Source organism: Akebia trifoliata, chromosome 3 (assembly GCF_017979445.1).
Source record: "Akebia trifoliata isolate Shusen 1 chromosome 3, ASM1797944v1, whole genome shotgun sequence".
NCBI lineage: Eukaryota > Viridiplantae > Streptophyta > Magnoliopsida > Ranunculales > Lardizabalaceae > Akebia > Akebia trifoliata.
In genome coordinates this window covers 17,841,127-17,913,215 of record NC_141377.1, presented here as the reverse complement: position 1 = coordinate 17,913,215, position 72,089 = coordinate 17,841,127, and the positions used below count along the sequence as shown (strand labels likewise).

The window sequence follows — 72,089 nt, the reverse complement described above, 5'->3', positions numbered from 1 at the left end:
GTGGGTGCAGGACCAGAGGAGCACCTGTTGCTTGTCCTACAATCTAAAAAAGGAAAAAATGATAGACGGTCTTTCTTAGAATAGGGGGTGAGTAAGTGAGGAACATAAGTGAGTACAACAGTTTTTATTTCTATTCTAATATTGAAGAAGAGAAGAAGCACAAGTTGCACGGTAAACTTCAGTCTAACTACAATTCCTACGCCATAAGCTACAACTACATTGAAATCAAAAGCTACTACATCTGCTCTTAACATTTGTACAATTGTACTTTTAGCTTCTAAACTTACACCTGCTTTTGTGTCGGTTGGGGAGATGATTGTGTCAATTCCTTAGCTTCGATTGCTTTCAAGAGACGACATCTCATAGTTGACTACTTTTGAAAAACCAATAGAGTTGTTTCTAGGTCAAAAAGTAGGGCAATGGTCTCTCCTCGAAAGCCTTCCACTAGACCCGACTACAAGCCTTTGATCGAAACTTTCCTGTCCCAACCTGATGTAGACACCCCATTTTTGCATCCGCCTGATTAATCAAGTCGTCGACCCGATCGCAAAGGTTCCCAATGATGGATGTCTATTCCAGTGCTTTATTTTGTTACCAGATATGTTTCAGAAATCCGGATGAGGTATCTCGAACTGACAAAACTTAGAAACCACGCTACGCTAGGAAAATACGACCCCAGAAACATAGAAATCATCATCTTGCAAACCAAAAAGAAGCTTCACGATAAAAATCACTAAAAATGATTAAATTACCAAAATACCCCTAACCTCAAAACAACCCTAGAGCCTACGTTACGCTTAGGAAAACTCTCTCGAACACATAAAATAACAAATCGGAACCAAATAAATCATTTCACCAATTTTAACAGAATTTGACAAAATTACGAAAATGCCCCTCATAAAGTTCACAATAATTTCACATAAAAATTTTCATAAATGACACAAACCAACATTCTCATTGAATTCCTTACGAAAAACTGATTCTAAAACATCCTAGAACATTAAAAATCGACTTGAAACGTGAAAAGTCCTCTCCGGGGGCAAAACGGTAATTTCACAATTTTCATAATTAAAAAATTCGAAATTAATAAATAAAACATTAAATAATTAAAGTGAAACATTAATAAAATTAATTTAAAAAGTTGAACCTAAAAAATCGATTAATTGGACTCTCAAGCAAAATTGTTGAGGGTTCGTGGGATATTTCTTTAAGGACCCCTCCATTTGGGGGTCCAAAGAATTAAAGATATAATAAGGGATTCTCCAAAATTTAAAATCAATCAAGCAAGACTAAAGTCAAGATATTAAAGTCAATCTCATAAGACCAAGGTCAAAACCCTAAATCAAAACCCTAATCAAGTCAATCTCATAAGACTAAAGTCAAAACCCTAAAACCCTAAAGACTAAGTCAAAACCCTAATTGAAACCCTAAAAGAAACCCTAATCAAACCCTAATGCTTCTAAAAACTTTATAAATAAGAGCCTCCACACCCTATTTTCGTATCAAAGAAAAAATCCTAGAAAAAGTAGGTGAAGAAGCCTCCACAACCTCCCCAAAACCCTAATTTTGGAGTCCCAACTCCTTCCCTAACACCCCTACTCCGATTTTAACCTAAAAAATACCTAGAAACCTTTCAAAAACACCACAAAAATCCACAACAAATTCAAAGCATCCAGATCCAAGAAAGAGATACCTTGCCTCGGAAATCAGAAATCAGATCCGGAGATATAACAAAGTAAGGAGTACGGTACAAGGAGCCATTCTAACCAGATCTGAGGGAATAACACTTTTGTAGATCAAAGGTAAATTTTTTATTTTTTTTAATCTAGGTTTATCATTAGCAATGTAGATCTATTTGGGATAAGTAAAGACCGGCATTCGCCGGGCGGGGTTGGTGCCTAACACCTTCCAACCCCGTAACATGATCCCCGGATTCAGATTTCTATAGTAGATTAGTTCTTTTTATCCATTGTAGGGTCAATTTGGTTCCTACACTGTAATAACTAGGTGGCGACTCCCAAACCTCAAGGGTCAAAAGCGGATCCGCGCACCCCGCGGATCGAGGGGGCTTTCAGTGGCGACTCCACTGGGGACTATTGAGGATCAAACTTGAAAAACCCCAAGTATGGGAGTATTGCCAAGATGACCTAGTTTTTTTATTATTTAGTTGGATTTATTTTATTTATTTTTTCTGTTTATTTATTTTTTATCTTGATTGTAGATGATTTTGGGTATTGCATTTTTTTTTCTCCAATTAAGGATCACTTTTTGATGACCCCTAAATAATGAAAGATTTAAATTGACTTATGAAAATGATGGAATGATGAAGGTTGGAAAGAAATATTAAAACATTTTTAGAGAATATTCTAGTGAGAATTAAGTCTGGGAGCCTCTTAATAAATATAGATCTCGTCGAGTAGATTAATTTAAATTCTGAGTTCACTCAATTTCGTTATCGGAAGCCTTAGATATCATCGATGCAAGTTCAATCTGTAAATCTGGAATTGTTTCTGAATGAAGGTTGGGACAGCAACGTTAAAACGTTTTTACAGAACATTCTGGTGAGAACTAAATCTGGACACCTATTAATAAAATGTAGATCTCATCGAGTAGATTAATTTAGAACTTGAGTTCACTCGATTTCGTTATCGAGAGCCTTAGATATCATCGATTCAAGTTCAGATTGTATTTTCCTAATTTACAGAAAATCTGAATTTATCTAATGTTGGCACAATTAATGTTCTTGAGAGTGAGCTCATCTCAACCATTGTCATTCTATCATCAATGTAACACCTATTGGAATCTCGATTTATTTTGGATCATCCAAAAGTGATCATTGATTGGACCTTAAAAATTATAAAAATTATGCCTATTGCAATGTTTGTTTGATCAATTATTATATGCCATGCTCATTAATTGATTTGCCATGATCTTGAAAGATATATTTGTGATGGTTCATCTTAATTTTGATGTGATGGGTTTTGGATTATTTTCTTAATCAATATTCATTTGATATCCATATGTGATGACATAATCTGGCCCATGGGCCCACGTGTTTGAAAAAGGTCCCGACACACCCCACCCTATTTTGCACACACCACAAGCACGTTTACTGTTTTACCCACTTACACGTCCCATATAGCCAACGTGGCACTAGTTCGTGGCCCGGTCTCTTCGGAGATGCGACGTCATTCATGAAAACCACAACTCCAGTCACGTACCTTAGGGTATATCAAACTGGAGGCATCAATACCGTCTGATCAGGTGATTCTGAGAGGTATATTGATGCACCCAGGCTGGAGCGACCTGAGCCTTTGACCTATTGTGAGCCACACAGTCACATGTCCCGATTGCCAACGTAGTACTAGTACGTGGTCGGTCCCCTCATGGGATGCCAAACCATTTATAAAAGCTACAACCCTTGACTCGTACCCGTAGGTATAAAAGATAATCTAAGTGTATCATTGCACTTCTTGGTCAAAACCAGTGCCTAAGCAGATCTTGCCTCGCTGTACCCTACTGTACGAGGGGGATAGCCTACGTCTATTCTAGACGAGAGGTATTTAAGTGGGCCCTTGCTCAGCATTGTGCGCCACCTCTCAACTGGAGATCAAACTGGCTGTTTTTGGCTTCAGAGAAGTGAATTGAGGTTTTAGATTATCACCTATAAGGTATATCAAACCAAGTCACCACGTATCGAAAGGTATATAGGTTTGCTTGGGCAAGGGTGGCTAGATAAAAATGCATTGCACGTAGTAAGCTTAGAGTCTAGAAACCTTCCCAGTAGGTCACAACTCGAACTTATCGTGGGTGTTCCCGGGTTGTTTATTGAATAGAGTCCGTTGATTGATGAATGTATGTGAGTGATGTGAATGGTGAGATCAGAGTGTATGATTGTCCTCAAGGATCAAAAATATTGTTTTTGAAAATCAAAATGGGTGCACCGACCCAATAAAGAATCCATTCTTTTATAATAATGACCCAATCCATCCCGATCCAACAGTCCTGATGGACCGGGCCATTTAAATCGAAATAGAAATCAAATTTTCAAAGAAGAAAAATAGTTTACAAAGGCAAAATATTTCCCAGAAAAAAAATATTTTCCAAAAGAAGTATTTTCCAGAAAAAGTGTTATTCTCTAGAAAAAATATTTTCTAAGAAAAAACGTTTTCCAAAAAATATTTTTCATAAGAACAAAATTTTCCAAGAGAAAATGATTTCCAAATAAAAAATTATTTTTCAGAGAAAAATATTTTTCAGAAGAAAATATTTTCCAAAAGAAAAGAAAATGATTTACAAAAGATCTATGTTTGCATGAAATTTTTTTGAAATATGTTTTTTACCAAAAATCTATTTTTTGCATGGACCTTATAAAATTATCAAAATATGTTTTTCTAAAAAGAAAATGATTGCAAAAAATAATCAGTATTGTGAAAATTGTTATTCAATAAAAACATTATTTTCAAGAGTGCAATAAAATTATTTTTCTTCTGAATAATCATTGAATGGATGAATTGTTTAACGGATTGGTGTACAAAATTCTATAAAATCTCAGGGTTCATTTATAATGTTATCAAGGGGGTGACACTGAAATTGGTTAAATTCACCTTCAAAGAGGTTTTAAGGGTTATCATTGTATCTAAGCTCAATCGTCTATCGTCTAGCTAGGGTTGTAAATCCGGTCAGTTATAGTAAACGTCAATATCAAGTCAACAGTTAGAAATGACCTCAAAATTTCTCAACATCGTTCAGTTATTCTTTGAAGATTATAGTGCTTCAATCCTACCGGTTGTAAGTAATATCTCAGTCCTCAATCCTAATCAAACTCGTGTGGGTACTTGTCTTGAGTTTTCATGAGTCATTTGGGTTAGCTCGAGTCTTTTTTTCCAGCAAGGTCATGTCTTCCTTAGATTGAGTCTACTCTTTCCTATTGAGTCAGGTTAGTTCATCGAGTCTATAGGTGTCTGTTGCCCCATCTGAAATTGATCGGATAAAGGAAATTTTTTAATACCTCGAGCGCATTAACGAATTAACTAATAATTTAATAGATTTCGTTTCTGAACAAGAAGATAAGAGTCGGGCTCAACCTTTAATCGAGAAAGGAAGGTCTTTGACCTCGAAACAAAAAATAATTCCTAAAGAGATTCAAATAGAAACCATCTTATCCCTAAAGGAACACGAGGGGATAATGAATTTACTCAGAAATTTCAAAAGACTTGTTCGTGTGATCATATGAAGGTATGTTAGGTACAAGCTTGGGTGTTGTTCAACACAGAATAGATACTCGTCTATATCGATGAAATCAAAGAAGATGTTATAAAATGTATCAGCACTATCCTTACTACATCTTGAGTTTCAAATCACATATTATCAGTCGATATAGGGGTACCTTTTGAACTGATCTCTGATAATGGGTCATACTTCAAAGCATAAATCATTACTCTATGTTTAAAGTTGAAGATCCGGAAGCACAAATCATCCCCCTACCATCCTCAGATCAATGGAATAGTTGAAGCAGTTATTAAGAGTCTCAAGACTATCATCAGGAAAATATGTCAATCACATCGAGATTGGTTAGAAAAATTATCATTCACGCTATGGACATATCGAACTTCAATTCGATTCTTTACTGGAGCTACTCCCTACTCCTTAGTGTATGGTATGGAAGTAGTCTTGCCAGCTGAAATGGAAATTTCGTCTCTCAGGGTCTTGTTGGAAAATCATTTGTTAGAAACAGATTGGGTTCAACAGCAGTATGAAGAATTAAACTTGATCGAAGAAAACGAGTTAAAGCCCTGTACCATGTGCAAGCTTATCTAAGAAGAGTCACCCGTGCATTTGACAAAAAGGTCAAAGCTTATCATTTACAAGTCAAGGATTTAACTATCAGACTTCAAAGAAAATTGAACACTCCTCCTCGATTATAGGAGAAAGTCTGAACCCAATTGGAGAAATTCATTCATTAAGGAAATACTGTCAGGAAAAGCTATCAGACTTCAAGATCATGATGGAATCGAGTTACCAGAACCAACTAACCTTGACCAAATCAAACGGTACTACATTTAAGGAGGCCATTTTTGGCCGAATCAATTTTCCTATTACCTAGTTCTTTATTCTCCTTTCTCAACCCCTTTTGTAGCCTGTTCAAAAAGAGAAAAATTGTGCCTTTTATTTCTTAGCCCGATTACCTAACCTAGGGGAGGGAATATCTGAACTACGTTTTGGTCTGATCCCAAATATTTGGGGTACGTAGGCAACCTGAGAAGTTACTTCAGGCCCGACCACATCAAAATAAAAAAATATATATAGATTCCCCGACAAAGGAAAAATCTAAAAAGAAAAAAATTTAAAAGAAAAAGAAATATCATTCAAAATGGGGAAGAAAGTTCAAGAAAAAAATTTTAAATGAAATGCCACACAAGGGGCATTTGGGTTTTTGAGCCTCAAAATTCCTTTCTTTTTATGCCTAGTCCCAAGCCTACCTATAAAAGTCCTCCTAAGTACCGTGTGAAAAAGTCAAGGAGGGTAGCGAAGCATGATCAGACAGTAATTCAGAACTTCAGAAGAGAAGAAAAAGATAAAAAAAAATGATAAAGCCTGCTAAGTTGAAAATCCAAAAAGGGCAACTTAGGCAAAAATTAAGGCAAGCTCGCAAAGTTGAAAATCTGAAATGACAACTTTGGCAACAATCAGAGCCAAGAAAAAAGAAAAAGCTCACTAGATCGAAAACCTGAAAAGGCGATCTAGGCAAAAGTTAGAGCAAGCTCGATAGATTGAAAACCTAGAAAGGCGATCTAGGCAAAAGTTAGAGCAATACAAAAAAAAAACAGAAGAAAATCCCAAGCTGAGAGCAGTTCGAGCTGAAACATTAGAAATCCGAATAATCAAGTTCAATACTCAGCTTAAACCAGACATAGATTCAGAAGTCACAAGTATCTTGTCTACGATCGATCTGAAAATTCTTACTTCCCCAAGTGAACCAATGGAGAGAATGGTGAATTCTATGATAAGTCTCAAAAGGAAATATTTTGTTCTCTTAAGCCTAACTCAAAATTTTTAATAAAATTAATCAAAATTAAAAGTTGGATCTTTATTGCGCTTGTGGTAATCAAATATTTCAAACCTTCATACAAGGGGCATTTTTTCTTTTTCCTCTAGATATGTAATTTCCCCCCTTATACAAGGGGCATTTTTTAATGATGTGTTCAATTATTTTTGAGCAATGTTAATCCTAAAAAACATAATGAGAATTTCAAATTTAAGGTTACCCTCTTGATAGCAGTTTTTCGAAAAAACTCTTGAGACTCAAACTCAGGTTTTAAATTCATAAAACTTTTGGATAAATCCTTGAGGTTCAAACAAAAGCATTTCGGATCTCACATTTGACTGTACCTAGAGATCAACTAATATGGTATTTTTTCATTCCTATATCCAATCATTCTTGGATTCGATCATTTCTCTTCCAGATTCAGTATCTTCCACATTTATTCAATTCACTCTGATCAGTCTTTTCCAAATTCATTCATTCTTTCCCAAAAGTCCTTCATTCCTTCGCCAATTTTGCTCAGATGCCGCCAAGGGTTTTCTTGGAATTATGCTCAGATGCCGCCAAGGGTTTTCTTGGAATTATGCTCAGATACCGCCAAGGGTTTTCTTGGAATTATGCTCAGATGCAGCCGAGGGTTTTCTCGGAACTATGCTCAGATGCCGCCCAGGGTTTTCTTGGAATTATGCTCAGATGCCGCCGAGGGTTTTCTCGGAACTATGCTCAGATGCCGCCGAGGGTTTTCTCGGAATTATGCTCAGATGCCGCCAAGGGTTTTCTTGGAATTATACTTAGATGCCGCCGAGGGTTTTCTCGGAACTATGCTCAGATGCCGCAGAGGGTTTTCTTGGAACTATGCTCAGATGCCACCGATGGTTTTCTTGGAATTGTGCTCAGATACCGCCGAGGGTTTTCTTGGAATTATGCTCAGATACCGCCAAGGATTTTCTTGGAATTATGCTCAGATGCCGCCGAGGGTTTTCTCGGAACTATGCTCAGATGCCGCCAAGGGTTTTCTTGGAATTATGTTCAGATGCCGCCGAGGGTTTTCTCGGAACTATGCTCAGATGCCGCCGAGGGTTTTCTCGGAATTATGCTCAGATGCCACCAAGGGTTTTCTTGGAATTATGCTCAGATGCCGCCGAGGGTTTTCTCGGAACTATGCTCAGATGCCGCCGAGGGTTTTCTCGGAATTATACTCAGATGCCGCCAAGGGTTTTCTTGGAACTATGCTCAGATACCGCCGAGGGTTTTCTCGGAATTATGCTCAGATGCCACCAAGGGCTTTCTTGGAATTATGCTCAGATACCGCCGAGGGTTTTCTCGGAACTATGCTAAAATGCCGCCAAGGGTTTTCTTGGAATTATGCTCAGATGCCACCGAGGGTTTTCTCGGAACTATGCTCAGATGCCGCCGAGGGTTTTCTCGGAACTATGCTCAGATGCTGCCAAGGGTTTTCTTGGAATTATGCTCAGATACCGCTGAGGATTTTCTCAGAATTATGCTCAGATGCCGCCAAGGGTTTTCTTGGAACTATGCTCAGATGCCGCCAAGGGTTTTCTTGGAATTATGCTCAGATGCCGCCGAAGGTTTTTTCGGAACTATGCTCAGTTACCGCCGAGGGTTTTCTCGGAATTATGCTCAGATGCCGCCAAGGGTTTCCTTGAAATTATGCTCAGTTTATATTTACTTCATGCTCAGATTTGACTCATTTCCAACTCAAACTCTTTGAAATCTATCTCAGATTTTGAGCCCACACACTTGCACAGTTGTTATATCAGTCAAGGAGAATTTTTTTAAAATTCAAGGATCTGACACTGCCAATGAGAGCTCGCGCTCAAGGACCTGACATTTTTCTAGTTCGGGGAGAGTTTTACTCTCAATTATCCGAATACCCCGACGAATTGTTAAATCAGGCTGCAAAATGAACTGTCACTAGCTTTGGCATTCGGATATCGCACTATCTACCAAGATAGATTTACTATCTAGTTTGCTTCAACCCTCTGCCAAAGAGGGGCATCTGTAGACACCCCATTTTTGCATCCGCCTGATTAATCAAGTCGTCGACCCGATCGCAAAGGTTCCCAATGATGGATGTCTATTCCAATACTTTATTTTGTTACCATGTTTCAGAAATCCGGATGAGGTATCTCGAATTGACAAAACTTAAAAACCACGCTACGCTAGGAAAATACGACCCTAGAAACATAGAAATCATCATCTTGCAAACCAAAAGAAGCTTCACGATAAAAATCACTAAAAATGATTAAATTACCAAAATACCCCTAACCTCAAAACAACCCTAGAGCCTACGTTACGCTTAGGAAAACTCTCTCGAACACATAAAATAACAAATCGGAACCAAATAAATCATTTCACCAATTTTAACAGAATTTGACAAATTTACGAAAATGCCCCTCATAAAGTTCACAATAATTTCACATAAAAATTTTCATAAATGATACAAACCAACATTCTCATTGAATTCCTTACGAAAAACTGATTCTAAAACATCCTAGAACATTAAAAATCGACTTGAAACGTGAAAAGTCCTCTCCGGGGGCAAAACGGTAATTTCACAATTTTCATAATTAAAAAATTCGAAATTAATAAATAAAATATTAAATAATTAAAGTGAAACATTAATGAAATTAATTTAAAAAGTTGAACCTAAAAAATTGATTAATTGGACTCTCAAGCAAAATTGTTGAGGGTTCGTGGGATATTTCTTTAAGGACCCCTCCATTTGGGGGTCCAAAGAATTAAAGATATAATAAGGGGTTCTCCAAAAATTTAAAATCAATCAAGCAAGACTAAAGTCAAGATATTAAAGTCAATCTCATAAGACCAAGGTCAAAACCCTAAATCAAAACCCTAATCAAGTCAATCTCATAAGACTAAAGTCAAAACCCTAAAACCCTAAAGACTAAGTCAAAACCCTAATTGAAACCCTAAAAGAAACCCTAATCAAACCCTAATGCTTCTAAAAACTTTATAAATAAGAGCCTCCACACCCTATTTTCGTATCAAAGAAAAAATCCTAGAAAAAGTAGGTGAAGAAGCCTCCACAACCTCCCCAAAACCCTAATTTTGGAGCCCCAACTCCTTTCCTAACACCCCTACTTCGATTTTAACCTAAAAAATACCTAGAAACCTTTCAAAAACACCCCAAAAATCCACAATAAATTCAAAGCATCCAGATCCAAGAAGGAGATACCTTATCTCGGAGATCAGAAATCAGATCCGGAGATATAACAAAGTAAGGAGTACGGTACAAGGAGCCATTCTAGCCAGATCTGAGGGAATAACACTTTTGCAGATCAAAGGTAAATTTTTTATTTTTTTTTAATCTAGGTTTATCATTAGCAATGTAGATCTATTTGGGATAAGTAGAGACCGGCATTCGCCGGGCGGGGTTGGTGCCTAACACCTTCCAACCCCGTAACATGATCCCCGGATTCAGATTTCTATAGTAGATTAGTTCTTTTTATCCATTGTAGGGTCAATTTGGTTCCTAGACCGTAATAATTAGGTGGCGACTCCCAAACCTCAAGGGTCAAAAGCGGATTCGCGCACCCCGCGGATCGAGGGCGCTTTTACCTGACCTCCTCACTTATAAGCCACCTAGCCTTCCATCACATCAAGTAAGCCCTGAGGAAGATTTCCATAAGAACGCGAGTCAGCGTCAACTCATTCCATGAATATTGTTTCATTCACCACGCGGCTGAATCCTACTCCGTATTTCCGGAACGGGAGAGTCATCAGTCCAACGATCAAATGGAGGCGCCTATCCATCGATATGACCAAGACCTTGTCACGAGCTGGACTCGAACCAGCACTTTCGGGAGCAAAAGCCAAACCCAGCAAAGACCTTTTATTCTGATCATGACTTTTGTTGACCGGTTCCCCAGGCGGGTGGGTAGTCCGGGGGTCGGTCGCTTGACGCTACCGACTTGCTTGCGCTTGGTCCTTGGTCACGGAAGACAGACAGGATTCATCCTAATAACTTGACTCCTTGAGAAAAACCTTTTAGAGAAAACCTTTGAAACACCTGAAACTGAAACCTTAATACTTCTGGAAGAAACCCTGATACTAAAGTGAAGGTCCCCTCTCTCTCCATTTGGCAGGTGCAAAACCACTTTGTTGAGTAGGCGGCTCAGATCTTATCGTTGGGGAGATAGACTAAGAAGCATATGGCCACTATCTGATCGTTCGAAGAGAAGTTGGCCAAAGCGAAAAGCAAACTCACTTGAGTTGTTGCCAGAGCTGACTACTTTGAAAAGGAAGCCGACGAGCATGGAGGGTCCGAAGGAGGTGAGGTTGGAGGCCGAGTTAGCGCTCCAGAAGGAGAAGTCGTAGGCCCAAGCCAACTACAAACTCCTCAAAGAACACTTCCAGAAGCATCTGGATGAGGAGGTGGAATGTCTTGAAGCCATCATCAAGTCCTTCCGTAAGTTGGCCAAAGCTACAAAGGGCGCACCAACTGCTCAGCCTCAACCTTTGAGGCTACTCAAGTAGCTGGTGATGGTGCTACCGTTCCAGCTCCTATTACTCAATTGTCTTCTGAGCCATCTCCCATGCGGACCTCTAAGGTTACTGTCCCCCAGGACCCCGCGGCAGACAAAACTGATGAAGGAGCCGAGAAGTCGGATGCGAGGGTCAATGTAATATGAGCTGCTGTCGAGGGTCAATGTAATTGAGTCTCGTTACAAGGCAAGGAAATTCCTCCATTTCAAGGGGAGCCCGGGCGAGGGGAGACAAGATCCTGGCACGTTCCAGGGTGACCTCCGCCAAAGAACGTCCCAACGTCAGATACTGAATGAGCGGCTAGAGACACGTTTAGAAGCTTCGTATGACGAGAACTAGTTTATCATTAAAGGTAAGTGTAGACACCCCATTTTTGCCTGATTAATCAACTCGTCATCCTGATCGCGATGATTCCCAATGATAGATGATTATTCCAATGTTTTATTTGTTACTAGATATGTTTCAGAAATTCAAATGAGGTATCTCAAACTAATAAAACTGTAGAAACCATTCTATGCTAGGAAAATATAACCCTAAAAATATAGAAATCATCATTTCAAAGACAAAAAGTAAATTCACGGTAAAAATCACTAAAAAATGACCAAATTACCAAAATACCCTTAACATCAAAACATCCTTAGAGCCCCCTTACATTTAGGAAAACCCATTCAAACACATAAAACAATAAAATCAAATCAAATAAACTATTTCACCAATTTTCACCAAATTCGATAAATTACGAAAATACCCCTCACAAGGGTTGACAATCATTTCACGTCAAAAATTTTATAAGTGACACAAATCTATAATCCCATTGAATTCCTTACAAAAAATTGATTCCAAAACATCCCGGAACATCGAAAACCGACTTGAAACGCAAAAGTTCTCTTCGGGGGCAAAACGATAATTTTTCAATTTTTAAAATTTTTAATTTCGAAATTAATGAATAAAATATTAATGAACGTAAAGTCAGACCTTAATAAAATTAATTTAAAAATCTAAACTCTAATTAAAACTTAATCTGAAGAAACCAAGTCAATCTCATAAGACTTAAGTCAAAACCCTAATTAAAACCCTAATCTAAAGAAACCAAGTCAATCTCATAAGACTTAAGTCAAAATCCTTGATAAAAATGCAAAATGTCATATTTTTCTCCTTTAATATTTAGTCCTTTATACATATTTAGTGCCTAAATGTACTCATTATTCTTTTATGTTGATTTAGGATGCAAATGGAGGTGTTAAGTGCAAAACGAAATTAATTAGGCGATTTTGGACAGTTTCGACATTACTTCGTAATCTGGGCATAACTCTCTCATCTGAACTCCGTTTGAGATGATCAAAATGCTATAGAACGCTAAGAAAAAGATCTACAACTTTTGTGTTTTGAGTTTTGAGAGAAATGACTGTATCAAGGTCAAAATCTGGTTTTAAGTTGCTGCATGTACACTATTGACGTGAATTTGATGCGAATTTGATACAAATTTGACACAGATTTGACTAGGTTTATTTTCGAAAGTCTCCAAATCTAGTGCACGAAAATTCCAACTAAAAACACCACTTTCCTAATTATATTAGGACTTTATTTTATTTTTAATAATTTTTCCTTAATTAGTCAGATTTTGATATTGTTATTGGAGGATAAGATTTAGAATATTTTTAGGAGATTTTGTAGGCTTCTAAGAAGGAAAAAAATAACATGTAGAAGAAAAAAAAAAGGAAGAGACTTGGGGAGTATCTCTCTCTCTATTATTTGATTTTAATCTTTTCTTGAGGAAAGAAGGGCTGAAACTTGGGGAACTAAGAGTTGCTGATTTTTTGTGGACGAGTTGCCAAAAAGAAGGAGAAGTTGCTGAAGATTTTCAGCAACGTTATTGCCAAGAAGTTTACAACATTGTTGCTTGTATTCGTTTTCAATCATCAACATCATTGCCGTGAGGAACATCACCACCAACACATCTCAAACTTCTTTGATTGTGTTAAAAAGTGTAACCCTTATGACTTTTATTTAGTTTTATTACTTCAACCCTGGTTGCTATTGGATTAAAGAACATCTTGTTGGATTCTTAAGTTGAAAATTTTTAATTCAATGAGTTAGTGACTTTTAGATTCATTAATTGATGTTTTTGGATTGGTGAGATATAGACACATGAATTGGTGATCTTAATTATATATGCTGAATTTTCAGTTCGGTTATATTGAAAACTTTGATATTAATTGTCATTGAAACCATAGTTGTATCTCTAATCACCTAATTGATTTGAGATATATGATTTAAAAGTGGTAAAAACTATGAACAATAGTTGTGATCTGAAAATTGCATGTTCTTTAGCCATGGACTTTTCCATAGGTTTGAGGAGTAGGTTATTGAATCATAATTATTTTTAATCTTAATGATTTGTTTAAGAAGTTGTAAGGATACGCTGAGTATTAATTTGATTGCTTAATCAAAATAACTAGGTGATGGACTCTTCCAAAATCATAGGGTTTATCAAACAAGGAATTTATAAAATGCATGATCTCTTTGATTCAATTCGGATATGTAATTAAGGTATGAAATTCGTTGTCTATGTTAAAGCAATTTGATTAATCAGTTAATGAATTTGATTTTCTGAATTGTGAGAGAACATGATCAATTGTAAATATTTATTTCTTTAATTTTTATTTTTATTTTTATTATTTCTTTCTTTTTATTTTTATTTTTATTTTTTTTAATCCGAATCGCCAAAATTGAAACCCCCTTAAATTTGTGTAATATGTTTGTTTCCAACTTGTTAATTAAACTAACTAAAATTTGTTATGAATATTTAGAATAGGAGTACCCGCAATCCCCGGCCAATAACGATACACTACAAATCTCTTTACTACAATCTTCTATAGGGTTTATTGATGACTAAAAAAGAAGGTCAATCAAATGGCACCGCTGCCGGGGATTGCAAAATCCCTATGTTTTAGTGTCATTTAACTTGTTAAGCTTGCATGTAATATATCTTGTGTTACACTTATTGAAATTTTAGCATGAATCTTTCTTATCACTATGGCCATCACGTTTTGATGTTTTTAGGAAGAGAAGCTTATTATTATTCTTTCAACTCTAACTTGTATATTGTTGTCTTTGCTTTTGGGTTTAGGTCCATGAATGTTCGCAGTTAGAAGAAAGACTTAAGAACTTGCAAAACGCTTAGCCTTGCTAAAAGAAGTTGCACATCAACCCCCACCTCACCAAGAGGAGAGGGAAAAGTCGAAAGAGTCAGATAGCTCTTCCTATCCCTTGTCAGACGACGAAGAAAACATACCTGATTTAGAAGAAGAAAGTGAAGAAGAAAAATTACCAATGGCTGAAACCATTAGACAAATGTCTTCTTCAACTGATGGGGGAACTGCACCAACTTATATTACTTATCCAGAACCAGCAATCGACAAAGTAGCTAAGTTTGAACTGAAGAGTGGGTTTTTACACCATTTGCCCAAATTCCATGGGCTTACTAATGAAGATCCTCATAAGCATCTCAAGGAGTTTCAGTTTTTGTGTTCAAGTATGTGCCCACAGAATGCGGATCTCAACATTTTGAAGCTAAAGTCATTCCCTTTCTCACTTGAAGATAGGGCAACGACTTGGTTGTTTGATCTACCTTCAAGCTATATCAACACATGGGAGAAGTTGATGACTGAGTTTCTGACTAAGTACTTTCCCGCCTCAAGGATTACTGTCTTGAGTAAAGCAAATAACTGGAATTGAGCAAAGGAAGGATGAGGCATTTTATGCCTACTATGAGAGATTCAAGAGCTTAGTTGCATCATGTCCTTCACATGGGATGAAGGAAGGAAATCTACTTACTTACTTTTATGAGGGACTCCTCCCTCTTGAACGTCAATTGTTAGATGCTGCTGCTAGAGGTTCTTTTGTGGATAAGACACCTGAAGTTGCTAAGGAGTTGCTTGCCCAACGTGCTCTTAATTATCAACAATATGAAGGAGTGTTAAACTCCACTCGTGGGGTGAATGAGGTATCTTCTAACTCTACTCTTGAGAAAAAAATTAATAAAATGTCTACTCTTCTGTCTCAGGTATTGAAAGTGAATGGAGCACAAGTATAACAAGTTGCGCAAATCTGTGGTGTGTGCTGCACTCAAGGGCATCCAACTGACCAATGTCCCCAACTGATCAATAATGGAGGATGGGAGTCTCTTAACGCTATTGGGTTCCAAGGTAATCAAGGCGGACAAAGGTATCTAACACATATAACCCTGGACTTAGAGATTACCCCAATTTATGTTGGGCAAACAATGATAATATTCAGAACCCTCAAGGACAAAGGCAAGTGTTTCCACGCCCTCCAGGTTTTCTGATGAGACCTCAGGTACCTCAAAACTTTGTCTCACCTCAGGTACCTCAAAACTTTGTATCTAATCCTCATGTGCCTACAAATTCTACTGCTCCTAATTATGATGAGATTTTAAAGTCCCTTGCTCAAGGGCAACAGAATTTAACTACTGCTACTCAAGCTCTTGTTACAGGTCAACAAGCTCACCCTAAAGACATTGTAGAGTTGAAAAAGCAGTTGGAACAAGTGGTAGACTTCATGGGAAAGATAACCAAGAGCGGAAAATTGCCTAGCAACACTGTTCCCAACCCAAATATCGAACAAGCTAAAGCTGTTGCCACAAGGAGTGGTAAGACCCTTGTGGATTTTCCTAAAACCCTAAAGAAGGCCCAAGTGACCCACAATGAGGAAAAGGACAAAGAGAAAGATCCTGCCACATCAAAAACAGAAGTGATTGGTTCTTCATCATATGAGAATGCTTTAAAACCTCGAGGTAATGAGCAAAACCCTAAAAATTCTTTCGATTCTAATCCTTTTGCTCGTGTGCCTTTTCCTAGTAGATTTGCCAAAACCAAGAAGGATGAATCTGATCAAGCCATCTTAGAGATTTTTAAGAAGGTACAAGTCAACATGCCTTTGATTGAGTGTTTGAAGCAAATGCCAAAATATGCCAAATTTCTGAAAGAGCTTTGCACTACAAGGAGGCAAACTCGTGAGAAAAACGTGGTAAAGATGAATGAGACAGTCTCTGCTGTCATCCAAAGGAAATTGCCACCAAAGCTTAAGGATCCAGGGAGTTTTTTTATTCCTCGTGTGATTGGTACCAATAAATTTGATAATGTCATGTTAGACTTAGGAGCTTCAATTAATATGATGCTTTATAGTCTTTATGCTTCTTTAGATCTGGGTGAACTTAAAAGTGATAATGTTGTTATCCAATTGGCTGATCGATCTAACAAGTATCCTAAAGGATACGTTGAGGATGTTCTTGTGCAGGTGAATCAACTCATTTTTCCCGCTGACTTCTATTTCCTTGATATGGAAGAGGCACCCCTAAATTCCACTCCATTACTTTTAGGGCACCCATTCATGAGGACTACAAGAACAAAGATCGATGTTTATGGAGAAACATTGACCATGGAATTTGATAATGAAATTATACGCTTCAACATCTTTGAAGCTATTAGGTATCCATTCACTGACATTAAACCCTGTTTTTCTATTGATATTATTGATTTATTTGCGCAGAGGTTTATGGAAGCAATGGAAGAGGATGAGTTGAAAGTAACACTCTCTCAAGGAGTTGGTTATACTGAGAATGGAGATTCCATTTCTAAAGCTGAGTTGGAAAAGGCTGAAGAGCCCATTGTGATCAGAACCGTGGCCTCCCTTGAGTCCCTACCCATTTTACCAAGGTCTATTCCTCCTTTGTCCCTTCCTATTTCTACTAACAAGATGTTACCTTCGGTGATACAGGCCCCTACACTTGAGCTTAAGGTTTTACCAGATCACTTGAAGTATGTCTTTTTGGGGAATAAGGAGACGCTGCCTGTTATTATATCCTCGAAGTTGGAGGAGAATCAAGAGAAGAAGCTTGTGGACATTCTTAAGAAGTACGAGACCGCCATTGGTTGGACTTTGGCAGATATCAAGGGAATCAGCCCAACCATGTGCGTCCATAGAATCCTATTGGAGGATGGTGCCAAACCCACCAGAGAAGCCCAGAGACACCTACATCCACCCATGATGAAGGTAGTGCAAGATGAGATAATAAAATTACTTGATTGTGGAGTTATTTACCCTATTTCAGATAGCAAGTGGGTGTCTCCTATTCAAGTTGTGCCAAAGAAGTCTGAGTTACTGTAGTAAAGAATGAGGAGAATAAGTTAGTACCTCAACGAATTGTGACTGGTTATCGAGTTTGCATAGACTATAGGAAGCTCAATGCGTCAACAAGGAAGGACCATTTCCCTCTGCCCTTTATCGATCAGATGCTTGAGAGGTTAGCTGGTTACCCTTTTTATTACTTTTTGGATGGATATAGTTGGTACAACCAGATCTGTATAGCCCAAGAGGATCAAGAGAAGACCACCTTCACTTGCCCTTTTGGCACTTATGCCTACAGATGTATGCCATTTGGATTGTGCAATGCACTAAGTACGTTTCAACGTTGTATGCTTTCCATTTTTTCTGAATACATTGAGAATATCATTGAGGTCTTTATGGATTATTTTAGTTTCTTTGGTAGAGATTTTGATGCATGCTTAGGAAATTTGGAACTTATTTTAAAACGTTGTGTTGAAACTAACTTGGTTCTGAATTGGAAAAAGTGTCACTTCATGATGACTCAAGGGATTGTTTTAGGACATATTATATCTGCTAGGGGGATTGAGGTTGATAAATCTAAGGTAGATCTTGTGCGTTACTTACCCTCTCCCACTTGTGTGAGAGAGGTTCGATCATTTCTTGGTCATGCAGGATTTTATAGGAGATTTATCAAGGATTTTTCCAAGGCATCAAGGCCCTTGTGCCGGTTGCTCCAAAAAGACACTTGATTTGAGTTTGATGAGGAGTGCAAGAAGGCTTTTGAAAAGTTGGAGTTATTGACTTCTGCTCCAATTATGTCTCCACCTAATTGGTATTTACCTTTTGAATTGATGTGTGACGCCTCAGATTACACTGTTGGGACTGTGTAGGGACAAAGAATAGATAAGAAGCCCTATGCTATCTACTATGCCTCTAGGACGCTCAATGATGCCCAACTGAACTATTCCACAACTGAAAAAGAGCTCCTTGCTGTAGTTTTTGCTTTAGATAAATTTTGCTCTTATTTACTTCAAACTAAAGTTATTTTTTATACTGATCATGCAGCTTTGAAGTATTTGATGACAAAGAAGGAGGCCAAACCGAGGCTAATTAGATGGGTGCTATTACTTCAAGAATTCGATTTGGAGATCAAAGACAAAAAGGGGAGTGAAAACTTGGTAGCCGACCATTTGAACAGAGTTGTACATGAGGAGGACACCTTACCCTAGCAAGAATCATTCCCAGATGAGCAGCTCTTTGGGATTGAGGTAAGTGAACCGTGGTATGCGGATATTGTGAATTATTTAGTTACTAAGCAATTCCCTGATACTTTACCTCAATCTAATAGAAAAAAAGCTTAAGAAAATGGCTAGATATTATAAATGGGATGAACCTTATTTGTGGAAGCATTGTAGTGATCAAATCATTAGGAGGTGTGTCCCTGAATCTGAGCATAAATCTATACTTGCCTTTTGTCATTCTGAGTCTTGGGGTAGACATTTTGGTGCACATCGGACAGCCCGTAAGGTATTAGATTGTGGTTTCTTTTGGCCCTCTATTTTTAAGGATGCATATATGTACTGCATGACTTGTGATAGGTGCCAGAGAACAGGTAACTTAGGTTCTAAAGATCAAATGCCCATGGTCTATATCATAACTGTTGAGATTTTCGATGTTTGGGGCATTGATTTCATGGGGCCATTTCCTTCATCTAACGGTTTTCTTTACATTCTTTTGGCTGTTGATTATGTGTCCAAGAAGCACACTGTGGAAGAAGTGTCCCTCCTAGAGGCTCCACTCACAAAGGACTAAAAATGAGGTACAAAGTCTAGGCTGAAGGACTGTAAACATTCAAGCATTATTGGGAGGCAACTCAATTCAACCAAGGCTATTGAGGATACATCGACATAGATTTGCATTTTCTTTCTCTCCTCTATTTACTTTGGTTGATTTCATTTTTTATTTTATTGTGTGATTTTCGTGAATACCTTGCTCATGTTTATATTTCTACTTACAGGCTTATTCTGATCTACATTGAGGACAATGTAGGATTTAAGTGTGGGGGAGGGATTTACACCTTTAATTTTAAAAAAATAAATAAATTTTAAATAAAAAAATAAATTATTTTCTTCTTAGAATTCCTTCCAACTCAATGATGAAACTGATTCTTAAGATAGATGTCTTGTAAATAGACTTGAGCATACTTTTACAGATAAAACAAGAAATAGAGTTAATTTGCTTATATTGTAGTCATACTTGGAAATTTTGATGCACATTAGCCTTGATTCGAGTAATCTGTTATTTTAAAGTGAAGCATGGAGACATATTGAATGATACTTGCATAATTCCGCAATATTTGTGAGTTATTCGAGCCTTATAATTGATTCATTATACATATCAATTTAAACTTCTTTTCTGAATGCATCTTGTGAATATCATGTTTTCTAGAACTTGCTTTAAACCCGCTTGAGACAATTTTACATGTTCAAGATTTGGAGAAGACGGAGGCAAATTAGGATTTTACCACCATGACCAAATAGCCTTTGTCCTGATTGTGATTTGACCCTTAGATAGCCCTTTGAGCCTTCATTATTTAAAAAAAAATTCTACTTTCACAAATTCTACTAAGGACCTAAAAAGAAGAAGAAGAAAGGAAAGAAAGAAGACATTAAGGCCTCAAGGTAGGTCAAAGGAACACATACCACCCTCTCTCCTTTCCATATTCCTCTTCTACCATCCCCCTCACCTCTTTAATTTTTATTTTAGAAAGACTTAGGTTGTGAAGCTCTCCCTCCCCTATCTCCGATAAATCAGACTTCGGTTTGGTTAAAAGTATAAGGGTTGTAACCACTTTCGAAACAAAATCGATTTTATACCTTTCAAATCGTTTTGAGGCAATCGGTATTCGAGTCCTTCTCAACCCATGAGAATAGATCCATAACCATTAGCCAACACTTTTCAAAAACATATGTTGTCCTCAAGGCTAGGTCCATAAAAAAATCATCTCTTTCAATGAAATGATCCTTATAAGCTAAGCCGATAAGAAATCCCTTCTTAGAGTACAAGTCGTCAAACACGTGGCACTTTTATTTTATTTGCGTTTTCATCCAAAATGACACTTTTTCTAAAAATATTCATCGGGTAACCATTCACCCTTTTACAAAAATGAATGGTGGTGACTCCAAACCTTCGTAGAAGTGATCTTTGGAAATAAAAAATCACGCATATACAGATAGTGTGAAAAGAAAACCACATTTGAAATGATGCCAACTATGTAGATTCCTCTAGAAGGTTGGAGTTCTTTATTTTGTTATCAACTCGTATACTTATACTTACCTTACTGCTTATTCTGATTCTCAACTAAAATATAAGACCTTATTCTTCAACAATTCTTGTCACCTTTAGAGCCTTTTTAGAAACTCCCTAATCCAATCCTCATAACGTTTTTCTATTTTTGTCACCCCTATAGCTCATGTTCATGGCTCACCCCCGGTATATCAAGTTCAAAAAAGAAGATTTGAATATTGCTTTCTTGAATATTTTTTTTGTAAACAGCCAATTCGTCTCTCAGAGAGGAAAGAAAGGAAGGCGTTGTCGGAATGTAGAATGATAGACGTAGAAACAATGGAAGAAGTTCCCAATCAACTATCATCCCTTCTATATGCATCGGGGTTGCTTACATTGGTTCTAGAATTGGACCTCTCTCACTCGATGCTTTGAATAGCCTAACTTCGTACCCAAACAATAATCGGATCTAGGCCTAATACCTTGTTATTTTTTGGCCTGAAACAACTGTATTGTATGTAGTAGAGAGAGAGAGGGGCTTTTTGCGAAAGGCTATCAACATATATATATATATATATATGTTGATAGCCTTTCGCAAAAAGCCTCTCTCTCTCTCTACTACATACAATACAGTTTAGGGTGTAGGTGTACCTTACAAGAAAGAACCCCAAGTCAGTCAAGTAGTTAACCAAACACAAGTAAATAGTTCGTCAGTCCATCCTTCGACGCCTCCCGTTCATTCTTTTAAATTGAATCATGTTTGTTGTGTTGTTCCGTTAATAGGTCTCAAGTCTGTCTCCTCCATCTCCTTAAGTTAAGAAAAATAAGAATGTTACTGGATTGAATGAACATTGTAAGAACCACTACAGGCCACCCACGCCTATTTTGTCTTTTGAACAAAGAGGCAAACGCCGGAATAATCCTCATTTTTTGTCCTTTTGATTTAAGTCCATCCATAATAACTGGCAGGTTAAATTAATTAAAAGAAAAGCGGAGGCCCGCCATCTGCTAGCATTGTGGTTTGGAATCGATTCTTTATCAATGGCCCACCCTTTCTTTGAACCTTGTCAATGATCGAACTTAAAGATATGAACTGAGTGCCATTTGATGAGTCACTGAGAACAAGGGAGAGGGATATGGAAAGAATGAAGTAATGAAAGAGGAAGTCATTGCTAGTAGTAACGACTTGTCACGATCCATTGGTTCATATAGAATCCATGTCCTAGGTGTATCAAAAAAAATTCTTTTCGCTTATTCTTTTTTAGGTAATTTGATTAATTTGAGAGGGGATTCCTCATTGGAGGATCCTCTCCTGAAGCTAGATTATTAGTTAATTCATTAATGTGCTCAAGGTATTTAGAAATTTATTTTATTCCATTAAATTAAGATGGGGCGACAGACAACATTACAGACTCAACAAACTGACTCGATTCAATAGAAATAAAAGTGCTAGACTCGATCTAAAGACAACACAACACTGCAGACTCGACAAAAAAAAAAACTAGACTCAAACTAACTCAAATGACTCATGCAAACTAGAGAAAAGTACCTACAATGGGCTTGATTACAAAACTAAGGACCCAAGACATTGTTTCCAACCAGTAACATTGAGGCATTGTGATCCTCAAGGAACATTTAGGTAATATTGAGAGATTATGTGGTGGCTTGTCAATCTTGAACTTCTTCAGATTATTAACATTATTTAGGGATTTTCTTGATTAGTCCTAATTCATCTCCCTTGGCCAAGGCTGTGTAATTATCAATATCAAGTTCATGTGTTTTGAATGTTATTTCTTCTCAGGTCACATGTTCAAATTTATTGCAAGAGAGGGATAAAAGTTCGTGTTATATGACCAATAGATCTTCTACTAAGTAAAAGGATTCTTCGAGGGCATTTTCCTAAATTATCACCCAAGCAATCAACGCATACAAACAATCACAATCACAAATATTTATAAAAAGTAAATTACAAGCACACCCACAAAAGAATGGACAATAACTAGCCTATTCAAAGTCTTCTTGAGTCAACTAGGTTGACTCAAAGGTCTCCCTAGGAAAAGTCTCTGATTGGGTCAAATTTGACCCTAAAATCCCCAGTGGAGTCACCACTGAAAGCGCCTCGGCACTTTTTAAAAATGAATAAAAAGTATCTAATCTAATGGATAATTAAGGGATTTTTGAGAAAAAAGGAGTCACGACCTAATTTAGGTCTAGGAACCATAGATAACTCCAAAATGGATCTGGATCAGTCAACGAGTAAGAGACATGGGCAAGGGGTCAAGTTAAGGGTTTGAGAAGGTGTTTGGCACCGAACTCGCCTAATCGAAATGATCGATCTCTACTACGATCCAAGAAAATCCTATGGTCAAGGAGGAAAGACTAGAGTCAAGTTAGAGAGCAATCATCATCATTATTTTATGTTTCGACCAATTTAAATAATATCATCATTCTATATTGAGTTGGCCAAGCAAATCATATGGCTAGAAATCACCAAATTAAAATTTTACTATCCCTTTTTAATACTACTGGTTGATCTATGCGATAAGGTTTCCCCCCTCTTTGTTGTTTATTTGATATATGTGATAGGACTACCCTCCCCCCTTGTTTGTCATTTTTTTGTTGTTTTCTGGTTCCTATGGGCTGCTCTATTCCTCTTAGTTGATTGCAAATTAGTTTGGGATTGAGAGAGACATCCCTTCAAGCCAAAGCCTCAATTTTATGCCTTGTCTCCAGATTTCTAGTGACCTCTTGATGTATCAGACCTTCTCGGTTGGTTTTCTTTTTTTATGCACCCTCTATTAATTCTCACACTCTAAGTGTATGTTGATTTGATCCTACACTATGTCTTCTTCAAATTGTAGTTTTTTTAATTTGATTATTGCTCTATTGTCTTGGTTCTCTTTTATCCATTTGTTTTTTGTGAGATATGACATCGGACCAAGAAAACAAGGATTCAAATATTATTCTTATGGCAAATTTCTCAGCCCAACATATTACCAATATCATATTGGATGGTCGAAAATTTCAATCAAGGTCTCGATCTGTGAGATTCTATTTGAGTGGTAAAAGAAAATTTGAATGGTTTTTAGGCACTGTTAATAAGCCACCCATCACTGATCCCAAATTAAACAATGGGAAATCGATAACTACACTATTTTTGGATGGTTGTTTAATTCCATGGAACAATGTCTTTATACCATGATTATGTATCATGAGATTGTCTCATCTTTGTGGTCAGCTCTCACTCAAACATATGCACATGCTAGGAATGATTTGAGGATTTCTGAGCTTTATCGAGACATTACACAAGCTACTCAGGGAACTCAAGAGTATAACTGATTATTTTGGATTTTTCAATCTCGGTGGGAGGAGCTTTCTCATTATGAGTCTGTAGCTGAGACTGAGGCAGCTGGGTAAGTGGTTAAGAGGATTGCTCAACATCAAACATATCAATTTATCATGGGCTTACGTCCTGAGTTTGACGCACTTCGAACCCAAATTCTTAATACATTTTCTTTGCCTTCTGTAGACACCCCAATTTGCACGAACCCATAGGAAGATCCAAATTTCCTCGAATTGATTCCGATTTAGAACTCAAGATTTTCGACGGACCCACATTGCTACTTGGCATCATTTTCATGCATACATGCATACATGCATCATCTCATATAATTTGCATGCTCAACCCTTTCCCTAACCCACTCCCAATTCGTGTTCATTTTTCATTAATCGATCCATTACCCATACCCTTACCATAGTCCACTCCCCAACCAAATCTAAGCCCAAAACAAAGTCCATCTTTTAACCTAAATTCAAGCCCATTCTCTTAGTCTTAAACCCAATTACTCAAACCCATTACCTAGCCCAACCTAAGCCCAAAGCCCAATGCCATTCTAAACCCATAACCTAAATCCATTTTCTAGCCCAACCTAAGTCCAAGACAAAATCCATCCTCTAAGCCCAATACCAAACCCACTCCAAGTCCATCCTCTCACCTCTTCATAAGATGACACATGTTGATACCTCATAAGCCCCCAATGCCCAATGCATCACCTAATTGGAGGGTCAACTTCCTTTTTGTGTAAACTCAAGAATACCCTTCTCAAAAGGTTTAGTCAAACCAAAAAGGTTGTTTAGTCTTTGGTAATAATTCATAAAGGTGAGGGAACTTCCCATTATACCCTCAAAAGGTGGGAATCTTCAAGTACATACATGGAGTTCTCCCATTGGTCCATTTCAAAATTATACTTCCACCCTTGCTTTATTTGTTATTTACAAATGAACCAAAGTCTACTTTTCACCTACCACTTCACCTTTACACATGTCATCCTCCTATTCACCCTCCCAAATGTGCTTTTGTTTTTCCATGGTCCATTTCAAAAACTACACTTCCACCCTTGCTTTATGAGTTATTTACAAATAAACCAAGATCTACTTTTTACCTACCACTCCACCTTTACACATGTCACTCCCCATTCATCCTCCCAAAAGTACCTTTGTTCTCTCACCTCTATTTACCAAAAAACCAAGGATCAAAGCATGCTTTTAGGGTTCTCTTCACAAATGTCATCTTTACCCTCATACAAATGAAAAATCCAAAAAGAAATAACCTAAATAAATCTCATGTCCATGTTCTTATTTTTAGGGTTGGACCACTTTATCCCCAAAAGTTCTCCAAAAACTCTATAAATACCCTCATTTCCTATGAGCAAGCATGCTCTCAAGCCCCCATCTCTCAACCTAAAACTCTACCCAAAATTTCTACTCACTCTCTCATGTTCTAAACTTCAACTCACTCAACCTTCAATCATCTCACTCAACTCTCAAGTCTACTCTTCAAGGTTCAAGTTCACCAAGGGACAAGGTGGGGTTAGGAAATAGTTCATTTATTTTAAAAGCTTGCATCTTCTTCTTCTAACCCTCTACTTTAATTTCTTTTAGAAACCCTTTAGGATGTAATGAATACCCTCTCCCATCCCCGGTAGATTGGACTAAGGTTCGATCGAAAGGATGGGGGTTGAAGCCCTTTTCATCCCAATATCATGCATCATCTTGTACACAATGCACACACTCACCTATGCATGACAATGATGAAGAAATGTGTCACCCTCTTGATGGGGTGAAACACTAAGTTTCTAGTCATGCATACATGCATCAAGGTTGTGGCTTCAAGGGAACTCCATCATGGAGTCTCTCTAAAAGCCCAAACCTACATTCATATTCATAAATTTAATGTGGCTACATGGGTCATTCTTTTCCATAGAATGCCCCTAATGTCATGCTAAATATCAAAACCCTTTGTTAAGGGAACATTTCACTTAATGCACACATCACCCTTGTCATGCATTCTCATGCATTTTTAATATTTTTTTTATCAAGTTTTCACAAAATAAATGGCCAAGCAAGGTAACCACCTTTGGTGGAGAGGATGGGGTGCCTAACACCTTCCCCATCCTCTAATCGGACCTCCTTACCTAGATCTTAGGTAGACCGTGCCCTTTCCAACAAATGAGAGTCACTACAATGCCATGGAAAAAATGGTTTTCAAAAAATCAATTCGGGTGTCCATTCACACCCATTTCCAAAAAAAGAATGGTGGCGACTCCAAACAATGTAGTATTGTGGTTCATTGTGAACATTTCATGTCTACACCTTCCTTATTTGAGACTTTTGAGACTATTAATAGTAATGAGCATTGTCATCGTGTAATTCCATCCCAAACTCAAGCTCCTGATATTCTTTCTGCTCTAGCAATATATCAGATGACTATAACAATCAATTTGAGTTTATCTGACTCTCGTGCCCAGGGATTTGGAAATAGTGATAATGGTCGTGGTCAAAGGAGTGGTCTTATTTGTAGTCATGGTGAAAAGACTAGCCATGAGAAGACCCGATGTTTTCAATTTTATCCTTATTTGTTGCGATCTACTACCACTCCTTCTTTGGGGCATTTTGCTACTCGTACTATCATTGTAGATTCATCACCAGTTCCTACCACTAATCTTCATATTTTTCTTGGCACTATTAATTTGTAGTAACTTCAGACTTAGATGGTCGCGATCAGATCCATGCTCATACTCAATCATCTTCAACAGTGGTCTCAATTACTACGCCTCCAAGTACATCCTCTGCATTTCATGTTGCTCAATTAAGTCTTGCTCCCCTGACATGAGTTATTGATTTTGATGCTTCTGATCACATGACTGGTGATTCTAGCCATTTTACTTTATCTATTTTTCTTACTACTCATAGGGAGGTTCACCTTACTGGTTGGTCCCTTCACCTATTCACAACAAAAGTACCATCCCTTTATCTCCTGATATTTCTCTTGATTATGTGCATCATGTTCCTCACCTATCCTTTAACCTTATTCTATGAGTAGTATTACTAAATCTCTAAATTGTTCAATGATCTTTTTCCCTACTCACTGTATTTTTCAGTACCTGACCTCAAGGAAGATTTTTGGCAAGGGATATGAAAGGAATCGGTTATACCTATTTGGATCTCCATATGATGTTACTCTTGTTTCTGTGCTACCCTCTTCTAGGAGTCATACTATCACGCCCCAAAAATTCAACCCGAATCCCCATGATTCCCAAGTTAAATCCCGATGCATGATATAAAACCCACAACATGATAATCAATATATAAGCGTAAACGACAAATAAATAACTATATGTCATACCTGATCATTGCTCAATAGAACAGATATGTATCCTCAAACAACAGTACTCTTGACATATATACATAAAACAGTAATGACATAATACGGTGTTCATAATTACATAACAAAAATGACTTCTAAAAACTCAAACCTAACTCTAGTTTAAGACTCATTACTAATAGTACCCATTCTCCACTCCTGGAAGCTTGGACTGATCATCTATAAGGCTATGGTACTGAGCCTCCTTGGAAGGATCACCTAAATCAAGTGTGCCTGAAATTTGTGATGTCGTAGGGGTGAGTAACAGGAGAGTTACCCAGTAGGGAAATCTTACAATTCTAAATAATAGCACCCTATATGCAATTTAAACATTCTAGGAATTCGTAAATCATGCATATTTGATATTTAATACATAATTGAAAATAATTGAACACCGATATCATGAAATCTAGCAGGAAATTAAAACATAATTAAAAATCTGTATAAACAATTGTTCATAATATAACATCAAATAATAGAGTATTATAATAGAGAGTTGAGGGTCACGACTGATGTGAACATCTCAGTCAAAATATAATTATTCCAATACTTCACCAGTGTGGAACCCCACCATTAATTCATGATTCTATGGCCAATCTCTACCACAATTTGGGTAACTGTTTTCTGGCTCAGGTTAGCCGTTAACCAAGGCCTTAAGAAACGGGCCAAATCAAGTAAGTCATTCTTTCTTGACTACTCTAGACTATTAATGATCATTAACTAGCCATCTTTATATATGCCAATCTGACGTGCATATGATCCTCGATATTCTCTACAATCATACAACTATCTACATCTTGTTCTCTATTAAAGGTAGAAAAGAAATTCTCGGATTTCTGTTGTGATGTTGTGTTTTTATGCATCCCATAATACATAAGAACTCAAACAACGCAACTGTAATCCTAGAATAACACATCATTCCGGAAATGTCACAACATATTATTCTTTATAGGTTTTCACAATCTTTTTAATAAATCACTAAAATACTACATATAAATATGTATTTTCTTTTCAAAGCATATTGAAAGTAAAATATACACGTGTTTTAAATACTCACACTCTTAAATGTACAGCTTCATCTCTCTTTTCTTTTCTTTCTTTCGTGTCTTACACGACCATTAGTCGAAGCATTTCTCTCATTCGTGTCTTTCATAGCCTATGACTGAAGCATCACCTCATATTTTCTCTCTTTCGTGTCTTATACGGCATACGCCGAAGCATCTCACCAACTGGGTATTTTAAAAGCACGACATTCAATTGAGAACTCGTTCTCATATTTATTTTAATAAATTACTTTTCTTACCCAACTTTTTAATTAGAAACATTTCTTGGAAATCCATCACTAAAACGATTAAAGTAAACTGTCCACCAGTTTAACTCATTCAAAAATCATGCATGTTTAAAAAAAAAATGTGAATAAAATATATGAATTTTGTGTAAAAACAGCAACTCATATAGTTGATGTATTTTTCTTTTTGACAAGTACAAAATACGTATAAAGTATGTATAACGTAACAATTGTTTTGAGCATTCAATCTAAGTATGCATAGTAAAATATTATAAAAAAAATAGCAACTTTCATAGTTGCTGTATTTTATATTTAATATGTATAAATATGTATAAAACTCGTATAACGTACGTATAAACCAATAATTTTTTATCATTCTAACTAGCATACATGTTAGGTCAATTTTATACAAAAACAGCAACTTTCATAGTTGTTGTATTTTATTTTTAACATGTATAAATACATATAAAACATGTATTAACCAACTACAAATATGTAATAATTCTTTTTAAACAAAACAACAACTATTAACGTGCTATAAACTCAAAAAAAATATATACATATATATAATATGTTGCATGTTATTGAAAATAATTACAAAACAACTTTTGATTTACAATTACTAAATCATAAATGTTTTAAAAATAAATAATTTCTGTTTTACAACTATAAAATCATCAATATTTTTCTTAAATATTTACTAAACTATCATAGAGAGTTGCAAGGGCCTACCCTTTTTTTTGTCTCTTTATTTTCTTTTCCTTCTTTTCTTTCTCTTCCTTCTTTCTTTTCTCTTCCTTTTCTTCTTACTTTTCTCTTCCTTCTTTGTGTAAAAAGTGAAAAGTGAAACAACAAACAAAAATCAGCTAATATCATATTTAATATTTTCAAAAAAATATCTAGATATTACAAAAAATTAAATTCTAATTCTTTTAGAATTTTCTAAAAGACTTTAGTCAATTACTTAGTCAAAGTTATTTGACTAGAGTTGACTTGATTTGAGTCAACAATGATTGACTTGACTTGAGTCAACAATGGTTAACTTGGTCATTTTTTTTTTTGGGACATTACACATACTTTTTCTTCTCAATCTTTTGGTTTGTAGCATACTCGCTGAAGACATGTTAATCTTCTACACTTATGTTCTTTTTTTCCTACTTACAAAAGTCTTGTAGTAAACATAAGTTTTAGTGCTATGTGTGTGAACTTTCTAAACATATGCGTACTTTATATATTCCTCATATATAATAATTTAATGCAATGTTTGATTTAATTCATTATAATGTGTAGGCTCATTTCCCTATTATTACTTTTAATGGTCATCGGTATTATGTTACATTTATAGATGACTATTCTAGTTGTACTTGGATCTATTTGATATAGTCTTGTTATGAAGTGCTCCATATTTTTGTTAATTTTCTTAAAATGGTTCAAACATAGTACATCACAGTTAAACTCTTCGATTCGATAATAAAGGGAAATATATTTCTGATGGGATTCACTCTCACTTTCATGAGCATGGTAGTCTTCACCAGTTAACTTGTCCCTACACTCCTGAGTAGAATAGGGTAGCAAAACACAAGAATCGCTACCTTATGAATATTGTCTGATACCTTCTTCGAGAAATGCATGTTCCTTAGTTTTATTGGATCATGGCAGTCCTCAATATGAATTTTTTTATTAACTGTGTTCTGAGTCGTAGCTTAGGGGGACATGTGCCTTTTCATGTTCTTCACTATGATAGTACCTTGTTTTCTATTACACCCAAAGTCTTTAAGTGCACTTGTTTTGTTCAAGACAGGACCCCTCATCGCACGAAATTAGATGACAGTCATTTGGTACGTTTTCTTGGGCTATTCATCTATATCAAAGGGGTATCGTTGTTATGATCTCATTTCTCATCGTGTTATACATTCTCTTGATGTCACTTTTTGTTTTAAATGTTCCTTATTTTTGTGCGACATCTTCTTTGCAAGACCATTTCCATTTGTAAGACCCTTTTTCTATTTCTTCTTCTATAATGTTGCCTTTTCTGATCTTCTCTCTATTTTCACTCATGCTCTTGGTTTATTCTCGTTGCCTTCCCCCCTCTCCAACCTTACCAACCTCCTCATTGGACTCAAGTATATTCTCTCATATCCCTTTTGTTTCTAACTTACTTATTGCACTTCACAAAGATAGAAGAAGGTGTGTTACTGATCATCCTATTGCCCAACTTATTTCCTATTAGGGACTCAATTCTTATTATCAAACCTACCTTGCTGCCACTATTTCTATTCGAGTTCCTTGGTTTGTTTCAAAGGCTTTGCGATATCTTCAGTAGATTGCCACCATGAATAACTGAGATAGATACCTAGTAGAAGAATCATACTTGGGAGCTTGTTCCCTTTTTCTCTGAGGAATAAACTGATAGGTGTAAATGGTTTTCACTGTTAAGTATCCCGCGGATGGCATCATTGATCGGTACAAAGCTCGTCTTATTACTAAGGGATTTACGTAAACTCCAAGAAGGATTTAAGTGTTATATTTGCCCCTGTAGCCAATCTTTCTAATATTCGCCTCCTTATTTCTCGAGCTGCATGTCACTTATAGCCTCTTCACCAACTAGATGTGAATGGTGATCTCACTGAGGTTACATATATGTCCCTCTTGTGTTTCATTTTCAAAGAGAATATTCTAGGAAAATGTGTCGCCTTCTCAAACCTTCGTATGGGTTGAAATAGTCTCTGCGAGCTTGGTTTCAACAATTTTCTGAGATTATTTTATCTATAGAATTTTTCAGATGCCACTCAGATCATACATGTTTTGTTCGTCAAGGATTGAGTAGTCGTTGTGTTATTGTTTTGATTTATGTAGATGATATTATCTTGACTAGGGATGATGCCCAATGGATTGACAAAGTAAAAATGATATTGGGTCGTGCATTTGAAGTCAAGGGCTTCGGTCATCTTAAGTACTTCTTGGAGATAGAAATGCCCACTCCCACCATGGTATTTCGCTATCTCAATGCAAATAGACATCGGATTTTCTTCAGTACATTAGTATGCTTGATTGTCGTCATGTTTCCTCTCTTATGGATCAAAATCATCACATTTATGCTGAATATGACGATCTATTATCTAATACTTCTTTTTATCAAAGACTCATAAGCTGTCTGATTTATCTGACTAACACTAGACTAGATTTGACTTTTGCAATTGGTATACGTCAATCATTTCCTACATGCTCCGCACACTTCTCATCTATTGTTTATCGTATTCTTTGCTACTTGACGTCGCATCCTAGTCTTAGACATTTTATTCTTCCATTACTTAACCCCATTTGTCTTATTTCACTAACGCTAGTTATGCTGATTCTATTACAAATAGGAGATCTACCTCTAATTTGTGTACTTTCTATGGTAGTAACTTGATTTCGTAGAAAAGTAAAAAACATAGTATCATTTCCCTTTCTTCTGTTGAAGCTGAATATCGAACTATGGCCCTTGGCACATGTGAGCTTGTTTGACTTCGATCTTTACTGGCAGAGTTAGGATTTCTTATTTTTGGTTCGTCCACATTGTTTTGCGACAAAAAGTCTGTTGTTGTGCTTGCTTCTGACTTTATCCTTTACGAGATAACCAAGCATATAAAGATTGGTGTTCACTTTCTCAGGAAGAAAGTTCAATCTGATGCCCTTTAGATAGTATTCGTATCTTTTTCAAATCAACTTGCCGACATACTTACGAAGTCTATTTGTCCTTCTCTCACCAACTCTCATCTTGTCAAACTGGATTTAATTGATATATTTACACTAGTTTAAAGGGAAATATTGGAATGTCTTAATGTTATTTTCCTAATTTTCTATTCTTATCTTTGTAAGGGCATTTATATCCATTTACCTTGATTATTATAAATACCTTGGCAAGCTCTCATTGAGAATTGACATATTTACATTCTATAGTTTTTATTTGGTGTCCATGATATTTGGTATGTGGAGAGGCCATGTTCCAAGCAACATTACAAGAGTGGAAAAAGGTGTCATAATTAATCACTATTTGCACAATGATTTAGAATTGGTTCATGGTGAAGCAATCATAAACATATAAATCGACTCCATATGGGCTCACGTCAATGCTAAGGAATGCTGGTTCAATCTCTAAAATGAAAAATAAGTAAATGAATAAAGAAACTTCTTCCGCTACACTATCTTAAAAGGAAACCAAAAAATGGTTTGGTAAATCAATGACTTCGGCAACAATAGATCAAAGTAAAATTTCATCTTACTTTAGCCAAACAGGTGGATATCATATGAAACTTGTAGATATACATAATCGGAGTAAGAAAAATAGTTTCTAGAAACAGACACAATTTTACATACTTCTAAAAAAAGAAAAAAAAAAAAAAAAAAAAAGGACAATAAAACATTTCTTCGACTTTTTAACCATGGTTAAAGATATCACAGAACATAAGAGGGAGAGAACAGTTACTGTATTTCTTTTCATCTACTTGCACAGTTTGTAGAATCCCAACAGTTGAATCACCGGGCCTACTGCCTATGAAGCTCACACACATTGTAAAGTTCAACATCCATTCACACACACTTTATATTTGAATGATCCAAAGTCAAGTTACTATAAGTTCTGCCTATTGCACTGTTAATGATTAGACAACCACTCACCCTTTTTGGATCCATGGTCCACACTTAACATTAACAAGCTCTGCAGCTCTACGGGCAGCAGCTGAAGCACGCTCTGCGGATGCAATGGCAGCTCGAGCTCTCTCCATTACGTCAGATGAGTTTGAGCTCGTCATCGTTTTAACATCACCTACTGATCCCTCACTGTGACTAGTAACCAACAGTTCAGTTTTATCAGGATCAGCCAAGGACACGTTGCTGATTGCCAGGGTGGGAGCTTTTACACATGGTGTTCCTTGGTTTCGATCTTTGGTAATTATAGGATGTGTGTCATTTGACAGTGACAAGTCATGGACGTTCCCAGTGGTGAATGCCCGAGAATCAACAGCTGAGTTGCTTATCTTATTTGATCCACCCTACAAATTAATATCCAACAACCATGAATGACCATTAATAGTAATTCAGATGATATATATCAGAAGATATAAAAATGGTTAAATATCCTTTTAAGTTCCAACAAAATCATGCATCTCCCTAAACAATAAGTAAGCCACGCACTGTGTAAAGGATTATCGAATCAATTAGTTCTTGAGAAATTTGATTTTTCTATTTTTATTTTTTTTATGGGCAAAAGCAAAAGATTTCATTAAAATGTGGTCGAGACGACCAGCAAAGAGCGAAACAAAAGGACCCAGGGCTTACAAGGGAGCAATACAACAAACCCACTCCCATTTGCCGATGAAATCATGAAAGAAGAATCCCCTAAAACTCCTTACACACTTTTAGCACCCCCCCCCAAAAAAAAAAAAAGAATCAAAATCGAGGTAATCACATCATCCAGTGGACACTCCTCTCCCTCAAAATTAATGTCAAACACAACCATATATCCATAGGAGCTAGTGCAGTCCCATAGCTAAAGAATATGTTGCTGCAATAGCATGCATGTTAGATTGGTCATTCACAACATGAAATCAACTATCAAGTCAGTCAAAGTGTTGATGAGAAAGGTTTGCACCAAAAGATGATCAACGAAAATACTAGTGGTGCAACCGAACAATTGCTGATTCCTAACATGTTTAGTTCCAATTTTATAAAAAGTTCTTTCTTCCAGAATATGGACGCAGCATTTCTTTGTATGTGAGGAAATTAAGCTAATAGGAAAACAAAACCGAGTAACAGATGATCAAATAGAAATACCAGTAGATCTTCATGTTTTTTACTGAATTCGGCTTTAGTGCTTGAAGGATCCCACTTTAGATTGTACTCTTGTGCAATTTCCTTCAAAAGGCTTAGTTTTGCTTGTGAAGATGGGGGCTTAACTGAAAGCTTCTCAATTATCTGCACATTAATAACAAATAAAAAAGCAAAATCAGAAATTTATCACTTATTTTCTAAGAGTTCGTTTCTTTTTTTTTTCGTGATCTTCAATTTACATCACGGTTGACACTAGTATCAGGCCGAAGCTCAGAAGCAGCTGAAGTGAACTCCTTTCCATATTTTGCCGTGAACAAATTCCGGACCTGCGACAAGTCTGGCAAATCTGAACATCTGGGAGCAGCAAAAATCATGCTCGCAATAGCTTCCTGCAATTCCCTAGGGCACTCCCTGTCAGGTGGGGAAAAAATCATATACAAAGGTTAAGTAGTCAGCAGCAACATCTTTCAGGATATAATTGTTGGAAGATGCATTTAAAATTAAAAGGTAATAAGATAATGATAATTGATGTATTTTGGATTTCTGGTTTTTGACACATTATTCAGAGCGGTTATGTAATTTTCTTTATTTCAGAAGATATGGAAGAGAAGAGGGGGGAGATGCATAACACAAAAAGTGTAACATCCCACACTTTCTTTCTTCATCTTCTTTTTTGTGAAACCCTAGAACTATGGTATTAGAGCATTTTCGTTATTTTCTTCTTCTTTTTTGTTTTTGTTTTTTTTTTGTGGAAGGTAATGGGGGGTATTTAGCGGAACCCCAGTCGACAAAAGAAAATTACAATCTCACATAGGATTTGCCCACAGCATCCTCATTTACAATGGAACGCAGCTGAGTTGGGAACTCAAAAGGAGACAAAGTTGAACTTTGAAAGGATCTAAACCACGACGCCAAAAAATCTGCAGCCTTGTTTGTTTTTCTATAGATGAACGAGAATCTGACCTCTTGAAATGACCTGAGAGCTCCTTGATAGAGTTGATCATCCTCCTTGCATACCAAGGCATAACAGCTTGACCCGAGATAATTGGACAGCAAGCTTAGAATCAAAGTCCACACACAACTTGTTAACTTGTAAGGAGATAGCCAACTTCAACCCTTCTTTAATAGCCTGAAGTTCATGCATTAGAACATTGTCTCCCATAATGTAGCTGGCATGAGCTGCTAAAGGTGATCCTTGATCATTCCTTATAATGGCCCCTTGGCCCCCATAAATTCCTCTAAGAGATCCATCCATATTAAGAGCGTGCCATCCCTAAAGAGGTTTTTTTCCACTGACACCTAATACACTCCTTGTAGTAGAATGTCACATTAATCGCCCAAGAGTTAAAAAACTGTTTAGAATAAGGCATGTCTTCAACCTTTAGCCTTAAGTAAGAGAATCTCAATCAAACATCATTAGTGATCAGTCTTTCGATCTGAGTAGCTGGCAAATATTCATTCTGAAAAATTCTCCGGCATCTTTCTGTCGATACATGGTAGATGAACGCACAAAAGTTGCTTCTTTTGACCTCAATGGCTGGGTCATTACCCTTCCAATTTCTTGTGATCCACTCAATTTCGAATTCCCACGAGGAAAGCGCTATCGTAGTGAGGGATCTTTTGAGAACATTGATCCATATCTGCTTGGTGAAGGGACATGAGCAGAAAAGACGGTCTCTATTTTCTTCATTTGCGCAACAAAACACACAATAGACCTAATTAAGCTTACCTCTCCTGACTAACCAATCTTGGGTTTTAAGGTTGTCGCTAAAGCATATCCAGGAGATAAAACGATGCTTGTAGACTACTTTATTGCTCCACAAAATCTTGGCCCAATCCTTGTTGTTAGCTTCCTGACAAAGAAAAGAATATGCTGAAGAGGTGGTAAAAGTCTCGGTGGAATCAGCAGTCCACACAACCATATCCTCTTCAGTTTCCACCCTCTCCATCTGAGCGATATCCTGCCAGACTGAGTTTAAAACCCCTAATCCTAATCGGGGCATCACCCATTCTCCATTCCTAATAAGAACTCTCACCTTAGCCTTCGCATTAATCCTTGAGTCATGAGTTAGCTCTATTGGGAAGTTGTCGAACAAGATCCATGGGTCATGCCATAGATTTGTATTAGACCCATTTCCTATAACATATTTGAAGGCATTTAGCATCTCCTTCCTAGCTTTAAGAAGTTTTCTCCATACCCAAGAAGCTCCTGTAGTTGCTGTGGAAGTCCATAAGTACTCCCCTTTAAGCTTGTTTGAATGCATCCATTGCGCCCATAGGTTCTCTTTGTCTACCGCTAGGGTCCATAGATGCCTTGAGATCGCAGCTCTATTCCAAGTTTCCAAATTCTGACTCCCAGACCCCACTCCTCCTTTTCTTCTTTCTTTTTTCCATTGTGTCTTTCATTAAAAAAAACAAAATGACACTAATCTGAGCTAGATTTTTTTTTTTCTACTCTTTCTATAGGTTTTGAATTCCATATTAGTGATATGGTGTGTGTGACCATCCCTAATATATCGTTCCCTTTTGTGAGAAAATAAGAGTATTTGATGTGATCGGTTAGAGTTTTTGTGTCCAAGCTCAAAAAAGATTGACCGTATGGTACTGAAGGCTCTCTGAAAGTGACCATATAATCTAAATCCTCACTGTGCATGCAAATGGCTGGTTTTTCTGAGGGAATACCAGATTTTTTTTTTTTTCAGATTTATAAGAAAAAAATCTGAAGCCTGAACATACTTCAATGATAAAATGAAAACAAAAGTTGGAATGTTTTCTCACAATGATATGGTTGATAGACAAATAACCAGCATCAAATTGAACACACTGAACTATTTACAATGGGGTAAATCCATACAGTTTCTTAACAGTGCATGGAAAAATGATGTATCTTCCCACAAAAACGCCCTTATATGGTTCACCCAATTATGAGGATTGAATATGAGATGACACCTAGATTATGACATGGTACTGGAATAGTACAGAGGCTTCAATCAGCTCCAATAAGAACATCAGCATAAGTATATCAGTTATTCTAATATATTTTTATCGCACTGAAAGGGAATAAATATTTAGGAGAGTATTACTCTATGTTGAGAGGTATGTGGAAGGAACTTAACATTTACCAACCTCTTACGAATGATTTGGATACTCCATGAAAAGAATTTTGTATCATGAAATTGTTATCTGATCTTGTGCCTGAATGAGTCAGTTCGAGCTCAAATATTGGAAGATTGTGATAACCTATCAGTTGCTGAGGCCATGTATCTCATGGCAAAGATCAAGAGTCAGGTGACCTAGGTAGAGACCGTGGAAATTATAAGTGAACACATTGCGGTTTGGCATGACACATAATTGATACATGTTGGAATCTTCACGGCAAGTCCAAATGGGTTAATCAGGCATATGCTATAGAGGATTATTAGGATTTGAAACTTTCCAACACTACGGCCTTCTATCAGCATTTTAGGAGAATCCATTGGACTCTCCCGGAATGAGTATTCCAAGATGCTCAAGAACCAGCAATCATCCAATAGTACGCAAATTTCCACCAATACCCACATTTGTTCGAAAAGTATCATTTATCTTGTTTCACATCAGTCCACTCCCTAGGTTATATACTCGGGAGAGTCGTAGATCACATTATGAGTGAGACTAGTGAGTTCTCTTCCCTATTAGCAGAATATCAATTAGTGATTTACAAACTCCAAATTTCTTCTGTAGAGTTTTGATCTTTCTTCTTTTTTTATTTGATTGGTGCCCTTAGACACCTCCAAACCAGACATGGTCACACAGTTTTTTGGTTGTGTGGAGTCCTTTAAACCCACAAAACTAGTAGATCCCCAATTCCTTCGTCTTACCAGCAGACAACATATTAAGGAACGTGCCAAAAAGTCGTGACATTGGAAATATTGAGCTCAATCTTACCTTGATAGTTGTTGCTTGCAACAGGACATCTGTGATCGAACTTGGAATAGTCATCATTGGCAAGAACTATATCTTCACTAGACACCATCAATTGATTATCAGCACTACTTAAATGGGTGTGATGGAAGAAGGTTTCCACTAAAACTCTCTGAGGAGAAATCAATGCCGCCATTGAACTCAAATTAAGAGCCCTTCTCCCCTCCAAGAGAGGAATTCATCTACTTAGCAAGCTCTGCTCCATTAGAAAATGCAGGTAATTTTCCTTTCGAATCCACAACATTATTAATTTAGTCCGACTTCCTAAATGTACCTATAATATACTCAACCCTCAACGTAAAAGGAAGAAAGATTTTATTGAAGGGATCTACCCAAATAAAAAGACAGATCTTCTACTCTAATAACATATCGTGGTTCACTATTTATCTCTTCTTTATTTGGAGAGTAAGCTGTGGTTAGGCATACCTTGACCAGATAAATTGATAAGAATAAGGAATTCAAAATCAATAGTACAAGCAGCCCTTGGCATCATCATCTATAATTTTACTGACATCAAAAAGAAAAAAAGAATGGCGATCTCAAGAAAAGTATCAGGAGAAGCGTAGGAAGATAAAGTTCAAAAGCTTTGTTGGTTTCCCTGACAACATCCCACAAATCTAAGAATCCAAGACTCTCCTTAATCAACTATACCATTTTCTTGGCCCTACATGGCGGGTCTGCTGAACCAGTTAGACATTGGATGACCACCATAGAGTTCATAGCAATTCTAAGCTTTCTCAACTCATGTATAGTATCAAGGTCAACTGACGTAGCGGAAGCATATGAATCAATAGATTCGATAGGTTGTGTTCAATAGAACATTCAAAATCAATTTGAATCAATAGATTCAATTGATAAACAAGCAATAGCTTGAAAGAAAAAGCAGTATAAAACTAAAAAGTAATTAAAAAAGAAAAGATAATTAAATTGATTATTGATTGATTTATTAATTTTCAGATTTGGAGCTCCTTATATAGATAACTCCATCATAACAACTTGTAATCCTACTAAAATACTAAAAATTAATATTCCTAACTTATCTATAGCATAATACTAACTTTCTAATCCTATTAGAACTCAAATTGGAAACTTCTAAGTACTTCTAATTATAATCTAAATAATAAAAACAAATTTAAAACAAATTAGAAACTAACAAGGAATTGTACTCCTAACATAACTATGAAATAGAAATCCTACTAGAAGTAGAAATAGAAATCCTACTAGAAATAGAAATAGAAATTTAACAAAATTAGAAAACTACTTAAAACCGTAGATGTCCTACATCATCAACACACTTAAGAATTTCTTGAATCTCATGGAATTGTACCAGTATTGCTGCCTCACAGCTAGCCAAGAAGCAATGCTCCAAACTTAACTCTATCCCCCCAGACAAAATTATCTAAGGTAAGAACAACAACTGCTGAGAGGGGGGGGGGGGACTGCATCAAGAGTATGGCAAACCAAAGAGAGATGAAATCCTCAACTATAACATAAGACGCACATGAAATGGTATGTGACAAACCACCCCCATCATGCCAGAAACTGTTTTTTGGAAAACTCTTCTACTTCTTTTGGCCTAAAAATGGTGGATCATAGCTGTGAATGTATCCTCTTAACTCACAAATCAAACTTGCCCCACTTGAATTTGCAACCTGTCTGTTGGACCATTGCCATCCACCTAAGAAGATGTTTAACAAGAAGAGATTTCAGGTAAAGGAAAGACCATATCCAATTGCCATAACCACATGTGATTTTTGTGTACAAGTTCTATGCAAGTTCTTGATCTACCTATGGGTAATGTGTATAAAAATAGTCTATGATGCAAGTATGTGATGCAGGATGATGAGGGGAGATAAGAAAATAGAGGGGTTAAAGATATTTGGGTAAGGATCAAGGATTTGAGATTTGTAGGTTTCAAAAATCAAAAATAAAGTATCAAGAATCAACAATCAAGAATTTAAGAATCAAGAATTCAAGATTCAAGATTCAAGAATTCAAGATTCAAGAATTCAAGTTTCAAGATTCAAGATTTCAAGAAAAAAAAAATTAGGAATCAAGAATTCTTAAAAAATAAATTAAGAAAACAGATTTTATGGGTGGTTTCTTGAAAGGATTAGAGGGTTCTTAATGGTTTCTTGATTCCTCAAAAAATAAATATAAAAAAATGTAGAAAATATGGATTGAAGAAGAAGATAGAAGATAAGAACATGATTAAAGAGAGAAAAAAAATAATATTTACCTTAGAATCACCCCAATGATTTCCATGGCATCAACCACATTGAATGTACCAACATACAAAAGAAAACAAAGACTTCTGTAATTTTGTTTATTCCATCATCCTCTTTCAATAAACCCTAATATAATCTATAAATAAGGAAAATCAACCCAAAGTCCTAATAAGACTAAAATAGTACGTGGGGTCCATTTGTAAAGAACATCTCCTTTTTGGTCGTCAAATCGCCGAGTCCACTTCTCACCGATTCGTGTTAACGCGATCCAAAGAGTCGATCACAAAGCTGATTCGCTCGCCCATTCGCGTTTAGGTGTGATTCAAAGAGCCGCGGTAACGCGAATCAACACTATTCTTCGCGTGGCCTTTTACAGAAGTGTTTTAAAACTTGATAACTTGCTCGTTCTGACTTCCTGGTGATACTCGTTTCTTTGCAAAGCTGATAGTTTTTCTAATTTTCGTAACTTTCTCTCTCCTAAATTTTCAACCCTAATAAACTTAAATAAAACACATCCTAAAGTTACCAAACTACACATAAATATTATACTAAGACCATGGGCTAATAAAACATGAAAATAAACCCAAAAACATAAAAATAAAGCTCTAAAACAACTCAAAACTAAAAAAAATAACTAATCTAAAATAATCTTGAATGATAAAATGATAAATCTAGATCTAATTAAGTGAAAACCTAAATAATTATAAATTTTTCGTCGAAACCCTTGACCATTGACTTGATTTGTATTCCGTATTATTCCTCTAGTTGAAAAAAACTCATCATCGAGTTTCAAAATGCTTAAGAATGATCATGACAATTTATGGTTCATCCCTTTTGGCGAAGATTCGTCATCGTATCTTGATGTTGTGTTGAACAATTCACTTCAAATTGCGATCTTTTATCTTGGCAAAGTCTTCATTGTACCCATCTAAGATGATTAGGTCAGGTTGAGGTAGTAATGGAACAACTGCATCATGAAAAAAAACTGTAAATGTTGTCTCCAAAAAAGATTCCTCAGGCTCTTTTGACGTTTTTTCCACTTCAAGATCTTGTTTCCCCATTGATTCTAGAGTTGTACGCACACCATCTTCTGAAGTTGATGTCTGATCCGTCTTTTTTTCAACTTGCTTTTGGACTGATGGTACTGTAAGAGTTGACTTCCTCAGCAATATCTTGAGTAGATATCGTTTGTATGAAGCAACACGTAGAATACCCTACTCCGCATCAAAAGTAACATGTTCACGTGAGATCCAACCACATCCCAACACGATATGACATTCCTCTAAAGGAACCACCTTACAATCGGCACTATTGATGAACTTTCCTTGAAAAAACTGAACAACGAAATCTCCGTCATAATATCCACAAAATCTCTTATCTTCAGCATTTTGTAAGATCTTCTCAACAAAACATGTTTTCTCTTCATAATCATCACTACACAATACTTTGAATGACTTTCCGACAAGTAAAACAAATCTAGTTCTGACTTCGAATACCTTCTCCCCACAACACGATCTAATACCAAATCTTGGAATCACCCCAATGATTTCCATGGCATCAACCACATTGAATGCACTAACATTCAAAAGAAAACAGAGACTTCTGTAATTTTGTTTATTCCATCATTCTCTTTCAATAAACCCTAATATAATCTATAAATAAAGAAAATCAACCAAGAGTCCTAATAAAACTAAAATACTTAATTTTCGTAACTTTCTCTCTCCTAAATTTTCAATCCTAATAAACTTAATAAAGCACATCATAAAGTTACCAAATTGCCCCTAAATATTAGACTAAGACCATGGGCCAATAAAACATGAAAATAAGTCCAAAAAACATAAAAATAAAACTCTCAAACAACTCAAAACTATAAAATAAAATAAAAACTAACCTAAAATAATCTTTAACGATAAAATGATAAATCTAAACCCAATTAAGTGAAAACCTAAATGATTACAAATTTTTTATCGGAACCCTTGACCATTGACTTGATTTGTGTTCCACATTAGTATGTCAATCTCCAATACAACTACAAAAATGTCTAGCACACTAACCACACAAGTTTGATTAGCTGATATGTTTGTACAGTTTATTTCACATGTAGAGAAATTTATATTTTAAAACACTTTAGTTTAGGTTAGTCTTTTCTTGAAACAGGAATAATTCAAGTTAGATGAATGGTGTAGAATATGATGTATTTAAATAATTAGATATACATCAATATTATTATATTAACAACATAAAGCAATATCCACGGAAAAAAATTGTCTAAAAGTTTTTGAGAATGTGTCCAAAATGTGAGTATGATATGGTATTTAAGATGAGAAATTCTTAGAAAATGGAATGTCTTGGTTAAAGAGGAAATATAATTTCACTAACTCACTTATGCTCGTGTGAGATGACCTAACAAATGTGAGATTTGTTTTCTTTATTATTTTTGGATAAATGAAAATTTTATTAAAAGGAGGACAGGATGCCCTCAAAGAAAGACAAGAAACACAAGAATTATAAAGACAACGAGTCAAGTGACTACTAATCTCTCCCTTTACACACCAACTCCCACCTATAAATAAAATCCTCAAAGAAAAGCCTGTAAATTCACTAAATTGTTTACACCAAAAGAAAATCAGACTAAAAATATGAGTAATAATATCGTGCATGAGTGGGACGCTCCTTCATATCAAAAGTTCTCCCATTCCTCTCATTTCATAAGTCTCAACATATAACGAAGGAGACAATCTTCCATGGAAATCCTCTCCCCACCAGCTCGGCCATGAGACTTCCTAGAAAGGAATAAATGAAGGACTGTACTGGGATGGCACCAATAAATGTGAAATAAGGATAGCAAGAAGGGCCAAACAAATCTAGCAAAATTACAGTGGAGAAGAATATGATTAACTGACTCACCACTCAATTTACACAAGCAAAGAGTCTTGGAAACAAATCTTGGAGAAGAGAATCATTGCAGCACCTATCTTCCCAGAAAAGAAAAAAAAAAAGATTTGCTTCCCACTTCAAAGTGAATGCAGTTTCTAAAATCAATGGTCAATTTGCTTGTCTCTTTCTAAACACTACATCAATAGGACCGATAAACTGGAGACACTCCCATTCCATAGCCATTTCCCTAACAAGACTTGGTTAAAGACCTTAAATCCCCTAACACCAAGACTCCCTAACAAGGCTTGGAAATGGATGGGAACTTCCCCCTTTCGAAAGATATCTAGCTTTCCACGAACCTAACCTACTCCTAACCTGATCAGTGATAGGCTCCCAAATGCTAGGTGACTATACCCAACTCCAATAGGAAGGCTGAGATATTGCGAACGAAAGCTCTCTAGCTGGCAGCCCAAAAAGTCTGCCCATATGTTAATATCCATGTGGAACCCACCTCAAAATCTTACTTTTTCTAAGATTGATAAGAAAACCAGAAACCACCTCAAAGCAGCTCAACAAAAAGACACCTGATCAAGGCCCACATCCAAGAAGACAAAGGTGTCATCAACGAATTGGAGATGGGTGAATTTTTGGCCCAGCTCATCCACTTCTCACCCTCTCAAGGCCCCAACTTCCGCGGCTCTAGATATCATCCTTCCCAACGCTTCAACACAATGTTAAAGAGGAAATGAGATAGATGGTCTCCTTGTCGTTACCCTCTAGAAGTTCTAAAGAAACTTGCAAGACAACCATTAATCAAAATTGAAATTGGAATAGGGGGGCTCCAGTACTGGCTAACCCTTCTTGATTTCACCTCTTCTATGTCCAACACATGTTCAACAACATCTGATTGCGCCTTTGGAAATTGGGCAACTTGAACATTTGTTAAATTTAATTCTCTATTAAACCCCTTAAACGAATACAAGTCAGATACATTGAAGATAGGGCCAATTTGCAAGTCTGGTGGCAATTCTAACATATAAGCATTTGAGGTCATTTTCCTCAACACTTTGCATGGCCCAAACTTCTTTGACTTCAATTTATGTTAGGTGCCCTTAGGAAATCTGTTATGCCTCAAATGCACTAACACCATGTCACCCTCTTCAAAATCCTTGGCTCACCGATGTTGGTTGGATGTTGTTGCATAAGATTCATTACTAGCATTGATCACTGTCTGCACCTCTTCATGAACTCTTTTGATACAATCTGCAAAAATCTCCCTGTCATTACTCACTCTAGATTCTTATGGTAAAGGTAGTAGATCAAGAACATGTTCAGGCTCGAGTCCATAAGCCGCTTTGAATGGTGTTTTCATTGTAGTCCTATTCACTGACTTATTGTAGGCAAATTCAACTTACAGTATAATGGAATCCCACATCTTCACATAACTCCCAACAAGGCATCTCAACATGTTACCTAATCTTTGGTTCACTACGTCTATTTGACCATCTATTTGTGGATGGCATGTGCTAGAATACTTCAGTTCAATCCCAAGTCTTCGCCATAGAGTCCTCCAAAAGTTCCCCCATGAACTTGACATCTCTATGAGAAACAATAGAACTCGGTACACCACGTAACCTTACCACTTCTCGAAAGAATAGATCAACAACATGCGTAGCATTGGCTGTCTTGGAACATGGAAGGAAATGCGCCATCTTGGAGAAACAATCCACTACAACTAAAATTGAATCATGCCCCTTTGTTGTCTTCAGAAGTAATGGAGTGTACAAACCAGTGTTCAGTGAAGTCATTTACCAAATTGGCAAATCTGACACCTCCAAACCAACTTATCCACATCCTTGTACATCTTTGACCAATAATAGCAATCAACCACCATTGTCATTGTTTTATCCTTACCCAAATGTCCTCCTAAACCATTGCCATGAAGTTCTCTAATAACTTGCTCACATAATGATCCCTCTGGAATGCACAACTGATTTTCCTTAAACAAGTACCCATCGTGCATCATGTATGGTAGCTTCTTGCCTCTTGTTGACCATTTTATTTCAACTATTATGGATCTGTATGCTTATTTTTTTAACTCTTCAAACCCTATTACTTGTGTATTCATCATTATCAACAATAGAGATCGCCCGCTCAATGCATTTGCAACTTTAATAGACTCACTAATTTTGTATCTAAGGAAAAAAAGAGAACCCTTGAAGGTATGAACTCCACCTTGCATGTCGAGAATTTAGCTTCTTCTGAAAATTCAAGTACCTCAAGGCTTGATGACCTGAGTAAACCACAAATTCTCGATATGCAAGGCAATGTTCCCAATGCTGAATTGCTCGAACCAACGCATAAAATTTCAAATCATATGTGAAATATTGACGTTTAGCTTCTGCCAACTTCTCACTGAAAATTTCAGCCGCCTTCCTTCTTGACTGAGAACAGCCCATATTCCCACATGCGAGGCATCACACTCCACTATGAAAAGCTTCTCAAAATCTGGTAGATCGAGCACCGGAGCTTCTGTCATCATCACTATAATCTGTTCAAAGGCCCTTTGTGCAGATTTTGACCACTCAAAAATAAACTCCCTTCAAGCATTCTGTGAACGGACTCATAATAGAGCTAAAATTCCATATAAACCCCCTGCAGAACGAAACCAATCCATGTAAACTACAAACATCTCTCATAGATTGTGGTATTGACCACTCTGATAACACGCACTTTCTCGGGATCGGCTTGCAAGTCATTAGCTGAAACAACAAAGCCAAGACACACAACTTTGTCGCGCATGAATGAGCATTTCTTTACGTTCACATAGAGTTTCTCCTTGTGAAGAACCTCCTTGACTCGGTGCAAATGAATTAAATTCTCTTCTCTATGCTCGGCGCATTAGAGAGTCCGAATGGCATTACTAAACATTCGTAGAGTCCCATCCGATATCTTGAAAGCAATCTTCCACTCATTACCACTTCATATCTGAATTTGATGATACCGGCTTCTCAAATCTATTTTGGAAAACATTTTGGAGCCAACAAGCATGTCAAGCATATCTTCCAAGTGAGGAATCAGAAAACGGTACTTCATTGTAATCCTGTTAATGGCACGACTATCCACACACATCCTCCATGAACCATCCTTTTTAAGTGTAAGTAAAGCTGGGACAGCACAAGAACTCTTACTTTCATGCACCAAACCCTTAGCAATCAACTACTCAACTTGTTTTTGCCTTTCAGCCCGATATGCAGGTTTCTGTAAGCTGGCAGATTTGGTAAGGCTACATCTGAAAATAGATCAATACAATCTTGGATGCTCCTCATTGGTGGAAAATCACAAGGTAACTCATCACTAACCAACTCCCGAAAATCCTTCAATAGTTGACGAATCTCAGGTGGATAACTATAAAAATCTGTTTGTTGGGCCTTCGTAACACTCTTGCCTATCAGCGCATACATAATTTCCAATTCTCTATTCTCTGCTTCAAATCTTTGGACAGTCAAAAAGTCATGCCCATTAACCTTGCTAGCTTTAGGAAAAATTATGGCTTCTTCTTTTAGGAGCTGCAAAGTTAAATTCTTACTACCTTTCTTAAAGGAATATGTATTAGTCCTAGTATAATGGACCATGTCTTTGTCATACAACCACGGCCTCACACCAAGCCTCCTCTTCTATGTTCCTACCCATAGTAAATTTAACCAAGCAACGAGAATTAACTAGTACCTCATTTCCTTTTATGAACCAAGCAACTTTATAGGGATGAGGATGCTTCTTGATTGGTATTTTCAACTTCTCTACAGCTTCCTTATAAATAATGTTCTCACTACTACCCCGGTCAAGCATAACATTGCAGACTTTGCCGCCATAGAAAATACACTTGCAATAAATATTGTGCCTCCTCCAATCTTCTTCTTCCTCAATTTTTGGTGTTGTCATCACTCTTCCCCCCAACAAAGACTCCCCTTGTACTGGAAGAACATCTTCATCTTCATCAACATGTTCCTCATAGACAGGCTCCAACAGTTCATCATGTTCATCTTCAGGTTCTACTAAGTTCATCCTTCATTGGACATTCATAAGAAGTGTGCCCTCTTTGTCCACAGTAAAGCAACTAAGTTGTGTAATGCTGCCTGCCTCTGAACTGGTTGCACCAATAGCATGTTGTATTTCTCCCTATCAACCACTCCAATGTTTCTACCTCCTGTTTGGCTAGTTATAGCAACCCCTTGATCAGTCTTTGAGGCTATTTGTTCACACCGAATACCCCGGACAGCAGCAGTATTCCTGTGTTGTGCCATCAACACATCCAGATAACGGTCTTCTCATGCCATGACACCACACCCATCTTTCTGCCATTAAGGCATATTGTCAAGCATCTTCTAGGTTAAACAAACGAGCCACTCTCATCTCATCCCTAATGGATTGGTTCAAGCCCAAAAGATAATGAGAAATCATATATCCGTTACTCTCATTTAAGCCAACCCAAATAGAGAGATTGTTGAACTCAAATGTGTACTCCACCATCATGCCTCTTTGCTACAATGAAGAAAAATTAAAACTTAAAATCTAAGCTAAATAGAGTCCAAACTAAGCCTATTAATAGGCCCGCTTGGCCTTGGTACGCTTCTTGGATGCTCTTGCATCAAGTGGATACAGAAAAAAAAATAAAAAAATTTGGGCTTTCAAACCAAACACCTCCATCCAAACCTAAAAAAACTCTTCAACCCCTTAATCCTAGAACAACAATCTTTGGTTTGAAACCCAGAAGACTCGAGCATGAACGAATGAGAAAGACGATGATACCTTATAGAAATTGGACGAAGATAATTGAAGAACAAACGAGGACCAAATACCTGACCTTGCACCAGAGAGAGAATTCAAAGGAAAATTACCAATTTCACTTGTGTCTCAGCTTACGTGACTAAGGATGATCGAATTGATGGTGTCTCCTGCTCTAACAGCCCCAACAACAACCTGGATGCTCCCACAAGCCATCTACTGCTTCTCAGCCACTCTTGACCTTCGAACTCCGGAGATTAAAAAAAAAAAAAACCAATAGCATTACAATGAGATGGGAAAAGTCTTGATCTAACCCCATCTCAGGGCCTTTACTCTTTAGGGTGGAGAAAGGTTTTAATCCCTTCAAGAAAACCTTGGACTACCTATTTCGACGACGACTCAACCAAAAAATCAATTGGAGGTGACTCGCACGAAGCTCTCTAGCTTGAGGTCCTCTAAACTGATCGAGATTTGGGTTTGGTTTGGGTAGATGGGCCTCGCCCACATAAGAACAACATGAGATTTCGGTTTGGAGGTGACTTACTGGAAATATGCAATTTTAGTAGTGGGGGTTTTATATAATAACAAGCATTTTTGTTGATCCAACTTCTCATACTTCTTGTTGGATGTTATGCCATTCAAGATTGCAACTATGACCCACTATAGCATAAAGTCAAATAAAATGTTCCCAAACCACATCATATTCTATAATTTATTCATGTTATATAGCATTTTTACTTTTGTTAAGTAAGTAAATGGAGTAGGCAAGGGTATTGTAGGATCAACCTCAACTCTAAGTTTACTACTGCCCAAAATTGCACAGGTTTATCAGGATTCAGAACCTGTGCTATTAAAAGGGAAGCGTGAGGCAAGGCACTTCAATGACCTTAAAGTGTACAGAATGAGTACTAATACACGGAGTAGACACGTCATGAATACACCTTTCTAAATGATATTAAAAGTAAAAGTCCTGAAATTATATATATATATATATGGGTCCCGTTCAGCACCCTAAGCTTTACCACACACTTTAACAAACGTGTTTTGTCTTACATGGGTTAGAAGTTTTGGAATGGGCTGATTTTTGGTGAGGATGATCTCTATGGTGAGGAGATCATCCTCACCAAAAATCAGCTCATTTCAAAACTTCTAACCCCATCAAAAATGGTTTACAAAAAATGGACGGTCTACGATTTTTTAACGTGTAAACATGGGGCTAAACATTTCGGAATGGGCTGATTTTTGGGGAGGATGATCTTCTAATCATAGAGATCATCCTCACCAAAAATCAGCCCATTCCAAAACTTCTAACCCATGTAGGACAAAAAACGTTTGTTAAGTGTGTGGTAAAACTTAGGGTGCTGAACATTTCCCTATATATATATAATTGACATTTTGGGAACCACCTTCTTGAGCCAAAGCCTCAAACTCCTGAAAACAGTGACCAGAACATTAAGGGTGTGTTTGGAAACAACTAGTTGAGTTCAATAGACGGACTTTTGGGAGTTCAACTCTCAAAATTTGGCTATGAGAGTTAGGGTGCGTTTAGAAACAGCTAGTTCGGCATGATAGTTACCAACTCGCGCGAGTTGACAGAGCTTGTGGGTTTGAAAGGGAAACTAATGCAAGTTGTCACCACCAACACACGTAACCTTCTAAGTTTAAGGTGATTCAACTTTCACCCTCAGAGGTGAAAGTTGACAACTTCCGCTCACATCGAATGAAGCAAGGTATTACAACTCTTCTTCTTGGATCTGATTTTCTCTCTTCACTGAACGAACAAGGTCATCTCTCTCTCTATCTCTCTCTCTTTCTTCTCCCTATATTTTGTAGGTTCTATTACATAAATCAGGGCATTGCCTCTCTCTTCTTCTTTTGGGTTTGTTATAGAAAACCCTAAACTTTTTAAGTGAACTTTTTAAGTGCGATATTTTTTTGATATTTTATTGTAGGATTCTAGGGTTTTCTTTTTTAGATTTTGGGTGAGATTTGCTACATTTACATTGAAAATTTATGGTTTATTGGAGAATTGAGATTTTCTCCAATAGAGATTTGAGCTTCCTGATAAAGAACAAGTTTGGTTTTTTTTAAATTATTGTGTACCATCTTGGCTTATCTGTTTAATTTATTACTTCCAATTTCACTAAAGATGAAATTCTTTGCAACTCTATGACCAATTCTCATTGGCAACCAAACACAAAAGCAACAGTTAAGTTTCACTTCAACTTTTTGAAGTAAAATTTCAGAGAATTAAACTACTAGAGGTCCAATTCTCGCACTCAACTAATTGTTATTGTAACTTAAGAGTTTAGTTGCCAATGAGAATGCATCTTAGAGTTATAGAGAATTAAAACTTCATACAAATTGAAGTATTAAAACAAAAAGATCTTAAAAGCAAGAAAACACACAATAATTTAAAAAGTCATAACAGTTCTTCATCCATAAAGTTCAAAACTTGATTTGAGAAGATCTCAAACAAAGAAAATCCAATTATCGAAGAAACCCTAAATTTCCGATCTTATGCGACAAATCCTCACCCAAAATAAAAAAAGCAAGCCAAAGAATCTACAATAGAAATTTGTAGCTATACAAGGACTGAAATTGTGAATAAAACCTAAAATTACAGAAAAATATCATTGAAGATTAAGGTTTCTAATTATAAAAGAATATGAATTTCAAATTTTCAAATGGGGGACAAGATTAGGGTTTCGTCATCTTCATCTTTCCTATTGAACTTTGGTGGGGATGAATAAATTACTTGATCGATTAAAGCTCGACTTGGGATTGGAGAGAGAGAGAGAGAGAAATGGTCCTAGAATGATTCCCTAGTTCATTCAACTAAGAGTGCAAATCAGTGATCAGCGGGAGGGGGGGGAGAGCACGTAATACCCTGCTTCATTTGATAATAAAAAAATCAAAAGCGAGATTGACAAAGAGTCATCAACTTTCACCCCCAAGATGTGAAAGTTGGAACACCTTAAAATTAGGAAGTTTAGAATGTTGGAGAGTTGGCAACTTGCGTGAATTGTCCTTCCAAACGTAAAAGCTCCAACAACTAAGCACAGGTTGGTAACTATCACACGCAACTAGCTCTTTTCAAACACACCCTAAGTTAATCACCAAAGAGTGTGGCATTGTTTTTTGTATAATTATTTGGTTAGGTTTTTTTTTATAAAGTTGAACATGCCATTCTTTATTTTAAATTTTAAAATTTTTATTTATATGCTTGTACTTTGGAATAAAGCTAGTACTACTAAGATTTCCAAAAACATTAGTTTTGGCTAAGGGATCAAGCAAGTTATTTTCAAAGCAGTGAGAGTAGAGGCAAATGGCTGCACTGAGGACATCTAGATGCTTCAGTCATAGGCCCAAAAAGTGTACCTTCCAATATCAAATTCAATGTCAATGTCAAGATTCCAGGAAATTCTTTGTTTGACACCGACAACTTGCAATTGTGTCAAAGTTACACGGTGTTCCAAGAAAGGATTCTGCCGAATAACTATTAAGATTAGTAATTTATGAATCACTAATGAACTATATTGTTGTGAGTGTTAAGAGGCTCAACTATGGTCAGCTTACGCTTTGTAGGAGATAGTGGTGTTCTAGAGATCAACTACATAATTGGAAGGGTAGATATTTTATAACATTATGTCTAAAACATGACGAATCTAAAACATGCCAAAACAATATAACAAAGTTCAGTACACACGAAATTTCAATTCATAAAGTTGTACAACTGTTTTGGTTCATCTTGGTGACAAATGGTAAGATCCACACATAAAAGCTCACTTTTAGGGCTTGGACTCATAGATCAATTGTTTAACATGTTAGAAAGCAACTTTGAGGTTAACTGATAGCTTAGACCCTTAGTTCAGTTGATTTGACATGTTGCAATGCAACTTTGAGGTCAGAGTTCAAGTCCAGCTTACGTACCAAATCCTTAACAATAAATCCATGTTTTGATCAAAATTACAATTAAATATAAGTCAAGTACAAGTGATTCAGATTAAATGCATAAACAAATCATGTGACAGAAATTCACCTTTGGCTCTCAAGGATAGGAAGGCGTGCAAGAACAAATTCACAGAATATCTCTAAGATCTCATACGCGGCTTGCATGTTCTGTTCACGTATGACATGTTCCACCTAACAAAAACAAATTAACACAGCCCAAAAAAGGAAATTAAGATAGAATGCCAAAGAGATGAGCATCGGAATATCATATATCATGAACTTCAAGAGGTACCCGAATTCGAGCAATGGCTTCCTGGCCAGTCTGAAGGAATTGAGATATCTCCTTGCGCATCTGATTCAATTGTAATTGTCTCTTGTTTTGTAGTAGTTTGATGCGTGATATGACTAACACCAAGCATGTTTTGCTACAATAATATCCATTGATACTAAATGTTACAAAAAGAACCAAATTACACTAGAATTGCAAAATAGAACTTTCTTTATTATAATGGTTCTCACCCCATTAGGAAACAAAAAGTGGGTTCTTTTTCTTGAGAAAACAATTCCAACTGCCCAACATGCCAAAATAAATTGAAATTTTCAACTCAACAAGATCCATTTGCCTAAATCCAGTAATGGGTATTGTGTATCTCTAGACATGTAAGATGTGTATTTTTTTTAAACAAAATAATTATCACCTCATTAGAAAACAAAAAATCAAACAAAGCTTTTTTTTTTTTGGGGAAAGCGAACAGCTCCCACTGGCCAACATCCAAAAATAAATTGAAAATTTGCAAGAAATTTTCAAATCAGCGTGACCCATTCGCCCAGATCGATTGATGGGAAATGGGGATTCCCAGCAACCTAAAAATCAGAATTTGGAGATTATTATCATGAATTGAATTGACCAACACAAACCATAAAATTGATAATTAAAAATGAAATTTATTTTAAGAAAAAACAAAGGGAATTACATGATCAATTTGTTAAATCTAGAAATCCAATTAGTAAGTGGGAAATCGAGGAGGGAAGAAGAGGTCTGCAGATGCAGAGAAAACTCCAACTAACCATTTTGCTCCAAGAAGGCCTCTATTAAAGAGTTGATTCAGCAGTGACATCGCAAAATGGGAGTTACTTGCTTTCACATAAGCGTTTATGGTTCTTCTCTCTCCATCGTTCTCATGACCGTCGCAAAAATCAAAAATACTGTTTTGGATGTTAGGATAGTCTACCAAGGTCTAATTCTGACCCCCGGGCGTTCAACTAGCCACGCACAATTTCTGCAGTATAGTATGCGCACAATTAGTCCTAAGTTTTGGGCGGTCTCTTAATGATCTATTTAGTAAACTCGATTCTTGAGAATTCGAGTTCTATTCGATTTGAGCCGTGCTGGGGGTGACACAGTATTTATTGCGATTTTCACAATTCTGACATGGAGATACGTACATAACCATAGATGATTTTTACTCGAATCGCAAGGAAACACATCTATGGTTATGTGCACATCCCACGTCAGACTTGTGAGAATCGTAGTAAATATCATGTGTCATTTCAACATTTTCCATTCGATTCTGATAAAAATCAGGTCTAAAATTCGGTCAAAATTTTGATACATGAAAAATATGCGGCATATGCTTCATATGTGTATTATTCATTTCATTTGTTAATAGTGATGGTGATGGTGATGATGAAATTAGTGATGTTAATAGTAATGATAATTGTTAGGATTTAGGTAGCGTACATTTTGTCACAGTGGAGATCCAATCTTTGAGTTGTGTCATATTGAATCGATCGTCAAAGATCAGAAGTTCAAAATACCCATCACGTCGACGCTTCTAGAGCGGTCGTTGTTTCCACGCCTAAAACCCTAAGGTTATTTTGATAGAAACCCAGAAAATTACCTTCTTAGAGAGAAGAAAATTATTAAGATCAGTTTCTGTTGTTTTTTTTTTTTTTTTTTTTTGTCCTTTCTTTCACATCTTCAATTCTTATCTATTTATAGATATAAATATTAGAAATAAGATTGTAATCTCCTATATAGATAGAGACTCAATCTTATTAGGACTCTGACTCCAAGAGGAGTCCTAATACGTGAAAAATATGAATTGGGTCCACATGGACACCCAAAACAACCAATATATCCCACTCGTTCATGGTGGGACTCAACAATCATCTCATCATTTCAAGTTGTGCATTTCTTCATACAAGGAAATAAGGTGTGCGACCCATAGGAGTTTAACTTCCGGAGAGAGCATTATGTTAAGTTTCTATCTAACTGACAAAACACATTTCATCTCTTATAACTCACATATGCCCCAGACTTATTTAGCCACATCGGATTGAGCATTTTTCAAACCCTCATGAGCCTAAGCTCATAACAATGTTCAACCCTATACACAATGCACGAGTTTTCTTTTCAAGAATAAAATAATTTACAAATCTATACATTTAGTTCAATATACAATATATAAATTTTGAAAGTAAAAATATTAGTGCCGGCACAAGCTCTAGTCATTGTGTACAATCTATCATTAGAATGTGATGCCAAATAATCTTCCTCAGATCCTCATGTTGCTTAGTTTTGGTTAAGTTACTTTCCCAATCATGTTCCATTAGACCTTATCAATCATAGTCATAAGTAACATGCTAGAGTCAGTAAACATTGACCTCTACTTTACAACATAGTCATTAGTCACTAAGGGCACAATAATTTTCTAACTATTCAAAATACTCACATAGTAAGAAAATAGGGAATCATTCATTTACTCATATAGGTAATAAAAAGGTCAAAAATAAATAGCACATGTAATATGACTTACATGCTATGGTGGAACTCCTTAAGAGTTCGTCAATCTCAACACCATACAAATCTAAGTCTAGTCGCACTGTGAGCGCCTAACCTGAACTTCCCAATCCAATTACTTATCAAAACACCTGATTAGAGTTCACTTCCGACTTTTTCAGGCTTTATAATTCTACAAGTCTATGAATCATAATCGATTCCTATGAATCTCATCTCGACAATATTCGAGATAACAATAATATAATTATCAAGCTCGCAATCATTGCACCTTGTAAAATTGGTTCAACCCTTAAGGTTTAATTGTCTAAATAATACATTCCTGCTTGCAGTTATGCGCTAGGGCAATCATTGTGTGAGTGAATGACCTTAACTTGGTGACGAAAAACAAGTCTATGTTCAAAAACATAGTAAAAAATGTCTGGGCATAAGATAATCCAAAATGAATGTAATGTAATGATGATTTAATTAAATGGAATGAATAAATATCTGTATAAAAAATGAAATATCCAATAATAATAATAATAAAACAAAAATCTATTACAATCACATATTAACACCTACGAAGTCCCAAACTCCTAACATGAGTATGATAAATGTCTCAAGGAATAGGTTTAGTTAGAGAATCGGATACCATCTAACTTGAAGAAATATGTGATAAAACAAACCTCCTTCCGCGCAATCATATCTCGAATGTAGTAGCGAATGTCGATGTGCTTTGATTTTCCATAGTATTTAGGATCATTTGTATATGCTAGTGTTGCCATGCTATCATAATGCAATGATACAGGATATGAGGCACTATGCACTATATTTAGTCAAATAAGGAACCTTCTCAACCACACAACTCTTGAATCGCAGCACTACATGCAATGTATTCTGATTTCATCGTGGATAATATTATATAAGACTATTTATTGTTGGACCAAAAAACAACTACACCTCCAAGCAAGAATGCATAACCTGATGTGGATCTTTACTCATCTAGATCACTAGCCCAATGCAACACTATAGTCCTTTAATAGTAAATCTGCTCCCTGGTAACATAGTGAATAATCTGCAATCCCATGCAAGTATCAAAAAATTCTCTTTACTGCCTTCCAATGAGTAGCTCTTGGATTAGTTTGATAATGATTGACCAATCCCACTACAAAACAAATATCCGGTCGAATACACATCATAGCATACATCAGATTTCCAATTGCATTTGCATAGGGCACTTGTGCCATCTTTTCCTTCTCTACATCTGGTATAGGGCAAAGACCAAGATGTAAGGAATGTCCCTTCTAAACTGGAGTGTCTATGGGTTTACAATTTTTCATACAGAAAAATGCTCAAGTACTCTTTTAATGTAAGTCACCTAAGACAAACAAAGAAGTTTCTTGGAGCGATCACGAGTGATCTTAATTTCAAGTACAAAATTTGCTTCACCCATATCCTTTATTTCAAAATTTGAGGATAACCACTTTTTAGTGGTGACAATTAACTCCATATCATTTCCAACAGAATGTCATTAACATATAAAGACAACATTAAGAAACTATTTCCACTCCGTTTAACGTACACACAATGGTCATCTTCCATCATTGTAAACCCATTTGTAGTAATGGTTCGATGAAATCGAAAGTACCATTGCCTGGATGATTGCTTCAAACCATAAAAGGAATTTTTAAGCTTGTAGACTTTGCGCTCATGTCCTTCTATCTTAAAGCCTATAGGTTGATCCATATAGATCTCCTCATCTAAATCTCCATTGAGAAATACTATCTTAATGTCCATTTAGAAGAGTTCTAAGTCTAAATGTGAGACAATGGCTAAAATGAGGCGAATGGATATGAGTCTCACTATTGGTGAGAAGGTCTCATCATAGTCAATACCTTTTATTTGGGTATATCCTTTTACAACCAGATAAGTATCAATAGTTTCAACAGCCTTTCGCTTGACTTTTAGAATTCATTTGTTTCCAATGGTTTTGCATCTAGATAGAAGATCAACAAGTTCCCAAACTTGGTTCTTCATCATAGAACTAATTTCATCTTACATAGCAGTCATCCATTATTTAGAAACAGATGATGACAACGTCTCCCAGTAATTCTAGATTTATCATCATCAAGTAGGGCAAACATGCATGATTCCCCTTCAATCTCAAATCAACAACGGGGTATTATTCCACGTTTACTCCTACGTAGCTCAAGATCATCATCAGTAACATCTAGTGGTACACTCCTACTATCCTCGACGATCATCAGATCATCAAAATATTTAGTTACCTCACCCTCGTTGAGAATAGGTGGAGGTTTCTCTTCTGATTTCAGATTTGATTCTATCATCTTATAAAATTCATGTGATGTCTGAGTTTTCTTTTGGCTTGGGAAATCATTCTTAATGAAATCCACATCTCACGACTCAATATCTATCATTCCACTATTGTCTCGTTCATAAATAAAAACAAAGCCCTTAGAATGCTCAGAATATCTTATAAACGTGCATTTCTTAATTCTTATGTCTAACTTCCTAATCTGATGGGAAGGAATATAAACAAAATTAGATTATCCTTAAGGGCATAGATGACCCAAATCAGGTTTTTTACCTATCCATAACTCATAAAGGGTGGATGTAACAGATTTGAAGAGTACCCTATTGAGGATGTAAGCTGTAGTCAAAAGAGCATCTCCCTGGAAAGAAATAGGAGGTTTGTTTACGCCATTATCGATCTCACCATGTCTAAAAGGATTATATTCATTTTTTCTGCTATGTCATTTTGTTGCGGAGTAGAAGGAATTGTTAATTGTCTATGGATACCTTTTTTTTCACAGAGCCTCTTCATAGTCTCTGATAAATATTCGCGTCCTCGGTCAGTTTTGAGAGTCTTAATTTTCCTCTCCAACTGATTTTTAACTTCCAACATAAATTTTTTAAAGCAATCCGATGCTTCAGATTTATGTGAAATCAAATAAATATGTCCAAATTGTGAATAATCATCAATAAATGTGATGAAATAGGTTGTTTCATGGTGTGCCCTCACATTAAGTGGTCTGTAGATGTCAGAATGGACTGATTCTAAAGGAATTGACGTACATACCACATTTCCAAATGATTTTCTACTCGACTTTCTAGCTAGACAATGTTCACAGATCGGAAGATCGATTTTTGAAAGTGGACCTAATAATCTATCATTGTGGCGTCCCGCCAAACGCTAACACAAAGCCTATGTCAGATCTTGAGGCACAAGGTGACACTTAGAAATTTTGGCATGGTCTCCTCTATTTATATTAGCATTCTAAGGCGTTCAACTTGCACCTGATAGATGACATACATAATCATGCATATATACATACAAAATATAATACTAGCAGAAGCCTATATACATCTAATAATGTACAAAAATCAGAGTGCGGAAGAAGAAGTTTATATACGGGATTATACAAAAATTCTTCACTTTAATAAAAGTTCTAACGCTCAGCACAAATCTATAATACCTCTGGACAAATCGAGTATAACCCCAATACTCACTAGGTGACGGACCCTGGTTGTCTATTTGACCCACCACATGATCCTCACTTGTGCTCTATACCTGTCTCGCTAAGTTTTGAATCTGAAACTAAAAAAATAGAGAAAGAAATGGTGAGTAACAATGGTTACCCAGTATGGAAGTAAATAATTTATACCAATAACCTCTCCTAACATGAATGAATAAACATATTGAATCATTTTAAAATATGCAAAATTTTATAAAAAGAAACTACGATTAACTAGTACATATAGCCAATGATGAGCAACTAAACATTTTAAAACTCACATTACATTAATCAACAGTACCTACTATAACATTTTCTTTTTATACAAATATAATTGATCAAATAGAAACATTAAACATGCATTTCATTTTATATATTAAAATAAAGTAACATATACATAATACACAATGGTGAAGTAGTGGAATTAGAGAGTTGAGATTCACGACTGGATCACTCCCAGTTAAGACATGATATTTCATAATAAAGTATTAGTTCTTGATTTTGTAGCTAGTCGCTGTTTACCACACTTGTGGGACCATTTATCAGGCTCAGGCTCAGGCTGGCCGTTTGACGTGATCGTAAGCAATGGGTCTCTTTTCGATGTGTCAAAACATTCGACTACTATAGATTGTTAGTGATCACTGACTAATCATTTTCGTTTATGCCTGTCAGACGTGCATGTGATTCTCAAATATACAAATCATTCGTATACGACCACCTTTACATTACAAGTTCACTGGTAAAAATAGAGAGGAATAAATCCAGATTCTAGTTGTGACTCTACTCTCATACGCATCCCATATCACGTATTAGCTTGGTGATCCCTACCGTACATCCCAGGATAGTACATCATTCTGGATGATATGATGCACTATCCCTTCAAGCATTCACAGACTCTTTAACAGCTCACAAAATAGCTATATATATATATATATATATATATTATTTTCATTTGAAAACAAAAGAGAAATTAACAATACAAGATTGAGAATGGATATCCAGTTTTCTACAATGCAATTGTGGCCACTCAGCCTAAAAGGATTGAATTACGTGCGCGAAAATCGAGACGAACGACGTAAAAATTGAGACGAATCAGACTTCAAAGCGACTGATTTTTTAATCTGACCTGGTAGTTTAGAAGATCTCGATGTCGTCGTCATTTCTCCCTTCTGCAATGGAGGACGGTTTGACCCTGAAATAGGCGAAATCCGAAGTCAAAGTTACAAAACTCCCGTATATATATACGATTGATTTTTTATGATACGAGGTGAAACGAAAAAAAGTTGGGTGATTTTTGTAGAGAACGAGGTTATAGACGTTTCTCCCTTCTGCGTCAAGAGTTGACGACGAGCCGTTTGTAGTAAATATGATGTTGAAGATCGGTAAAAAAATAAAAAAATTCGTTTAAATATCATGGCTATTTTGGACGGGTTGGGGATGATGATGAATAAAATAAAAATAAAAAATTTATTTATATAAAATTTGGGACGAAATCGGTATTTTACCTATTATTTACTTCGATAATAACTTGACCGTCCGGACTCCAAAAGTGATGAATGAATACTTTATTTCATCTAAATTTTCATTCTGGATCTAATGGTATGGTCAATTTCTATAAATTCTTTCTCTAACAAAAATTTATATTTCTGACCCGATGTAACCATAAAATTGACGTCATTTTCGTTTTTGACGATAATTTGACTTTCTGGGCTCAAAAATTGACAAGTAAATAGTCCATATTCAATAATTTTTTGTTATGAATCAATGGTATGATCGAATTTTAAAAATTATTGCTCTAGCAAAAAGTCATTATTTTATCCTGGTCCGACTTACAAGTTAAAATATGTTTTTCGATCATTTTGAATCCAATGGTGAGGTCAAATTCTATTAAAAATGATCAGAAACATCCTAAAGTTTTACCCTAAGTCCCACTTTTAGAATTTTTCTCAAAATTTCATTATTTATTTCTTCGAGATATGAATAAAAAACTCGGGATTTTACAATCCTTCGCTAGTCTTTTCACTTATCTTGCCCAATATGACCTAATCTAGTATGCCATTTCACATAATTAGAAACATCATTGGAAATCAATAAGCACCAGGGTTTAAATTACTAAAATTAATATCTAATTTAAACAAATCGTTTGAAATAAAAGTGTATCCATAAACAACTGAATCCAAAGAAATGCTAACTATTTTTAACGAAAAATAAAAATTAGAACATAAATCTAATAACGATATAACTGAAAGCAAACTACGTCGAACTCCTAGCGCATAAAGAATATCATGGAGTAACAATGTGCATTTTGTGCACATCCGCAGTTGATATATTCCCACTCACACTACGTCTTCACTAAAACAGTTTCTCATGAAAATCTTCATGCTACCATATGGGACTCGACGAAACTCTACGAACCCAACTTTATCCTTGAAAACGCCCTAGATCCGTGAATCCGCTTTTGACTTTTGAGGTTTGGGAGTCGCCACCTAGTTATTACGGTCTAGGAACCGAACATTGACTCGAAACGGATAAATAAACAACTAATCTACTAAAAAAATATTGAGTCCGGGGATCACATTACGGGGTTGGAAGGTGTTAAGCACCAACCTCGCCCGGCAAACGCCGGTCTCTACTAATTCCCATAAACGATTACATTACTAAAAAGATCAAAATAATAATAATAATAATAATAATAATAATAATAATAATAATAAATAAATAAAAATATTTACCTTCGCAACGTAACGTTTTTGTTCCCTCATATCTGATAGAACAACTCTTCGTATAGTACTCCTTGATTTGTTCTGTCACTGAATTTACTTCAGACCTCCAAGAAGAAGTATCTCCTTCTTAGATCTAAATTTTCTGATTTTTTATGAATTTTTGGGTGTTTTTGAAGAGTTTCTAGGTGTTTTTTGAGCTAAAGTTGGGGTATGGATGTTAGGTAAGGAGTTAGGATTTCAAAATTAGGGTTTATGAGAGACTAGAGAAGCTTTTTGACCTATTTTTCTTAGGGTTTATTTTTTTATATGAAAATAGGTTGTAAGGACCCTTATTTATAGATTTTTTAAAGTGCTTTTTAGATAAAGTTAGTGTTTAATTAGAATTATTTTAGATAGAGTTAGTGTTTAATTAGAATTATTTTTAAATAGAGTTATTGTTTAATTAGAATTCTATTAGATAGTTTTAGAGTTTAATTAGGTTTCTTTTAGATAGTTTCAGAGTTTAATTAGAATTCTTTTAGATAGTTTTAAAGTTTAATTAGAATTCTATTAGGATTTTGACTTTGGTTATTAGATTGATTAGAATTTTGACTTAAGTCTCACTTGATTGACTTGACTTTAGGATTTTGATTTAAGTCTTACTTGATTGACTTGACTTTAACATTTTGACTTAAGTCTTACTTGATTGACTTGACTTTAGGATTTTGACTTAAGTCTTACTTGATTAACTTGACTTTAAGATTTTGACTTAAGTCTTATTTGATTGACTTGAATTTTAATTAGAATTTCACTTTACATTAATTAATGTTTATAAAAAAAATTCATGAATTTTTCAAGAATTAAACTAACAAGGACCCAAACTACTATTTTCTCATCTTTTTTACATTGTTAGGTTTTCCAATTGCGATTGCAATCATTTTTTATGATCTTTGATCATTAATGACGAATGGAGAATGATATTTTCTTAATTTTGTACATCTAGACGTGTTTTATTTATTTATTTCGATGATTTATAAATAAAAAATTGAAGAATGAGGTTAAGATTCAAATTTTTTTAATAACTACATCGTAACTTTTGATTTGCAACCATGATTTATATAGTTTTAGGTATTTTGAGGAGATTTACCAAGTATCAAAGTTGGAAAATAGAAAAAAAAAATATATGAAAAATCAGATTCACATTATAGTGAGGAGTTTACCACTTTTTATTTAATTATTGAGTTCAATTGTTTTTTCTTATGAAAATATTGTCGAACTCAATAGTAATTAAACAAAATGTGGTGAGCTTGACACTAAGTGGTGAGTTTGACATCGAACTTGACAGTAATTAAATAAAAAGTGGTGAACTCAACGCTGTATTACGAACCAATTTTTTCATTTTTTTCGTTTTTTCGACTTCAATACATGGTAAGTCTCCTCTAAATACTCAAAAATGCATAAATTATGGTAGCCAATTAAAAGTTACGATGTAATCGTCACAAAAATTTGAATCTCAAATTCTTTCTTTAATTTTTTTTATATTATAAATGATTTAAAAAACTTTAAAAAAACCTCTAGATGATCAAAATGAAGATAATATAATTCTTCATTCATGATCAAAGATCGTCAGAAATGATCGCAATCATCGTTGGGAACCTAACTATGTGAAGAAAATGAGAAAATGATAATTTGAGTGTTTCAAATAAATGGAGGGAACGAAGCTAAAAGACCATTTAAAAAAGAGAAATTTACTAAATGTCATGCCAAGTTACCCCCGAAAACTTGGGGACTGTGAAGAGGTTTTTAGGTAGTTTCAATCCTCGAGATGAACTTTGTTGTTGATATGATGATCTTAATCCCTCCGTTGATTTCAATCAAGATCTTTTGGATGATTTTCTCTTACTCCTAACAACTGAAAATGATTGATGAACGTTTGAATCCCCGATGTGGGGCCTACTAACGTTCCTCTGACGATATTGTTACTAATAGACAAAAATTTTGAAAAATTGAGAAGATGATGAATAGTTGAGTTACCCTTTTCTGGAGCAAACTACAGCCTTGACTACACTACACTTGATAGCAGTAGTCTAATCATCAAGCCTACGTGTGCTAGTAGCAAACTCTGGCCCCACCCCAAGCGAAGCTTAGTCAAGTCAAGCATACATGTGTCAGTTTCCTACCTCACTATGGCACCCTCCCCTAACGTTCCGAATAAATCATTACATTTTTTTTTATAAATATCATACAAACAACTATAGGAGTGCAACCTTTTCTTTTTGAATTTTGTTCTACCCCTTTTACTAGATGTGTCTCTTCCTTTTACCGATCAACTTCCTTGGATAGGTGTCATCTCTTTCTTCTTATGGATCTGATGGAGATCAGGTGGCTTCCTTGGGATTCATGCCAATATCTTCATTAATACTTCATATTGTTTGATTAGTAACGTCTTATCTTCATTAATGTGAAATGGTGCGATCATGGTGTTTTGGGGTTGGTCCGTCAGAAAATGTCCTACTTATCATCCTTGTTGATAAGTGCTCTTAGATATTTCATTTAATAGCAATAACTTTGTATAGAAGAGAACATATCACATTTACTTTTTCATCTTATTAGGGAATAGATTCTCAACCCGAGCTCTCTTCAAGGCATCTCAATAAACTTTATTGAATTTGTAACTACGTGATTTTTGAGTCCGAAGATCACTGCTACGTGGATTTGGAGTCTCCACCATTTGTTTTTTATAGGGTGTGAATGGTCACGCGAAAATTAGGTTTGAAAAAGTTGACATTTTTAGGCATTGTAGTGACTCTCGTATGGATTCAACATATTGGTTTACTTAAGATTTAGGTAAGGGTTCAATTAGAGGTTAGGAAAGGTGGTAGACTCCCCTCCTTCTCCACCTTAGGTGGCAACCTCGAATATATCGTCATTTTTAGAAAAGAAAATAAAAAAAGTGAAAAAAACATGATTTGTGCCCCCTAAACAAAAGGGGAAGTTAATTTTGGTTTAAGTCGTGAAAATTGCCTTATTTAGAGATTAAATATCAATTTTGACTTTATCTTAAAGCCAAACAATTTTGAAAATTTTGGGCTTTGATGGTTATGAGCCCATTCTTATGAAAGAATGGCCCCCAAATACCTTAGTTTCAAAACTAGTTTTTCTGGTATGTGCAATTTGTGAGTATGGATTAAAATAAGTAAAGTTTTGTTTTGAAAACGACTTCAACCCCTACACTTTCGACCGAGCCGGACCATGATCTACCAGAGTTTGGGGAGGGTTGATATTACATCTTATGGCTTTTTAAACAAAAATTAAAGAGAGGGCAAGGGAAATTAAAAGAATGAAACATTATAATCTACGTCAGTTTTAGGTTCCCTCATTTTAATTTTTTTAGAGACCTCCTCTAACATCTAAACCTCACACTTTTCCAACTAAATGGTAATTTTTCAGATTAATTCGGTGTATAGAAGAATTAAACATTATATATAACTTCAGTATAGGCAGAGACATAATAATGCACTTGAATTTCCTTAAACAAGGACCAGATAGGATGGAATGCTACTATTTTAACCTAAAAAATAAAAGTATGACTTGATCCATGATTTTAAGAATGCCGATAAGGTATGTTATAAATACCCGATAATTGTCTTGGGTAATAGGAATTTGGTCCAGATGCACCAATAGAAGGGATATATCAAGGTGAAAATCCGTTTCAAGTAACTTAGTAGGACTTGCCATTTTCCTTAGTTCTCATTACTACCTATATGGCAAGGATTCGATACTTGACCTTTCTTTGTTGTTACTATAAGATAACAATCGACCATATTGCATCCACTCTGAAAGTGCTTTAGATCCATTGGTACGGATCTGATTTGCTATTTTGGGAGTTGCCACCTAGTTTTATGGTCTAGGAACCAAATATGACTCTAAACAGATAAGAAACACAAAATCATGAAGAAATTATGGGTACGAGGATTAGGTTACAGGATTGGAAAGTGTTAGGCACCAATCTCGCCCGACGAAGATCGATCTCTACTTTTCTCAAAGATTTACATTGCAAAAATGGTCTAAATCTAGAATAAAAATAAGAAAAATTACCTTTGTTTTTACCTGAGTGATTGTGATGATCTGTTTCCTCAGAAACTAGCAGGAACGTTCCTCATGTGAATCTTCTCAAATTGTCTTTGCTTTTAGATATGCTCTCAATATCTGATATGAGACTTTCTTCTCTTAGATCTGAATTTTTTCTAGTTTTTTAGGGTGTTTTTAAGATTTTTGAGTATTTTTTAGGTTGAAAATTAGAGCTTGGAGTTAGGTATTTACTTGGGGCTCCAGATTTAAGATTTTGAGAAATTTTTGGAGAGTTTTTTACCTCTATTTTTTAGGATTTGACAAGACTTACGAAATTAGGTGGTAGAGTTCCCTTTTAAAGAGCTTTATTGATAAAATTAGGATTTGATTATGTCTCTTATAGATAGAGTTTATTCTAACTAATCTCTTAAGTGGTTTAGATAAGATTTCAATTAGTTTTATTTGGATTTTAATTTTTTAACTTACGTAGATTGAGTTTTTAAAAAATTAGAGAACTCCCAATGGAGGGTTCTTTATTAAATTATTCTGAATTCTTTGGGACCCCCGATGGAGGGTTCTTTATTAAATATCAGGTGGGTCCCATTTGAATAAATGGCCCATCACTTGAAATTTGGCTCCTGGGTTTAATTAATTGAATTATCTGTTGGATGAATTTAATTTGATTTATTAAGATTTTAATTTACATTAATTGATATTTTAATTATTAGTTTTAGATTTTTTAATTTTAGGGTTGAAAAATTATTGTTTTGCCCTCAAAGAGGATTTTTGAGTTGGGATGTTGTTTTCTGATGTTTTGAAAAGTTTTGGAATCAATTTTTGTAAGAAATTTAATGAGAATATTGGTTTGTGTCACTTATGATTTTTTTGCGTGAAATGATCATGGACCATAAGAGGGGTATTTTTGTAATTTTGTCAAAATTTGTGGAAATTGACGCAACAATTTATTTGATTTTAGTTTGTAATTTTATATGTTCAAAAGAGTTTTCCTAAGCGTAATGTAACATCTAGGAGTGTTATGGCGTCAGAAATATTTTGGTAATTCGATCATTTGTTGATGATTTTTTTCTTATAAGGCTTTCTTTAGTCTCAAAATGATGATTTCTATTTTTTTTGTCATATTTTCCTAACGTAGTATGGTTTCTAAAGTTTGTTTGCATGAAATATCTCATTCAAGCTTTGGAAACACATTAGTAACAAATATAAAAAACTTTAGAATATTCATCCATCACTGAAAGCGCCCTCGATCCGCGGGGTGCGCGGATCCGCTTTTGACCCTTGAGGTTTGGGAGTCGCTACCTAGTTGTTAAGGTCTAGGAACCAAATTGACTCTAAAAAAGGGCAAACTAATCTACGAAAGAGAAAAAGAGTCCGGGGATCACGTTATGGGGTTGGAAGGTGTTAGGCACCAACCCCGCCCGGCCAAAGTCGGTCTCTACTAACTTCCAAAAAAAATCACATTGCTAAAAACCTAGATAAAAATAAGAATAAAAGAAAAATTTTATACCTTTCCGATAGCAAGGATTTTGTTCCCTCAGATCTGACAAAAATAGCTCCTTGTACCGTACTCCCTTGCTTCGTTCTGTATCCGGATTTAATTTCGGATCTCCGAGATCAAGGTATCTCCTTGTTTTTGGATCTGAACTCTTCAAGTTTGTTACGGATTTGGGGGTGTTTTTGGAGGGCTTTTGGGTGTTTTCTAGGCTAAAATTGAAGGAGGGATGTTAGGTAAGGAGTTGGGACTCCAAAACTAGGGTTTATGGGAGGCTATGGGGGCTTCTAGACCTACTTCTCTTAGAGTTTATGTTTTGATACGAAAATAGGGTGTGAGCACCTCTATTTATAGATTTTTTTAGGGGTTGATTTTGATAAAGTTAGTGTTTAATTAGAGTTCTTTTAATTAGAGTTGTGTTTTAATTAGACTTGTTTTAGGTAGAATTGTGTTTTAATTAGAATTGTTTTAGGTAGAATTATTTTTTAGTTAGAACTCTATTAGATAGAGTTATTATTTAATTAGAATTATATTATGATTTTGGTCTTATTTGATTGACTTTTATATCTTGACTTTAGTCTTGCTTGATTGACTTTAATACCTTGACTTTAGTCTTGCTTAATTGACTTTAATTTTGACTTTAGTCTTGCTTGATTGACTTTAATACCTTGACTTTAGTCTTGCTTGATTTACTTTTAATTTTTGGAGACCCCTCCTCCATTATTTCTTTAATTCTTTGGACCCCCAAATGGAGGGGTCCTTAAAGAAATATCCCACGAACCCTCAACAATTTTACTTGAAAGTCCGATTGATCGATTTTTTTAGTTCCAATTTTTAAATTAATTTCATTAATATTTCACTTTAATTATTTAATTTTTTATTTATTAATTTCAGAATTTTTAATTATGAAAATTGTGAAATTACCATTTTGCCCCCGAAGAGGACTTTTCACGTTTTAAGTCGGTTTTTAATGTTCTAGAATGTTTTAGAATCGATTTTTCGAAAAGAATTCAATGGAAATATTAGTTTGTGTCATTTGTGAAATTTTTTCTATGAAATGGTCATGAACTTTATGAGGGGCATTTTCGTAATTTTGTTGAATTCTGTTAAAATTGGTGAAATGATTTATTTGATTTCGATTTGTTATTTTATGTGTTTGAATGGGTTTTCCTAAGCGTAACGTAGGCTCTAGGGTTGTTTTGAGGTTAGGGGTATTTTGGTAATTTGGTCAATTTTTAGTGATTTTTATTGTGAAGCTTCTTTTTGGTCTGCAAGATGATGATTTCTATGTTTCTGGGGTCGTATTTTCTTAGCATAGCGTGGTTTCTAAGGTTTTGTCAATTCGAGATACCTCATCCGGATTTCTGAAACATTTTTGGTAACAAAATAAAACAATGAAAATAACATCCATCATTAGGAATCATTGCGATCGGGTTGACGAGTTGATTAATCAGGCGAGTGCAAAAATGGGGTGTCTACAGATGCCCCTCTTTGGCAAAGGGTTGAAGCAAACTAGATATCAAATCTATTTTGGTAGATAGTGCGATATCTGAATGCCAAAGCTAATGACATTTCATTTTGCAGCCTGATTTAACAATTCATCGAGGTGTTTGGATCCTTGAGCATAAACTCTCCCCGAACTAAAAGAAAATGTCAGGTCCTTGAGCGCGAGCTCTCACTGGCAGTGTCAGATCCTTGAATTTAAAAAATTCTCCTTGACTGATATAACAACTGTGCAAGTGTGTGATTTAAAATCTGAGAATAATTTGAGTAAAATCTGAGTATAATTTGAGCATAATCTGAGCATGAACTGAGCATAGACTGAGCATAAACTGAGCACAAACTGAGCATAATTCCAAGCATAACTGAGCATAATCCAAGATGACCCTTGGCGGCATCTGAGCAAAATCCAAGACAACCCTTGGAGGAAACTGAGCAAAATCCAAGATAACCCTTGGCGGCAACTGAGCAAAATCCAAGATAACCCTTGGCGGTAACTGAGCAAAATCCAAGTTAACCCTTGGCAGCAACTGAGCAAAATCCAAGTTAACCCTTGGCGAAAATTGAGCAAAATCCAAGATAACCCTTGGCGGCAACTGAGCAACACTGGCAGAGGAATGAATGAATTTTGGGAAAGAATGAACGAATTTGGAGAAAACTGGTTAGAACGAACCGGAGAACAAATAAATCTGAAAGATAATGAATTTGGAAGAGAAATAATCGATTCCAAAAAATGATCGAATTTGAAAAGAATCTGGAGAACGAAAGAATGCCATATCTCCTTATGTGAGATCCAAAATACTTTTGTTTGAACCTCAAGGATTTATCAAAAAGTTTTAAAACCTGAGTTTTTATTTCTTTTGAACCTCAAGAGTTTTTTGAAAAACTGTTATCAAGAGGGTTACCTTAAATTTGGAGTTCTCATTATCTCTTAGGATTAACATTGCTCAAAAACAAAATGACCCTAGTTTGACAATGAACATGTCCTTGAAAATAATTGAACACATCATAAAAAAATGCCCCTAGTTTAAGGGGGAAAAGAAAAAAGAAAATGCCCCTTGTATGAAGGTTTGAAATAATTGATTACCACAAGCACAATAAAGACTTAACTTTTAATTTTGATTAATTTTATTGAAGGTTTTGAGTCAGGCTCAAGAGTACAAAATTATTTCCTTTCGAGACTCATCATAGAATTCACCCTTATCTCCCTTGGTTCACTTGGGGGAGTAAACATTTTCAGATCGATTGCAGACAAGATACTGGTGACTTCTGAGTCTAATCCTGGTTTAAGCTAAGTATTGAACTTGATTATTCGGACTCCTGATGTTTCAGCTTGGACCGCTCTAAGCTTGGGATTTTCTTCAAATTTTCTTTTTTGCTCTAACTTTTGCTTAGATCGCCTTTTCAGGTTTTCAATCTATTGAGCTTGCTCTAGCTTTTGCCTAGATCGCCTTTTCAGGTTTTCGATCTAGCGAGCTTCTTCTTTTTTCTTGGCTCTGATTATTGCCAAAGTTGTCCTTTCAGATTTTCAACCTTGCGAGCTTGCCTTAATTTTTGCCTAAGTCACCCTTTTCGGGTTTTCAACTTAGCAGGCTTTATCATTTCTTATCTTCTTTTTCTCTTCTGAACTTCTAGAGTTACTGTCTGATCATGCTTTGCTATCTTCCTTGATTTTTTATGCGGTACTTAGGAGGACTTTTATAGGTAGGCTTAGGACTGGGTATAAAAAAAAGGGATTTTGAGGCTCAAAAACCCAAATGCCCCTTGTGTGACATTTTCTTTTAAATTATTTTCTTTTTTCTTGAATTTTCTTTCCCACTTTGACAATTTTTTTCTTTTGAATTTTTTCTTGATTTTTTTTTTGTATGGGAAATATATTTTTTTTATTTTGATGTGGTCGGGCCTGAAGTAACTTCTCAGGTTGCCTACGTACCCCAGAATTTTGGGATCAGACTAAAACGTAGTTCGAAACTTCCCTCCCCTAGGTGATCAGGCTAAGAAATAAAAGGCACAATATTTTTTTTTGAAAATGCTACAAAGGGCTGAGAAAGGAGATAATGAACTGGGTAGCAGGGAAATTGATTCGGCCAAAGATGGCCTCCTTAAATGTAGTACCGTTTGATTTGGTCAAGGTTGGTTGGTTCTGGTAATTCGATTCCATCATGATCTTGAAGTTTGACAGCTTTTCCTGGTAATATTTCTTTGACGATGAACGGACCTCCCCAATTTGGTTTGAACTTCCCCCTGGGATAAAAAATAGGTGCCCTATTCTCTCTGAGTACTAAATCCCCGACTTGTAAGTGACGAGTCTTGATTTTCTTGTCAAACGCACGGACGACTCTTCTTTGATAAGCTTGCATGTGGTACAATGCTCTTAGTCGTTTTTCTTAGATCAAATTCAATTCTTCATACCGTTGGCGAACCCAATCTGCTTCTGACAACTGACTTTCTAACAAAATCCTACGAGATGGAATCTCCATTTCAACTGGCAAGACTGCTTCCATGCCATACACTAAAGAGTAGGTAGTAGCTCCGGTGGAAGATCGAATTGAGGTTCGATATGCCCATAATGCAAATGGCAGTTTTTCTGACCAATCTCGATGTGATTGACACATTTTTCTAAGAATAGTCTTAATATTCTTATTAGCTGCTTCGACTGCTCCATTAGTTTGAGGTCGGTAATGAGATGATTTATGGTGTGAGATTTTGAACTTTGAACACAATTTGATAACCTCAGCTTTAAAGTGTGACCCATTATCGGAGATCAACTCCGAAGGTACCCCATATCGACTGATGATGTTCGTTTGAATAAACTTTGTAACTCGAGACGCAGTGAGGACAGCATAAGAGGTAGCTTCGACCCATTTGGTAAAATAATCGATGGCAACCAGAATGTATTCATGCCTGTTTGATGCCTTAGGCGATATTTTACCGATAATGTCAATTCCCCAGACTGAGAATAGCCATGGTGAAGTCAGACCCACTAATTGAGATGGTGGCACATGTATCAGGTTCGCATGTATTTGGCACTTATGACAGGTGATGACAATCTGTTTCCATCATGGGCTAATAGTATCCTTGTCTCATAATCTTCTTAGCTAACATTTTTCCACTCATGTGAGGGCCACATTCTCCTGAATGTAGTTCAACCATTATCTGTTCAGCTTGATCTTCATCAACACACGACAAGTGAATCCCATCATAAGATCTTTTGTATAAGCTTCCTGCGCACATGATAAATTGAGATGCTAATCTTAGTAGGGTCTGTCGTTCTTTCCTCGATGCTTCTTTCGGGAATTCTTGTTTTTTCCAACACTTTCTTTATGTTTGTGTACCATGGCTTTCCATCGGGTAATCGAGTAGCAATATTGATCTGATGACAGTATGCGGGTTTGT

General features: G+C 36.0%; 1 protein-coding gene across 2 annotated transcripts; it reads right to left on the bottom strand.

Annotated features, from left to right (window-relative positions):
• Nucleotides 1-33,370: 33,370 nt before the first annotated feature.
• Nucleotides 33,371-53,945, bottom strand: LOC147406091 (Regulator of Vps4 activity in the MVB pathway protein). Of its 2 annotated transcripts, none has more exons than XM_086434007.1 (6): nt 53,661-53,945; nt 52,885-53,017; nt 52,681-52,784; nt 35,028-35,199; nt 34,792-34,932; nt 33,371-34,010 (listed from the first exon to the last, which is right to left on the bottom strand). In XM_086434007.1, exons 1-6 carry the CDS (start codon nt 53,708-53,710, stop codon nt 33,633-33,635), a joined length of 978 nt encoding a protein of 325 aa, XP_086290133.1. In that variant the 5' UTR covers nt 53,711-53,945; the 3' UTR covers nt 33,371-33,632. The 2 variants fall into 2 exon arrangements, with proteins under 2 accessions (XP_086290133.1, XP_086290134.1); XM_086434008.1 differs by lacking the exon at nt 53,661-53,945 and adding an exon at nt 53,112-53,132.
• Nucleotides 53,946-72,089: the final 18,144 nt, after the last annotated feature.

Excerpts from the sequence above, each read along its gene's own strand:
- LOC147406091 (XM_086434007.1), bottom strand. The coding sequence starts at position 53,710 with ATGTCACTGCTGAATCAACTCTTTAATAGAGGCCTTCTTGGAGCAAAA. Across the intron at positions 53,018-53,660 it reads GGCCTTCTTGGAGCAAAATG|CAAAACATGCTTGGTGTTAG; the intron begins GTTAGTTGGAGT and ends ATATTATTGTAG. Across the intron at positions 34,011-34,791 it reads AAAAACATGAAGATCTACTG|GGTGGATCAAATAAGATAAG; the intron begins GTATTTCTATTT and ends ATTAATTTGTAG.